A 72,089-nucleotide genomic window follows, 5' to 3' on the forward strand; every position below is an offset into this window, starting at 1 on the left:
CCAATCATTTGCGAAATCCTGCCATTTCTGCCTCCACAATAGCTTTCAATTCTGACCCCTTTTTGCCACTCCAGGCCCTCATCATCTCTTTCCCAGACTATTGCAATAGCTGCCTCACTGATCTGCAGTTCTCAGGTATTTCCCTTCTCCAGCTGCCAAAGTGATTTTCCTTATGTTCAAATCTGGCTACGTCATTCCCTACTCCATAAGCTCCAATAATACCCTATTATCTCTAGGAGCAAATTACAAGCTCCTCTGGTTGGTCAACCAAGTCAGTCAATAAACATTTAGCACCTACTTTGTGCCAGTCACTGGGCTTAAACACTGAGGATACTTATATGAAAAAAGATGGGCCCTTGAGGAATTGACAGTTTAATGGGGGAAGACAGCACACAAAAAGAAGCTGAAAGGAGAGAGGGACAGGGAAGGTACTTGGGGCCATGGTGAAAAAGTCAAAGAAGTCCCACAGGTATAGTCTGATGAGAAATGAGGAGATATCCCCAACTTTCTCCTTAAATGGCAGTTCATGGCTTCACCCTTCAGTCAGGGAGCAGAGGATGGTGATAAGGTAGAGGACAGAGTTTGATGGGATCTTGCAGAAAGATGAAGTTTTCCCAATAATGAGGTTGACTTTTAAAGCTCTTTACAACCCGATTGCAACCTACCTTTCCATTATCCCCTCCATAAACTCTAGAGTCCATCCAAATAGGCCTTCTTATGGTTACACACAGGTGTTACGTGGCCATTATCATCTTCATCATTATTAGCCTAGAGTCCCCAAGCCTCTAGTCTGGTGATTACTTCATTCCCTGACCCTTCTGCTAAATCTCTGCTAAGCTCAAACAGTGTTTCTTATACATCAATACTGGAGTGTGATGATAAATGTTTAACTAGGGTCTCAGAGATAGAAAATGTATGCAGAGACACTGTTTAAATTCAATCTGCAGGGGGCAGCTGGGTAACTCAGTGGATTGAGAGTCAGGCCTAGAGATGGGAGGTCCTAGGTTCAAATCCGGCCTCAGACACTTCCCAGCTGTGTGACCCTGGGCAAGTCACTTGACCCCCATTGCCTACCCTTACCACTCTTCCACCTAGGAGCCAATACACAGAAGTTAAGGATTTTAAAAATATAATAATAATTAAATTCAATCTGCATTCCTTATTCTTCCTTAATTCTAGACAATCAACAGAACAATAAACAAGGGCTGTTTTCTAATGATAGTCAATGAAATTTTAAAACTTGGCTCTTGCTAGCTAGTTAAAACTGCTTCAGCACATCTCTGCTTACATATAACAATACTCCATGTCCTGTTTCCACACCTTTTCACTGGCTCCTTCCCATACCTCTTAGAATCCCTTGTTTCCTTCAAAACTACTCAAGGACTACCTAAAAGCCTCTTCTAATCCTTCCTTCTGGTCTCTCCAAAAATGTACCTTGTGCTTATTTTGTACACACATACTTCTGGATATGTTGTCTTTCTTTATAAACTATAAACTGCTTAAAGGTAGTCTTCATATCCCCAGAACTTACTTAGCACAGTGTATGCTTGTCACTTCTAAATGTTTGATAGTTGTTTTTCCTTGATAGTATACATTTCCTCATCAGGAGTTCCTTAGACTAGTGAAATCATAGGTCTGGAAGTAACACCCCTATTTGTCATGGAATAAGGATTGGCAGGTTCTGGACACCAGGCTGTGTTGTTTTGCTGTTCTGCCACATGTTTTTTCTGAAGTCTTGGAACTAATTGTCTTCATCCTTTCTAATTGTAAGGTACCTGATTTTTGATATTAGTCTTTTGGTTCGCACAAGCCAAAGGAGCTAGTTATTCTGATGATCCCCACCCATAATAGCTATATTTCCAATGTAGGTCACAGCTGCTTGTGCAACAACCCAGTTGTCATTTCATATAAATTCTTCTACATTACCTTCATTGGGCATAGAAGGCAAAATGATACAGACTCATAGGGGCACGATGGGTTCTCAGCCTAAAAAAAGATGATAAGCAAATCATTTGACCTGTGAGCCCCAAGCTAGAGATTTTTCATACCAGAATACAGCCAGTCAGGAAAAGCCCCGGCTCCTCAGTGCCTCTTGAATGCACCCCAGTTACAGCCATGTTTCAGTCAACAGTAGGGCTCTGTATCCCATGATTAGCAGACTAGAACTAGTTACAGAATGTTTCTACCAACTCTAAGAACAAGGTACTTCCATTATGCATCATCACTCCTTTCCAGAAGCCACTTGGACAGTTGCATCACCCATTACACCTTACCATTATACTTATTTCATCTTTATTCCCATATATAATCCTCATCCTTCCCTACCTAGTGAACCAAAACTTGTAACAAAGTATAAAAAAAGAAAGAGAAATAAAGGAATTCAATGTGACCAACAAGATTGAGGACTAGATATTTTCTCCAGCCCTCAAAAAAAAAAATGCAAAAGAGGCATTATCTGCCATAGGTAGAGCCCAACAAGATAAAATAGTTCATTAACAGTGTAAAATGCTAATCCTTTGTCCCACTCTCACTCTATGTCCCTCCCCCACCAGCCTCCATGTTCCAGTAGAGTACACAAACTATCCCACAAGCTTGTGCTTTTAAACTCAAGATTACCCTCCTACTGCAGTCTCTACTGGTGTTTTCCAACTTTGCCCTTGTTCCAACATCTTGTTGCAATGAGCAACAGACCTCAACAGATTATCTTTGATTTTGGATTATTTATATTTCTAATCTAGAAGAAGAAAAGCAAAAAACAATAACATTTAAAAAATATTATCTCCACGCATATATTGACCTCGAAGAAAGGGTACAAAGAAATAACTTACAGATCACAGGCCTTCCAGAAGAACAATACAAGTTTAAAAATCCAACATTATAATGCAATAATGATCAAATTACAAGAAAACTTCCCCAAACTTCTAAATACAGAAAACAAGGCAGCAATTGAAATAATCCACATATTGCCTCCAACAGACTTAATCAGAAAAATCAACACTGTCTGACAGTTATATGCAATATGAACACATTATTTAATGAAAAGATAGATAAGGAAAAAGAGATCACGATGAGCCAACATGTCTTCATCAGGCTGAAAAGGCAGACACAAAAACTAAACTAATCTTAAACTACACTAAGGAAGAAATAGTATCCAAGACTAAGAAAGTGATGGTCCCACTGTCCTCTGTCCTGGTCAGACCCCATCTGGAGTATTATGTTCAATTCTGTGTGCCCCATTATAGGAAAGAAATTGATAACTTGGAGAATATCCAGAACACAATCAAGATGATGAAGAACTTCAAGTTCATGCCATATGAGAATCACAGAATGGATTTGGAATCAGGAAGAACTAGGTTCAAATGCCACTATTTCTTAGCCCCAGTTTTCTCCTTTGTAAAATAAGGGCCTACCAGGCAGAAAGACATACGTTTTCAAACATAGTCAATATGGGGGGATAGGGGTGGGGGTGGAGTGAAGAAAGAGAAAGGAAGAGAAAGAGAGATTATACTTATTTGTTATAAGAAAGAACTTTGAGGGTGAGGGGAAAGATATAATGAGGAGAGTAGGAAGGAGTGATAATTATACAAATGGAAGAAAAGAACATCAATGAATTATTTTAAAAATTATCAGAGAACAGGAAGTTTATAAGGGGACAAATAAGCAGAGTGTTGGAATTATATTAAATTTGAAATATTTTTTTAAAAATCTAAGCCATACTAGTGGAGACTGATGGTTTTGTATGTAGTCCATTTTTTAAGGTTCTCTCTTTTACATGGAAATGTATTTTGATGTTCAATAGTTCATAATAAGAATAAACAAGTTTTAAAATAGGCTATAAAAATAATGATAGCACCTACTTCCCAGGGTTGAGTTTCAAATGCTATAATGTAAGTAAAGCACTTTGTAAACCTTAAAACTCTCTAAATGTGAACTGTTGTCAGTTGAAGTAACTAGAGACATTAATCCTAGAAAAGAGGACTTACAGAGGACATGATAGCTGTCTTCAAATATTTAAAGGACTTTCAAATGAAAGAGAGACTGGCCTTGTTCTTTTTTACCCAGAAGAACACCACTAGGAGAAATGGGTAGAAAGATAAAGATGAACTTACACTTGACATAAGAAACATTTCTTAAAAATAAGAACTATTCACAAATAGAATGGATTGCCTTGGGTGCAAGTGGATCCTCCCTCACAGGAGTTCTTTAAGTAAAGGCAAGAAATACTCAGAACTTACTCTTTGAGGATGCTATGAGGAGGATTTTTTTTTCCAAATATAATTTGGATGAAATGGCTGCTAAGGCCCTTTATAACTTTGAAATTCTTTGAAGGATAAATCATACCAAGCTAATTTCATTCATTTTTTAGATGATCAACCAACATTTCTTTTTTTAATTTAATTTAATTTAATTGTTTTTACCAATTAGATGTACTAACAAATTTCCACAGAAGTTTTCCTAAGTTATATGATTGAACTTATCTTTCTCCCTTCTCTTCTCTTCCCCCTCCCATGCTGGCAGGCAATTCTATCTGCATTATGCATGTATTATCACAATCAACATTTCTTAAAACATTCAATGCCACATGTATTAAGCACTTGGGCAAAGAAAGGTAAAAATAGTCCCTGTCCTCAAGAAACTAACATTTTAATAGGGAAAACAGCATGCAAACATATACATATGTATGATATCAGGGGTCAGCAACTATGGCTCTCCAGCTATATCTGGCTCCACCTCCTGCTGGGCCAGTCACGCAGAGCCCCAGGATGTGCCCCAGGGGGCCCTTCAGCACCCCCCCCCCCATATTCCAGCACCTTCCGCCTCCATCCTCCTCCTTCCACAGGCGTTTATGGCTCTCACTGCCAAAAAGGTTGCCGACCATTGATATAAGTGGAAATTAAACTCAAAAGGAAAATACTAGCAGTGGGTTGGGCTGGGAAAGGCCTCCAGTAGAAGTCGGGGTTAGGAACTGAGTCCTTAAGGAAGCTAGGGAAACTAAGAAGCAGAGCAGAGTAGAAAGAGTGTTCTAGGCATGGGGGACAGCCCATGCAGTATCCCTAGAACATAGAGTACATGGAAAGGTAAGAGGGAGCCAGTTTGTAAAAGGCTTTAAAAGCACCAAACCAAGGATTTTACATTGAAACCTAGAGGTAGCAAGGAGCCACTGGAATTTGAGTAGGGGCATGACATAATCCTATCCACACTTTAGATTGGAGTGGGAGAGACTTAAGGCAGGAAAACCAGATCAGAGGCCATTGCTAAAGTCCTGGAGATAGGTAGCTATGTGAAGAGAATATATGGTGCCCACACACATACACAGATATATTTATTTATAAATATATATGCATATATATGTGCATACACATACACATATAATCTTGTAAAGGCTAAATTAACAAGGCTAAAAGCAGATATATAGGGGGAACATCAGTGTGAATGACATTGAGGTCGCAAGCCTGGGTGACCATGTCATGGTTGGTGATGCCCTCATTAGTACTAAGGAAGTTCCAAAGAGGGGAGGGTTTGAGGGAAAAGATAATGAACATTCGAACATGTTTTGAACATGTTGAGTTTGAGATGTCCAAAAGGCAGTTGGTGATTTAGAGATAGGAGCTCAGGAGAGAGGTTAGGACTAGATAGATAGATAGATAGATAGATAGATAGATAGATAGATAGGAAAATTATCTACACATAGATGATAACTGAAGCAGGTGAGGTCACTAGGTAAGATATAGTAGAAAGGGGAAAAAAGAAGAAAGCCCAGGAAAGAATGACTCAATTGGTAGATCAAGAAAGTGGCTCTAGGTTTTTTACCTAGATTTTAACCACGTATTTCACAGGGTCTCTTTTAATATCATCTTTGTGGACATGGTATAGAGATCTAGACAAGGCAATCCACTTAAATAATTAAGTTTTATAGTAGCTAAACTATTAATACTTTCATATCAATTTGGAGAGGTCTTTATCAAAATGCCTAGGGTATCTGCCCTTGCCCATGTGCTGTTTGACATTTTTAATGGGTGAATAATATTATTAATAATAATAATTAGCATTTACAAAGCACTTTAAGGTTTGCAAGGCACTTTACAAAATTTTTTTTTCACTTTACAAGTATTATCTCATTTTATCCTTACAACTACTCTGGCAGGTGGGTGCTATTATTATGCCCATTTTATAGATGTAGAAACTGGATCAAGCAAAAGCGAAGTGACTTGGTCAAATACACATAGCTAGTAAATGTCTGAGGGCAGATTTTAACTCGAGATTTCCTGTCTCTGGGCCCAGCATTCTTTTTACTGTACAGTCAGCTGCCCTATGAGTGCATAGGTAAAGATATCAATGACATGCTTATCAAATTTGTAGATGGCACAAAACTCAGAAAGTCACAAAACATGTTGGATAACAGATTAAAGGTCTAAAAAATCTCAATAGGCTAGAATATTGGACCAGATCTAATAAGGGAAATTAAGTAGACCTAAATAGGAACTTTAGGAACTCTCAACAACACCTGCTTTGCAGGCCCTTCATCATAATTTCATTAATGAAATTTTTTGTATAGGGAAAGCTAGCTTAATAGTTGGAGTCAAAGAGAACTGTTTAGGCCTAGACTCTCTCACTGAACCCAATAATCCAGGTCTTGCCTTACTCTGTGAATAATCCATTTACCATTCTTAAACCTTACTATCTTCATCTGTAAAATGGATTAAATCCTACTTGCACTCCATAGCTCACAGGATCCCATATAAAAATATATTCCAGAGTGGAAGAACCCACTAGAGTTCTCATTCCACTAGCACTCCTGAGCATCCAGAGCTACCACCATTTCCCAAGCACGAGAGAGGGGCAGGAAGAGCTGTGTTCAAATTTAGCCTCAGACACTTCCTAGCTATGTTCACTATATTCACTTAACTCCAGTTGCCTAGCCCTTACTGCTCTTCTGCCTTAAAATCGATCAATTCTAAGACAGAAGGTAGGGGTTTAAAAAGAAGAAGACAATATCAATGAAGATATTTAGTGAAGGATACAGTCAAAATGCTATTGAAATGTGAGCCAATTTTGAACAGTTCCAGGTCACAGGATCCTTAATATCTAGAGCTGGAAGGACCCTTAGAGTTCATCTGATTCAACTACTTCTTTATAAGGATGGAGAAATTGTAGCCCAGAGTAGGGCAACAACCTGGCCAAGTCCAGAGTCAGGATTCGAACCTAAATCCTCTGCTTCCAAATTCAGCACTCACTCCATTATGTCCCACTTTTAGCTATCTCTAAGGGGACCAACCTTGAGCTTACTTCTGCATTAATTAACCTTGTTTGGAGACTAACCTCAATCTCTATCATACATACAATTCATCAGGAGATACCAGGTAGCTTTTGCAGATGGGCAGCCCTACCCTGAAAACAGGAAGTCATCAAATTTCATCTAGACTCCATGCTGCTTTTTGATGCAGGCATTTTTTTTCTTTCTTTTCTCCCACCCTCCATCCCCCTATTCTCCTTTGGTAAGGGTGAACAACATGGCCCTCTCTGTCCAAAAAAAAAAGACCAAATAGGTCTCTCTCTGTCCAAAAAAAAGAATATAATAGCTGGCCAGTTCTTCCTGGGCTATGGGGTTTTTTTGGAAAGTAAGTCCTTCTTCCCTGGACATCTGTGGCTGACTTCGGCCATTTCATTTTGGGGCCATGTGCAGCCTATAGAAAGTTCTCCAGTGGTATCTTAGAAGAAGTTTGCTCCTCCAAATGACTTCTTCCTTTTTACTTTGTTCCAGCATTAGTTTAACCCTTCCTGGGGAGAAAAGGGAAAAGGTTTTTTAGTCAAGGTTCCTGATGCCTTTGAGGGCTGTTCACAATGACACAACCACAGTGAAATTCCCCTCACTTGCCCCTTCCTGTCTTTCTTTTTGTATATGAGTTATTAAACAGAGGTTTAAGCCTTTAATCAATCAGTGAGATCCCATAGGATCCAAAAAAGTCTCAATAGACTAGATTATTGGATCAGATCCTTTTTTTTTTTTTAATCCCTTACCTTCTGTCTTGCCATCAGTTCTAAGACAGAAAAGTAGCAAGGGCTAGGCAATCAGGGTTTAGTGACTTGCCCAGGGTCACATAGCTAAGAAGTACTTGAGGACAAATTTGAACCCAGGTCCTCCCAACTCTCTATCCACTGTGCTGCCTAGCCTCCAGAGGCCAAATCTAATCAAAGGAAGTGCAGTAGAGTTAAATGGGAAGTCATAGCACCCACTGAGTACCAGTTATGGACTTTACTAGATCAATTTTGCCTTAGAACCTGCCCCAGGTAAAGATTTAAAAAAAAAAAAAAAAGAAGGCAAAGATTTAAAAGAACTTTTTTCAATAAAAAGCTCAATACTCTAGAATTCTGCAGAGTTTACAGATTATATGCAGACCTTTATCTGGAAAGCAGAACATCTTCTAATAGAGCTGAGAGCGGTTGCTATAAAGAGGCAAGAGACCCAAGAGGCATAAGAGTGAGAGAAGCAGCATCAGGAAGATGAGTTCTAATCTGACCTCAGATACTTACTAGCTTTGTAACTCTAAACAAGTCACTTCTCCTCTGCCTCAATTTCTTCATCTGTAAAATAAGAATAATAATAGCACCTACCTCTTAGAATGGCTGCAAGGATCATATGAGGCAATACAGGGTGTTCTAAAGGTCTTGGGGCAGTTGAAGTTCCTAAACTTAAAACTCTATATTTGTAAAGCTCTTTGCAAACCTAAAAGCATTCTGTAAGTCCTTCTGTTAATATTATTTCCCAGTTTTCTACTCTATAATTTTGGGCAAATCATTCTCAGTCCAATCGTCACAGTTATCTCAAAGAGCCCTTCTATACCTAAGAGTCCTGGATTCTAAGTTAGCTTTGAGGCATGGATTAGAGAAAAAGAAACAAAATTTCTGAAATATGCATTTAATCTGCCTTTAGCTAATTGGTGAGATCAATTTGCTTATTGTTTACCCCCCTGTCAAACTGAGTTATATGCTTATGTCATCAGATTATTCTATAAAATGCTGCTACTCCAGACACCATGGCATCTGAGGTATATGACATCCTGTAAAAAACACTGAATTTGTAATTAAAAGACCATGGTTTGAATGCTGGCTTTACTATCTGTGTCCTTAGGCATCTCATTTCTCTTTGGGCTTCAGTTCCTTCCTCTGTAAATAGGGAGAGACATTGGACTTTTGTTGTTGTTTCATCATGTCTGAGTCTTCATGACCCCATTTGGGGCTCTCTTTATAAAGATACTGGAGTGGTTTGCCATTTCCTTTTCCAGTTCGTTTGACAGATGAGAAAACTGAGGCAAATAGATTAAGTGATTTATCCAGGGTCACACAGCTAGTAAGTGTCTAAGGCTGTATTTGAACTCAAATCTTCCTGACTTCAGACCCAGCACTCACCTTACCACCTAGCTTCCCTGACATTGGACTACATGACCTCTACAGACCCTTCCAGCTCACATTTCTGTGATTGTTTGGAAACTCAGCTAAGGCCCAGGCCTCTGAGCCAGAGCCACTTGAAGGCATATTGGCTGAAGATCTTTCCTGTGACCTCATCCTAGACATCTTCATATTTTGGAATCAGTCACTTTCAGGTGATGTAACTGCTGTGGCAGATCGCAGGATCCCATGGGGAATGGACAAAGATTGGTATCAGCGAATGAGATCTGCCACTTGGCATAGGAGGTGCCATGGTAGAGGCCAATAGCAGCTCCTATGTAAGGCAACAGAAGCACAATAACTCTTGAGCAAGGACTCCAGTTCAGTTTATAAAATTAACAGGCACTTATTGGGTTCCTGCTGTGCCCAAAGACGCTCCACCAAAGTCCTGCCCTGCCATATCACCACATCCCCGAGGTAACCCAGCGTGAGTTCACCTAAGCCTCAGCAGGTCCTACCAGGCCTCTGAGAAGGACCCTGTGATGGGCCCCTGGGTCTAAAAGAGGTACATCATCAAAAGGAGGTGGGATCTGGGGGCCCCCACAATTCAGAAAACCATCTCCTGAGATTTTGGAGCTATTGTAATTTGCTTTGATGGAGACTATATCCACACTGATTGAATGTTTTTAAGTATTGTAGTATGTACAGGACACTATAAGATGTAATCCTTCAGCTCAAGAACAAGGAACCTAGGCCCCAGGGTAGTGAAAAGAGCAGTAGGGCTGATCTTATTCTTAGTCCATCACTTAGTGGATGTGTCACCTTGAGAAAGTCAGGTCGTCTCTTCAAGACTTGGTTTCCTTACCTGTAAAATAAAGATATTTGCACTAACTCAGGGTTTTTGTTTTTATTTTTTAATTTTATAAAAACCCTTACCTTCCATCTTTGAATCAATACTGTGTATTGGCTCCAAGGCAGAAGACTGGTAAGGGTAGGCAATGGGGGTCAAGTGACTTGCCCAGGGTCACACAGCTGGGAATTGTCTGAGGCCAGATTTGAACTTAGGACCTCCCGTCTCTAGGCCTGGCTCTCAATCCACTGAGCTACCCAGCTGCCCCCCAGGTTTTTTTTTTTTTAATAGCACTTTGTTGTCTTTAAAGTACTACAGCAGCAGGAGAAATAATACATGAAGATACATAACCAGGCCCTGTGCTAAGCTCTTTACAAATATTACCCCATTCCCTTAGAGGTAGATGATGTTATAGTCCTCATTTTACAGATGAGGAAACTGAGGCAGGCAAAGGTTAAGTGACTTATCCAGGGTAGCATAACTAGTAAGTGTCTGAGGCCAGATTTAAACTCAAGTCTTCCTAACTCCAAGCCCAGCATTCTGTCCAATTCTATACCTAGCAGCCTCTGCACTGACCCCTTAACTCTAAGTGTGACTTGAACCAAGTCCCTTACCATCCTGATATCTTCATTTCTCATCAGTAAAATGGGCCTAATATTCACCTCCCAGGGGTACTATGAAAATTAATTAGATCAATAAATAAAACCTTGTTAGTGTGTTGAGCAATTTTATGCTATAAAAAAACATGTATGTTGTTGTAGGAGACTGGATTGTTAATTGAGAGAGTGTGTCTCTGCCCCACCCATGAAAAATGTCTGCTAAAGACAATCTTAACAGCATTAGGCATTCCTGGGCCTCCCAAATTCCAGTTTCTCATAAAGACCTTCAGAGCTTGTGGAATGAGGCTACTTCCTCTCCTTCTCTGGGAAGAACCATCCCTCAGTCGTTGTGGAATTTTAGACAGAAATCCCCTGGCTTCATCCCCCAGAAGTATTCTACTTACTGCACCCAAGAAGGTCATCCATCCCACAGGAAATGAAAGCTGGTAAATTCAACCTCAAGTCATGCCCATTGGCATCAGTTCAGGGAGAGCCCAGGGCCTTTGCTCAACTTCCACCTGCCCTCACATGTCCCTGTTTTGGAAAGTTTGATGTAAGATCTTGGGTGAGAGGAAAGGGGAAGAAACCTGAGTCTGCTTTCCCTCAATAAAAATTTTTTTAAACCCTTACCTTCCATCTTGGGGTCAATACTATGAGGCAGAAGAGTGGTAAGGGCTAGGCAATGGGGGTCAAGTGACTTGCCCAGGGTCACACAGCTGGGAAGTGTCTGTGGCCAGATTTGAACCTAGGACCTCCATCTCTAGGCCTGACTCTCAATCCACTGAGCTACCCACCTGCCCCTTCAAATTTTTTTTTTAACAAGGAGTTGGTTGTAGGATGTTTGTAAAAGATGTTCAGTACATAAACCAGATGTTTTAATCATAAAGACTGGCAACACTCCAGAGGTTTAGAACATGCAAACCAATGTAGAGCCCTATGGTTCCCAGGGGCTTAAAAGGAAATAGCTTATAATGCAAGGTGAACTTTGTACATAAATTTCACAGTAAGTCAATATGCATTAATGAAACAGTGAGCCAAGCATTGTGTGAAGTAAGTTCCGATGATCCAAAGACCACCAAATAGGGTCCCTGCCCTTCAGACATTCCCTTTCTAATGGGGAACAAAATATGTATATAACTAGGTACCTAACAAGGTGCATCCAAAGTAGATGGAAGGTAATCTCAGAGGAGAAAGCATTAGTAACTGGGGTGACTGAGAAAAGCCTCTTTCCTTCAGAAAGTAGGATTTAAGCTGAGTCCTGAAGGAAGCCAGAGAAGCTTAAGACAGTACCGGTATTCCAGGCCTGTATGCCAGCCAGTACAAAGGCCCAAAGGTGTGAGATAGAGTGTGTGAGAAATAGCAAGTTGGCCAGTGTCACTACATCATAGAATATATGAGGGAGAAGAAAGTGTAAGAAGACTGGAACCAGAGGAAGGGGCCACATTGTGAAGAACTTCAAATGCCACAGGACCTTCCTCTAGAGATAAGGAAGAGTCCCTGGAGTTTATGGTTGTAATGATATGGTGGAACCTGCACGGAAAATCCTTTTGACAGCTAAATGGAAAATGGATTGGAACAGGGAGAGATTTGAGACCAAAAGAAACCAATGGTGCTAGACTCCAGGCTGTCATTGTACCCTATCAGATAATCATTTTAGCATTCAAAGCCCTTCGCCTAGCTCCTCCTACCTTTTCAGTTCTCTTACACTTTACTCATCCCTATCATCCCCACCTACTTTGAAATCCTGTGACATAGGCCTCCTAGCTATTCTGTCTCCCAACTCTTTGCATTTTTACTGGCTTTCCCCCCTGCTTAGAATACTCCTTCCACATCTCCACATGTCGGCTTCCTTCAAGACCCATCCAAAATCAGACCTCCTAGAGGAAGCCTTTCTCATCTCCATTTTTAGTCCTAGTACCTTCTCTCCTCTTTATTTTTTCTACAGGCTATTTGTACATAGCTGTTTGCAGATTGTTTCCCCCATTAGACTATAATATAAGCTCCTGGAGAGCAGGGACTGCCTTTTGCCTTGCTTTGTACTCCAGTGTTTGGTGCAGGGCCTGACAAACAGGAGGTGCTTAATAAATGCTTGTTGACTGATACAATGAGTGGTGAGTGTACAAAGAAGAGGGTATGTGTTGGTTCTTGGTAATAAATGTTGGAGGTTTTCAAACCTTTGATAATAGCAAGTGTCAGTTGACTCTTTCCTGTCGAAGAGGAAATTTCTGAACCAGGTTCAATGCTGGTTCTTCTATATAGGGTGTCATTTTCATGCCTACCTCCCCCACAAAAGTCATGCTGAAGTCTACTCAGGTAGGCGTGAGATGAGTATATCTAGCTTTAGACTGGTTATTCAGTTGCTGGGTCATGGTGACTGAGCAGGGAAGGAAGAACAACAGACACTCCTGCCTGAGGGATGGGAGAGGGCAAAAAGAGCCAAGTGTCTCCAGATTTTGCAATGTTTTCAGTTCCTAGTGGGGTTCATGGCCAAAGGGGGCTTTAGAGCTCTGTCACCTAGTTTAATCCCCTCATTTTCCGAGTAGAAAACTGAGGCCTAAAGAAATGATTTAACCAGGGTCCCACACAGTTAGTAAGTATTGGAACTTGAAGTCTAAACCTAGCTCCTCTGATGCTAAATCCCGTGCTTTTTCCTCTGCACTGCAGTGAGGAACACTCCTCTCCTTCCCATCAGAGCTCACATATATTGTACACCCTTTCACACTATCTCCCTTCTCTCTCCCCCTAATACAGTGGTCGTGCTTTGGGGACTGCAGAAACATTTCAGTTACGTCCTCATCCTGCTCCCTAGACCACAAACCTGACTATACCTAATGCTAGGTTAATGTTGTTAGGCAAGAGCCAATGAGGTGGGGCTTCCCCCAGGTATTCTGGGTATCTTTCTTGCAGTAATCTAACTATTAATCATCAAATACTTGTTGAACATGAACTCTATATAAGACCCTATGGTGAGAGAGATTAATGATAGCTCCCATTCCTATTATATTTTGTGTTTATAGAAAACTTCATAACAATCCTGGGAAGTTGGTCATGTAAATGACATTATCTCCTTTTTACAGACAAAAATACTGAGACTCAGGGAATATAAGTTACTTGCTCAAGGTTGAATATTCAGTGTCCACTCTAGGATATGAACACAGATCTTCTGACTTTGACCACTGTTCTTTCTTCTACTTTGGATATGAAGTCAGAGGCTTCTCTTATCCCCACTCACAAAATCACCACCCTAGTTTAGTCCCTCATTTCCCTTGTCTAAAACTTTACAATAGCTTAATCAGTCTCCCTGTCTCCGGGCTCTTCTCCTTCCAGCTGCCAAAATTACTTTTCCGAAGTTCAGGTTTACCTAAACCACTCCCTCCTTCTCTTTTTCCTCTGTCTCCTTCCCTCCTTCTCCATTTCTTCCTCTCCCTCTCTTCTCTCTCTCTCTATCCATCTCTGTCTCTATCTCCCTCCCTCCCTCACTCCCTCCCACCCACCACCCCATATATTGTTGAAGTCAGAAACTGTCTCATTTTTGTCTTTATCTCCAGTGCTTAGCATAGTAGTTGGCTGGATAGATGCAGACGTGCACACTAAATAATCCTCATACAAAATAGAACTTGACAAGTGCATAGGAGAAATATAAACAAACTGCTTTGAGAAGAAGGGGATCACAGAGGCTTCCTGGAAGAGGTAGCATGAATATAGGTCTTGTTTTGAAGGATAGGTAGGATTCAGATAGTTTTAGGAGGCGTGCATATGAAACGATAACTAGCAATCCATGGGTAGTATGTGAGAAAGATTAGAAGAAAAATGTGGACAATAAATGTCTGTAGAGTTGAAAGCAGGAGGAATCCTTGTGAGCCGAAGGAGTTTAGGAAGGCTTTCTGGAGGATGTGAAACTTGAGCTGGGCTTGGAGGACACAACAGAATTCAGATCAGTTTAGAGAAAATGAAGACCCAAGATTGCTCACAGACCATGAATCAGTGCTGGTCCCTGACATAGGAGAGGGTAAAGTACTCCACAAGCCCCAGTTGAAAGTCTTTCTCAAATCCAGATTGCATTGTTTTTATAGAAAAAAAATTAACCCCCAAACTCAATTCAACATATCCTTTTGGTGTTTTCCTCCCTGACAGCTTTCTCAAGAGTTTGGACCTAGAGCTGATGGCAGACAATGTCAACAACTAACAACATAGCCCAGGCTCGGAAGCTGGTGGAACAGCTCCGCATTGAGGCTGGAGTCGAGAGGATTAAGGTGAGCAAGGAAGGGTTCTTAGAGCCTAAACCATTAGGGCTGGAAGGAAACTTAAAACATAGTGTGTCAGACTATGCAAAGACTGACACATGGATAATCAGAACTAGAAAGAACCCTCAACTTAGCTTGGTAGAGATGGGAGAGACTTGAAAACAAAATGTTAAATCTGCAAGGGACTAAGACTTTAGAACATAGAACACAGAATGTCTAAGCTAGAGGGAACTTAAGAGACCATCTAGTCACAGAAGAGCTGGAAAAATCTAGTCCAACCTCCTCATCTTATGGTAAGAAAGCTGGTTCCCAGGGAGGACTAACCCATGGTCACACAAGTAAGTTAGCATCAGAGATCACAGCTCATAAATCATAGTCAAGATTAGAACACAGGACTGTACTTTATAAATGAGCATACCGAAGCCTCCCACTAATGTTGGGGCTTAGTATCAGAAATTTATAACTTGAAGGGACCTTCAAGATCCTTGAGACCAGCCTCTGCATTTTACAGATGAGAGAAGGTAGTAGGAAAGACTTGGATTCGAATTCTCTCTCAGATACTTACCAGCAGTGTAAATTCATAGCTCTTAATAATGGGTAAGTCACTCATCCTCTGAGCCTTAATTCTTTTTTCTATAAAATTTGGTGATAAAATACTAATACTTGCCTCACAGGGTTGTTGTAAGGAGTAAGAAGGATTATATATGAAAAGTGCTTTGTATTTCATCTGTGAAGCAGCATATGAATGTCACTTATTATAGGTCATAATCATAATGTCATTTTCCCTGGATCTAAGTAGCAGAACCAGAATTTGAACCTAGGCCTCCAAATCCAGGGCAGTTTTCACTAAGCAATCCTAACCTCTCCATTTACCCGAGGACATGACGAGTTCAGCAGCAAATTTCTGGTCACCTGACCAGTGCCCAACTTCCTGAGTAAGTTAGGTGAAAATCCTCTTAATCCCTCTACTACTTCAAAGCTTTCATCAGATGGCTCTACCGGAGACTGCTTCATCCTTAGCCAGTGCAGGAATAACATGAACTCTCTTTTTTCCCACTGGATTAAAATGTTTGTGTTGGAGGCATAAAATAGTGTTTCCCTAACTTTTTCCTCACTTTTCTCTCAGAAGAGGAACAGACAAGGCCTCTGCTCTTTTATGGCTCCCATTCTAGTTGGGGAGACAAAACTTACACACACATGAAATAATTAAAGACAAGTCTCAGACAGTGTATCATTAAGGGCCGGACTGTGTGTATCATAGGAGTCCAGAGAAGGGATAGAGCAGCATTAAGTATTTGGCCCTGGACATTATATCCACATTTCAAATGATTCTTTCCCCACCATTCACCCACCCATCACTGGTGGATGAGAGTCTAGCCTTTGCTGCTCCCAGTTTGCCTCCAGTTTCAACTTCTCAAACATCGCTTCCAGATCTAAATTTTATTCCTCTATTGCAAAGGACCCTCAAGATCATCTAGTCCATGAACTTGGTTTTTTCTTAATATTTTTATATTTTATTTTAATTATCTTTTGATTTTGTTTTCTTTGTAACCCCATATATTTTATTGCATACATTTAAAAATGTGATTATAAGAAATCCCTCAACTTCACCAGACTGCCAAAGGGGACCAGAATACCAAAAAGGCTAAGAAACCCTGACCTAGCTCAGCCTTCTCCCCATTTTGCAGATGAGTTACTTAAGAAGAGACTAAATAGCTTATCCAAAATGAGGCCAGATTGTTAGGTGAATGGCCAAAATCTGGATTTGAGTCTTCTGATACCAAACCCAGTACCCTTTCCAGGATTTCCACCTTCTCTTCTGGGAAAGCAACCTCTCACTCTGAATGCATTTCATTAAATCCCCTAATTTTTTGTCTGTTTTATGGTTTTTATTCATTCATTTGGCAAACACTTAACAGATCTCGAAGTTTTGGTCAAACCCGCTCCTTGCCTTATGAAGCTTGTTGTGTAGTAAGAAAAGACTCCACCCAGAAAAACATAGCACATAATAATTTATGGTAAAAATTGCATTGGAGGGGGCAAAGTGCTGCAAAGTCCAAAGCAGAAAGTGGTTACTGCCCATGGGGGATGGGTAGAAACATCAAGGAAAATCTCCTGAATGAGAAGGCACTTGCTTTGGGCTACAATTAAACCTTTGGATAAGACTTCAAGAGATAAAGCTGGAAGAGGAGAAAGTATCCCAGACACAGAGAACAAGCCAAGCAAAGGGACAAAAGATGCTTGCTGCATTCAGGAGACAGACTAAATGAGATTGGTTGCACTGAGTAGCTTCTAGAATTCTGTGATGTGGATGGTTGCCATAGCCGATGGGCTCTATCCCTGACCAAGTGAGGTAGAAGGCTACTTCACCCCTGAAGGGAGAGGTCTTTAAGAGGAAAATCACTTCCTATCAGGCATCTGAACATGCTAAACCTGGATCTCCATGAACACCCTAACCACAGCCCTGTGACAGGACAGGCTTTGGAGCCAGGCTTCCCAGCCTAACAATGAAATTCTTTCTGGCACTGTGAGTTGCAGAATGGAGAGAGTGGGAGAAAAAGGGGCAAGTTTTTTTGTTTTTTCCTTTTTGCTCTTTTCAAATCCAGCTTGAGGTTTGGGGCCCCTAAAAACAGCAACCAGACTCCAGACTCTGGGACATTGCACCATCTGAAAGGCTGGCTCAGCAGAGGCCTAACAAATTACAGGTCTCCCCACAGCAGACAGTCCTGAGCCTTGAAGTCCAGCTAAGCAGCTATTAACTTCCAGATCACAAACTCAGCCAGGACGGGAGCAGAGGTGTGTCCCTGGTTTTTATGGAAGGAGTTTTCCTGTAAATGCTGGGGGTGTGGGGAGGAACTGAAATTCTGTAGCCACAACACGAGTCTATTTCCAGTGTCTTTAGACTATTTTTATAGTCTGGGATGGTTGACTTTTAAAATAGACCCACAAAAACCAAATTGGGTGCTGGAAATCAAAGGAGATAATCTAGTAAAGAGTTGGATTAGGAACAGAAGATGCATGACAGTTTTCCCTCTCTCTGGTGCAAACCTCCAATCTGTCCATCTCAACCTAACCCAGTTGAAACACTGGACTGATGAATCAGGGGACTTCGAATCCAGACCCAGCTGCACCCCCCAACAGGCTCTGTGTAATCTCAGGCCAGTCCCATCTCCTTTCTGGGTTTCCCAGTTTCCTCATCTGTAAACTTAAGGGACTTGATGCAGTTCCTCTGAGGGCCCTTCTAGTTCTAAACTGTATTTCTAGTCCAGGTTAAGTGTGTATTCAGTAGTAAAATATGTATATATCTTGAGTCTGTCTTCCCATCCCCTTCACTCTCCCCCTTTTATTGAAGATTCACACAAAATATCTGATAAAAGCACTTTTTCAGAAGTAGAGAATCTAGGGAAATGCAGTTTCATTCATTACAACACTCTCAATTTATAGGAGGCCTTCTACTTTGACCTAGGCCCAAAAGCAGGAACTTATAAGGAGGCCCATTTTGGCAAGTGGCCTAGAAGACAGTGGAGAGACACGTGGTAGATGCAGACAGTGATGACAAGTGCATAAAGGAATGACTTCAGTGACCTCATCAAAGACACTCAAGACCAGAAGAGGAGAGAAGCTGGCCATGTAATGAAAGTGAGGAATGGTCAGGCCAAGTACTGAACTGATAGCCACAAGATATTGAGAGACCTCCCCAGGATATTGGGCAGATCCTCTATGAAAGATTTATGGGGAAAAAAGGACAAGAACCATTTAAGATAAGACACAGAAGGGGTTGAATGCACTCATGAAGGAAGATCCACTTTTAATAGCTCACAGATCTAGCCAAGTATAAGGAAAATCTTCTGAACAATCAGAGCTGCCCCACAGTGGAATGAGCTGTCTTCCAACTCTAGACCTATAGGACATAAAAGGATCTTAGAATCCTCGCCTTCAGTTTCCTCATTTTACAGAGGAGGAAACTGAGACCCAAAGAAAGAGGGCATCTTGCCCAAAGTCACAAAAATGTATTAGTAGCAGACTTAGGACTAAGCCCTGGGTCTCGGACCTCAAGAGGTAATGATCTCTGTACACAAGGTGCAGAAAAGGGCTGTATCCTAAAAATATTTTAGAAGCAATTCAAGCTTTTGGTGGAGGTCAAACTAGATTCGATGACTGCTAAGACTTCTTTGTCTAGGATTCTATGATATCTACTAACTCCTTTTCCCTTCTCTGTTGTAGAGTTAGCAGGTTCCAGATTGTCTCCTTTCTATAGCAAGGAAAAGCAAGTACAGGGAAGGGACTTGACTTTAGACATGAGCCAGTCACAGAACTAGGAATAAAATCCAGAGCTCTCTGGTAACAGCACCAAATACATAGGCCTTGGAGTAGATCACAGAGTCATAGATTTAGAGCAGGAAAGGGCTTTAGAAATCTTTTAAGTCCATGCCCATCATTTAACAAATATGGAGACTAATCTTTTAACAAAGAAATTAAATGATTTGCCCAAGTTCACACACAAGTGGTAAGTTTCTAAGTCAGAATTTGAACTCAGGTACTCCTGTCCCAAAATTTTCCTCCTATTCACTACATCATGCCAATCCTTTCTTTTTTATTTTATTTTTAAATTTCTTTGATATTTTATTTTTTTAAATAAGCGAAATTTTACTTTCTCTCTCATGCCAACCCTCCACCAGCAGCAGTAGCAGCAGCTGAGAATAAAAGAAAAACAAAGCCTCCATTATAAACGTGTAGAGTCAAGCAAAATAAATTTCTGCATTGGCCTTGTCTAAAAATATATTTGTCTCATTCTGTTCTGTGGCATAACATGTTTTATCATTAATGTTCTGGGATCATGATTGATCATTACAACGATCAAAGTTCCTACTTCTTTCAAAGTTATTTGTATTTATCTTATTGTATAAATTGATTTCCTGGTTCTTTTCACCTCATTCTGCGATAACTTAAATAAGTCTTCCCAGGTTTCTCTGAAACCATTTCCTTCATCATTTCTTAGAGCAGAATAGTATTCCATCCATTCCCCAATTCATGGGCCCCCTTTCAGGATCCCATTCTTTACCACCTTTGATTAGAGCTTGTTTTGCTTAGTACTGATCTTTTTCTTAATCTACTCTTTCCCCCAGTTTTCCCTTCTCTCTTTTCCTTCATATTAAAAAGTATCTCTGTACCCAACTTTGTGTATGTGTTTATTCCCTCCTTTGATTAGTTCAGATGAGAGTGAGGTTCTTGTGTCATTTGCTGATCCTCACCTTGGTTGTATAGATGTCTACTTGCATACCCTATTATGAGATAATTTTCCCTAACCTTCCTTTTTCTTCCTCCCTTAATATATTCCTCTTCTCTTTCCTTTCTTCTCATAGTACACTAAGACATAACAGAACCATTTCAAGGCATTGTTTAATTAAACTCCTGTGATCCTTAATGATGATAGAGTTTAGAGGGAACAAATGTATCACCTCCTTGTATTAGAATGTAAGAAGTTTGTCCTTGTTTTGTCCTTTATCATTGTTCATTAGGGTTTGCTTTTTTATGTTCTTCTTAACTCCTATGTCTGAACTTCAGAGATTTTATACAATTCTGTTCTTTAAACTAGGAATGCTTGCAAGTCCTCTATTTCATTAAAGATTCATTTTTCCCTGTAGGATTATACTCAGCTTGGTGGGTAGGTCATTCTTGGCTATAAACCCTTATCCTTGTCCTTTACCTTCAAGAATACTATATTCCAAGTTCTCTGCTCATTTATAGTAGTGGCTGATCTAGTCATGTGTGATCCTGATTCTAGCTCTGTGGTACTTAAATTCTTCCTTTCAATCTACTTGTATTTTTTCCTTTGATCTAGAAGCTCTGGATTTTGACTTTGCTATTCCTGGAAATTTCCATTTGGGGATTTCTTTCAGGAGGTGACCGCTGAATTCTATTTCTACTTTGCCCTCTGGTGCTAAGATGTCTGAGTAGTTGTCTTTTATAATTTCTTGAAATATTATATCTAAGCTTTTTGTTGTTGTTCATGACTTCCAGGTAGTATGATAATTATTAAATTCTTTCTCTTCAATCTGTTCTTTTGGTCAGTTGTTTTTGCTATGAAATACCTTACATCTTCTTCTATTTTGTTTTCAGTCTTTTGATTTTGTTATATATTTCTTAGTATTTCCTGGAGTTATTGGCTTCTGTTTGAACCATTCTAATTCATGAAGCTTGTTGATTGGACAAGGTTTTATACCTCTTATGCCAAACTATCAATTCCCTTTCCATTTTGCTCTTCCATAGCCTCATTTCTTTTCTGATTTTCCCTCCTAGTGCCCTCATTTCACTTATAAAGATTTTTTTGACTTTTAAATTCTAGTTTCATTTCTTCCAGTAATTGTTGTTGAATTTGTGCCTAAGCTGTATTTTTTTTTACTGAGGTTTTGCATGTAAATGTTTTATAGTCATTGTCTATTCCTGAGATTAGATCAAATGTTTCTGTCACATAACACCTTTTTATAACAGGATTATTTTGTTGTTGTTGTTTACTCATCCTTCCAGCCTACTTTTTGTTTTTAGACTTTATGTTAGAGCCAGGTTCTGAGCACTGGTCTGCTGGTACTGCTGCTACTTCCTAGGGGATACTGAATATTGTATTTATTTCAGACTTTCAGGAATCCACAAACTTTGGGTGCTCCCAAAGTGGTCTGATCCAGGGCAAAAACTGAGGGTTGCCCCCCTTGTCTGAGCTCTGTGGGTTCCGCATCTAAATATGAGTCAGAGTAACAGAAGACTACTGTTGACTCATTCATTCTCAGCCAGCTGGAAAACTCTGATGGTTTGAGTCAGAACTGTAGGCTGCGTTCTGGCCTGGGACTCTTACCTTCATAAATGGATAAAATAGAAGTTGGAACTGAGACCCTGTTCTGTTCCTGTGGTGAGATTCACCCTGCTGCTATTTGCTTCTGAACTTGCTCCTCTTCCCCCTTGGGCCTGCAGAAACTCCCTGCTCCCAGAAAACCATCCCTCAGTAGAGTTTCCTTTCGGCAATCTGGCCTGGATCTGTGATCCACATATAACTGGATAGTAAATTACAGAGCCGCCAGATGGCACTGATTCTCACATCCCAGAGTACCCCAGTATAGGTCTAGGATCTCCTCTTGCCCTGGTACACCACCTCTTCCTGGAAGCCAGAGTGTTCCACATTGACGCTCCTGACCAAATCCCATCTCCATTGTCCATAGACTTCTCTGTCCATCTCCCTATTCTAATCCGGGCTTCATGCTTCCTGCTACTCTACCATATTGACTTCACTTCCATGCCATCCCCTTGTACCCATTTTGGGTAAGTCTAATCTATCATCCTGACAAATCCAGCACCAATCAACATTCACCTTTCATTCTAGAAATTAGGTGCCAGCTCAGACACTTGGTTGAGGCCCCTCCTGCCTCTAGTCACTTCCATTAAGTAGGCTTACCACCCACAACTTCACACTTTCTAGAACTTGAGGACTTGGAATGAAGAGCCAACCTGTGCTTAGCAGCTTTTAGATGGGAAATCGAGTTGAGTGAGATACTTGACTGGAGTGTCATCAGTGACTATTCAACAGCTCACATCAAGATTTCTTTCAAATTGACCTCAGTTGGTTTGTAAACACAGTAAAGTGTCTACAACTTCCTCACTAACACCTCTTTCTTTTTTATGCCAATTCCTCATTTATCTAAATGCTGAACAGCCCAACTAGCTAAATAAAATCCCCTTCCTTTTCCCTTTAATGTGACCTACTGTAATGCTAACAGTGATCCTTTTCTGAAGTAGTTTGGTTCATAGAAACAAAAGCTGTGAGACTTGACTAGAACCTTAAAATATAGAAGGTCAGAGCTAGAAAAGTCCCTTAGAACCAAGAACATGAGAATGAGAAGGAATGATCTCAAAATGTACTACCCAGAACGTTAGGTCATCTTGTCCAACCCTTTCATTTTGCAGAGAATGAAACTGAGGCTCCAAGACTGAAAGCAAGTGGTCACGGTCAAAAAGCAGGTTCAAAACTATAAACATATATATGTAGCACCTTCTGTGGGCACAACCCTGGGCTTGATGCTCTAAGGGAATATGAAGAGGGAAACTTTGTCAATGCTCTCAGGGGAGGAACAACATGTTCACAAATAACAATAAAACAAGGTAAAATATGAACTATGAAGGGTTTCAAAGGAGAAAAAGATAACTTCCAACTTGAAATACCAAGGAAATCCTCCTGGAGGAAGTGGCATTGGAGTTGGGTACTAAAAGCTAAGTATGCATCCGATTAGAGGAGGGAGGAGTATAGGACATTCCACACAAAGCAAAAGCGTATAAATAGGAAACCACAGAGTGTATGGAGGGGATGGGACTAGCTTTTCTATCCAGTGATTCTTCCAGATTCTTCTTGATTGCATGAGTCCTTGTGCTTTATCCCACCTCTTCCTTCTGGCAATAAGCTGCTGAATACTTGGGTTTTCTTGAGGTAGAAATTACATCGAAAGTCAGATGGAGTAGAGAAAAAAAAATGTCAAGCTATGAAAACACTTCATCCCTGTTGGGATAGACGAGCATCATCTTCCTAGAATGGAGCCAAAACATAGAATCACAGGCAAAGAATTTGATCCTCAGAGACCATCTAGTCCAATCCTGTCATCTTATAGATGAAGAGAGTCTGACTCACCCAAGATCACACAGATAGGATGGGACAGAGTTAACTCGCATTCAAACCTTAGTCTACCAACTTTTGGTCCAGGGCTCTTATTTCTCTGCTACACTATCTCAGCAGAACCTCAAAATAACTTCTACCCTAAAGCTAGGAGTGTGGAGTACTTGGATTTTAAAGGCCCTTCCCAGCTCCTTTTGGCCTAGAATTCAATTGACTGAATACTGTATCAACCTTGACTAGAAGCAGTGATCACTACCACCACCACCACCCCATACCACACACTGAAAGAAAACATTTCCAGGATTTTGCCCCACCTTTCGAAGCCTCCCCATTTTTGTCTGAGCATTTGAGCTCTTTTCCAGAGATTCTTAGGGGTTGGTCCACTGCAGAAATATAGGATCATGGAATGTCCATGTAAAATGCTAAACAAAAATTGTCAGACTTGGAAGGGTCTTCAGAATGTAGAACAAGAGATATCAGATCCAAGAAGAACATTAGGACAGATCAAAGACTATGTGAACTAGAAAGTCTCTTAGAACAGAGAATGTTAGAGCTGGAGAGGCCCTTAGAAATAATGGGAAGATAGAGAACAACAGATAAAAGAGCTAGGCCTGGAGTTGGGAGGACTTGGGTTCAAATCTAGCCTTGGACATTTCTTAACCCTGGGCAAGTCACTTAACCTCATTGCCTAGCCCTTGCCCTTCTGTCTTAGAATTGATACTGGGACAGGAAGTAAAGGTTTAAAAAGAAAAAGGAAATAATTGGAAATGAAGACCCCAGAAAGGGAAGAAAATCTTATTGTGTTTATTTAAAAGCTACTCTTCCCTAAATGACAAAAACTTTGGTGAAGTTTACATAGCATAAGTAACATCAGGCCTTTCTAGAGTTGGCTCCTTTTTTTGAGGTAGTATGAAAAAGATAATGGAGGCACCAGGGATGTTACAATATAATCTAAATGGTTGTGGGTACACACACTGGGTTGAAGGAGAGACTGGACCAGGATAGGGAGACCAGAATTCACTGGTTTAACACAGGAATGGCAGTTGGCCTCAACTCACCCAGCTCTCCCTAGGCCAGAGTGTAGAAACCAGCAGGCAAGGTAAAAAGTTTTAACAGGTTTAATTATGTTTAACTAAAAGGTAGGAAAGGGATTTCTATACTTAAAACCTAAAAGGCCAAAACCATGGGGCAAGGGGAGGACTTCTCTACTCTAATCTTAGTGATCTAAGCAGACAGGGCCAAAGGAGCAGTAATGGAGTCTCTGGGAGGCTGCATCAAACCTGGGTCCTGCCAGGCTTGACCAGCACAGCTAACGGCTGAGGGTGGCTTTGGGGTTCTCATGGTTATCCACAGATGATTACAGGATGTCAAAAGCCAAAGTGGTCCAAGGTATCCAAGTAGAGAGGGTGTGCTTGAGCTGCTGTCCACCAGATCCCAAACTTCTCCTCTTCCCTTGGTGCTGCTCTGTAGGTCTTGTCCTCTTGTTAGAAACTACCACCACTCAGGATCCCAGGGAAATCAGGATACAGGGTGTCCTTTACTCTGAGATCTCCCAGGGCTAACAACAGTTTTTGCCAACCCCTAATGGAGTCTCTCTTAGGGCACAAGCCACTCCTTCCTGCTCCTTCATTCCATCTTGGAATGCTCCAACCTTCCTGCTAGGTACATCCTTAATACTTAATTAATTACTACCTAATCTTCCTCACAACAGTACGAACTAGAGAAAAAAGAAGAATCCCAATAACTCACCTTTATATAGCTAGTGCCTTACAGAAGCAAGACACAACTTGTATCTGATCCTCACTATATGGAAAGACCAGCGGATTTGAAGTCAGGAAAACCTGAGTTTAAAATTCTGGCTCTGCCTCTTACTACTTGTGTGATCATGGACAAGTCACTGATCTTCCCCGAGTACTAATTTCTTCATCTGTAAAATGAGGGAGTTAGACTAGATGACTTCTAAATGACTTCTCACCCTGCCATTCTGTGTTCTTTATGGCATAATATAGTAGAAAGAGTAGAGAACTTTCAGAAAGAAACCCTGGATTTTGGCCCTGGTTCTGCCACTTTCTTAGCTATGTAACTATCAACAAGTTATTGAAACTTAATTTTCTCATCTGCTGCCTCAATTGACTGGTAAGCATCAGGGTGCATTGGAACACATTATTTATTTCCTCTGAACTAGTTTCCTCATCTGTAAGAGGAGGACATTGGACTAGATAACCTCTAAGGTCCCTTTCAGCTCTAGATCTATGATCTTGTGATAAGTCCTGGCCCAAGGCCAGGAGAAGGATAATATGTTCCTTTTATCAAAAACGTCAGCCCCTGCCTAAAGATCCTCACGTCCCTTAACCTTGTTTCTTTGTGTTTGTTCTTTTCAACCTCTACCCACATGCAGGTCTCCAAAGCCTCCTCGGAGCTCATGAGTTACTGTGAGCAGCACGCCCGGAATGACCCCTTGCTGGTGGGAGTGCCTGCCTCAGAGAACCCCTTCAAGGACAAAAAACCTTGTATCATCCTATAGCTCTCTCCTCCTGTGCATATATAGCCTCTCTCTTTGGCAGGGCCATCCCCATTTAATATCAATTTCAAGCCAAACCTGTCCTAAGTCACAAAAACTCTCAGCCAAAAACATCCCCAGCACCACTGCGGCTGTAGCCACCACCACCACCATCACCACCACCATCACCATGAGGAGGGGCAAACACTATGCTTTGCATTCTGGTGGAAAATCAAACCCAGCGTGCCCACAAGGCGGGGTCAGCATACCAATTTGAAGCAGACTAAATGTTCCTGGGAGGAAGGGGGTAGGGGCAGGGTTGTGATTTTTTTTTTTTAAGATTCTCTATTGCCATTTAAATAGTGGTTTCAAAATAGGAGTGAGTAGAGAGAAAGGAGGGAGACCTAGAGTGACTGCTAGTTATTAGGAGACCCTCCAAGCATCAAGGTCAAAGTGGACCTAGATTGTAATTCTTCCTTGACTGGCCTGCCATTCAAAGACTCCAGTTAGATTGGCAGGAGTTCAGATTTAAAGGAATTGCTCATTCTTTTAAAAAAGAAACCTACTCTTTCATTTAAAAAAGAAAAAATATGGAAATTATGCATTGCTAAAATAAGACCAGGGGGAGGCTGTTTTGACAACAGTGTCCTATAAAGGGATAATGAAGGCATGGATTGGGGGGGGGGGGGAAGTGGGGCAGAGGGTGTAGGGAAGGGAAGTTACCCAAGGATCACAGCATGTATTTCCCAACTCACACAACATATGGCATTTGTATCTTTACAACCACATTGCGGGCAGGATTCTCTATAGCACCCTAGCTATCAAGGGAATCAGTTGACAGTGGCTTGAACTGGGGACTGCCCATCTCCTTGCATTGCCAATTCTGTTGGGGGGGGTGGGGTTGGGGGGAGGGATGTTATGGGGGAAGCATGAAGTATTGATGTGGGTATTTGAAACCTTTGATCCCATCCTAGCTCTTCAATTTCTGTGTATTGTTGCCTGAGCAGAGGGCTCAGGATGAATCCTTTGATCTTGTCTTCTGAGAATTGGGGCGGGAGTGGGGTCAGGATCACTTTTTGCTTCTGAGAGTGAGGGGGTTTGAAAGTTGTTTGTTGTTGTTTTTTAATTAACTGTGGCTCAAACCTTTTTTCAAAACTCCTGCCCATTTATAAGATGATTTTTTGTCAAAGACACTAAAATAAGTGCCCTCAAGTGTCCTCTGTTTCCTTTCCCCAGAGACAAGAAGTGCCCACCCATCCCTTTAAGTCCAAGAAAAGTAGAGCTTAAGGCAATTCAGACAATTATGAAATATTTATTATGTGCCAAGCCTTGTACTAGACACCAGGTAGAATTTAAGGTATATATACAAAGATAAAAAAAAAAAACCAGATAGCCATGGGAACTGGAATAAAATAAGCCAAAGGAGAGGTCTCCACCCAGGTGGGGTAGGAACTCTGAGGTTGTGGACTGGGGTACATTTCCTACTGATGGGAGTCAGGAAAGGTTTCATAGAAGAGGGTACACTAGAGGCAGGCCCTAACAAAATGGGAGGCAGAGAAATGAGACATGAACATGGCCAAAATTCCAAGCTTCCCTGGCCCTCGTGGCAGATTCTCTTCTTAGTCTTGGTTTTTAAAGTTCTCTTCCTCTTCACTAGGAATACCAGACCAGGGCAACCCCTCTTCCCATATGTGTTGCTATTGCTGGCAGCCCATAATATGGCAGAAAAAGTCCCTCCCTTGTTGTAGCAGAGAACTATAAAGAGTAACTAGTCCTATCGCCTCATTTTACAGATGGCAAAACTGAGGCCCAGAATTAATTGACTACTTGCTATGGGATCACACTGTGGTAGAATGGCCTTCAAACCCTGCTTGATATTTGTTGTTCAAAGCCCTCCTCCTGAGAGGGATAAGGGAAGACTAGAGCTCAGGGAAGTCGAATCCCTTTGCTTGGTGGCCAGGCTCTCTCCTCCAAGCAAGACAAAAGCCAGATTCTAGAAAGTAACCAGGGGAAATCATAGAATCAGATACTAACAGACCTTTGAGATCATCTAATTCTTGTTTCCCCAACTGATCCTCCTGTCCACAAAACTTTTATTACCAAAGGACCTTGACCTTATTTCTTAAAACCTATAAGCAAAAGCAGTGACTCATCCTTCTCCCAACCCTCTTCCCCACTCCCAGTCTCCCCTGAGCCTTGATTGCTAAGACTGTAGAATTTAGAGCCAATATAGATTTTTAGGATTTAGTGCTGAAATGGACCTCCAAATTAATCCATTTCGCAGTAGTTCAAACTGAGGTCCTGAGAGAGTCAGGAATTTACCAACAATCACATAATGTCTGGGAAGTGTCAAAATTTCCATCCAGTTCTTCTGGCTACAAATACAGTGGGGTTTTTTCCCACTACTTGTGAAATTAGATATTTCACCAGTTTGCAGAAGACCTTGGGTTAAATCTAATCCCTTCATTTTACAGAAAAAAATTAAGAGGAGAAGGGTCTTACACAAAGTCATAAGTGGTAGAACCAAGACCTTAGAAACCAGATCTTTCTACTCTACTGAAAGCAAACAATCTTTCCACTGGGATCATCATGCCAATTTCCCAGATAAATTTTCCTAAAACTGCCTATAAGAACCAGGTGACAAAGCACCTGTCTGGTAGCATAGTTTCCAAGGGACACGATTGGGCTAGGATTTGGGATAGAACAATACAACCCCAGGACCTATTTTCCAACTGAAACAACCACTGAGTTGTATAGATGATGACCCTCTAACTGCCCCCTTGTCTTTGAGGGGAAGAGGTGTGGCTGGTATTGACTGGCTTTGAATTTTCTTAAAGAACCCTGAAAAATAACTACCCTCCCATGGCCTTTGGTTTCCGGTTTTCTGGCAATTAAGTCAGAGCACCAAGCATCTTATCTTTGGCCCTTTCCAGCTTTAAGAAAAAGAAAACTCTGAAGATTCCTGCTTATTAAGCATTTCATAGGATTTCAAGTTGGAAGAGACCCTGAAGTTCACTGAATCTGAACCATTCATTTTGTAAATAAGGAAACCTAGGCCCAATGAAAATGAAGTGATTTGCCCATAGTTGCTCAGAGCATGGATTCAGACCAATCCTCTGACATCAAATCCAATGTTGTTTCCACTTCACCACCCTTAGAGTTGTCTAACCCATCCCGAGGACAATCTTTAGGGATATCCAAAAGACTTATTGGTGACAAATACTGCATGCTTTTTAAACTACCAGTCAGGTGGACTAACTCACACCATGATTCATTAGTGGCCTCCCACCCAGGTCACAAACTTCCTTGAGCTGATTCTTTAAGCCATGCACCTGGGCTTGGGGGCCCCCTTGAAGCCTAGCCCTTGAGGTGTACCAGAAAGATGATTAGAGATAAATGAAAAGTCAAATCCTCTTAAGATGTAGGTCTAGTTGAGGACTTTTTTCCCCATATTTTTTCAGTTATGTGTAGATACAATTTTTGATAATTTTTTTGACATTTTAGAATTCAAATTTTCTCCCTCCCTACCTTCCCCCCCTCCTCAAAGTGATGAATAGTCTGTGGTATGTTATACCTGTGCTTTCATATAATACATATTTCCATATTGCCCATGTCATTGTAGAACACATATCATACATACAATAGAAATTGAGGAGGAGGGTTTTTGTTAGAAATAAAGCTTATAAAAATCACATCTGCCCATTTGCTACAGAGATAGTGCAATAAGTCTCTTTTTCTTCCTTCCATCTTTGGTAGTTCTGTTAAACTTTAGAAATAGAAAATAAAATTTTCTCCTTTACCTGACCTCGAAAAGACAAAATATAAGTGCTGATTATGCTTCTCAGAAACATAAGAACTTTAAAGGTCATCAAATCCAAACCTCACCATTTTGCCTAAAGGAAATTGAGGCCAAAACAGGAGACACAATTTGTCTAAGATCACACAAGTAGAAAGTGGCAAATCCAAGACTAGAATAGATGGTCTGATTCCCTAGTGCAGAGCTCTTTCTGCAATAGTCTTCAGTCACTAATACCTTCCTCCCCAAAGCACCAGCTCATCCCAGACATTCACTTTCCCTATGGGCCTGGCTGGGCATTCATACACCAGTTCCTGGGCCACAGGTGAGATCATCTCTCTGAATCCTACTGATTTCTCAGTATTGCACTAGGCCTTGCTTACTTTCTCCCAGAAGATATGCTTTGTTTTGCCAATTCTCAAAGCACTGCCCACCTTTTCTCCCGGCCAAAAGTGGACAGCTGTGTCAAACCTCCAAAGGGAGTTTCTTCCCTTTAAGCAGCAGAACCCTGGCCGATGACCAATCCTGATTATCCTGCAGGTGAGCCCCATCCAGCTAATTTACAATGATGGGGTTGGACTAAATTTCTAAGGGCCCTTCCAGCTCAACCCCATGGTCCCCTGTGCTTAGGGAATTTGGGAGGGAAAAATTTGGTCCAAGAGTTGATAATGAGCCAGGCTTGAGCTTCAAGGAGTTGTTAAAGCTTGTGGATACCATTCAACAAGTAACTCTGGCTTCTCTTGGGCTCTCCCACCCCTGACCTGCCACTACTTGCTTCAGTATCCCTAGATAGAAACGGTTTGTTAGAAACCAAACCAGGTCAGGATTTGGGGAAGGATGCAGTCCAGCAGCCTCTCAGGGAACTTCTACCTAGTGAAAGCTGTCTATCCTATCTAAAAGTATTTAATTACTCCAAGATGAGTTTTTGACTTCTAGTAGAAAAGAAATTGGGCTCATGGTCACTCCAGGCAGAGTACAGGACTGGCTTAGGTAACCATGGAGAACTTGTTTCTATTCTCCAAGTTCCAGTATTTGGATGTTGATATAAATACAACCAACATTTATTAAGCACTTGTTTCATACAGAGTGCTATGCCCTGGACTGGGAAGCAAAGTTTAGATGAGATGTAGTCACTCAGCTCACAGACAGCATTTGTCTACTTGTGTGAGTTCATGTGTAGGAGTAATCAAGGCCAAGAAGGGTAAGCAAATTTCATCTCTGACAAACCTCCTGCCCCAGAGGCCTCGGTTCACTTACTACCCCCTTCTCCCCTGATGCCTCCATCCCTGGCTTCTCAGATGCTTCCTATGAGTCTGCAACTGCTCTTGACCATGTCTTGTTGAGTCCTAGAATTCTGATTCATAGAGTTGTAAGGGGCCTTCCAGATTGCTTGTCCAATCCCTATATCATTCAGATGGTGAAATTAAGGCCAGGAAGGGATCACAAGGTCACTGGCAAACCTAAGACTCACTCTGGGTCTCCAGCCTCCCAGCCCATCATAATATTTTGTTGTACCTCCTCTAGCCAATCCTCTCCTCCACTGAGCCCTCTCTTTGGTGGCTGCTACCAGAGCATGTCTCTGCTTCCTGCTCCCTGCTCCCTCCCAGGTGCCCATCCACCCTGGCCTGAGGCCCGAAGAGGTTAGAGGAGGAAAGTTAGGGATCAGCAGTGCCCTTGCTCAAACCATGAGGAAGCAAGAAAGTGGCCACTCACTTTCTACAAAGAAAAATCCTTACACTTTTTCTTCTCTCTAAGAGTAAATCAGTGTGCAAACTGTAGATGAGATGTTTTTGTTTAGGATAAACATGAGTACAAATGACAGTAACTGCTTGTACTTTTCTGTCTGCATCTGCCCAAAAAAAAAAAAAAAAAAAAAAAAAAAAAAAAGCCTTTCTTTAGAACTTTTAAGTGCTCTCTACAAGGCCAGGAGAGAGCTGCTCTCCTTCCAGTGATAATATGTCAGCAGGTGGTCTAGGGCAAGCCCAGACTGTGGGACTGGTGAAGACCAACCAGCAACTCCTGAACATGTGATTAAGAATTGGGAACAAGGACCTGAAGGCAGGGCATAGAAATGGGAAAAGGGAGAAATGGAGTTTCTATTGCATCTGCAAAGCCATTCATTCACTTTTTCCCCCAGCTAGAGAGAATGAGGGGCTAGAAAGGGTTTCCACCGGCCCTGGCCGCAACAGGCTCTACCCCAGGCCCATCTGGGACCTTGTAAAATTGTCAGATGGATACCATGTGACTGGAGAGTGGCTCTCTGGAAGCCAATGTGGCTCTACCCTCTTTCTGAGGATAGCCTGGCTTCCTCTAGGCCCAGATTGAGATTGTCTAGCCACATTTCCCCCTTCCCCACCACAACCAGCAACCCCTAAACTGAAGAATCTCCCACTCCCTCCCTCTTCAACCCCCAGAGAAGTAAACTTCTGAGGCCTGCTCCAAAGTGGAAGGGGTCTGTCTTTTGTCCTTTGGGCCCAATTCTTTGATACAGGCTGGTCCCAAAGTTCTCAAAAGGGGGGGGGGAACCTCCAGGCTACTCATCCATCTCTTTAACAACCCCTTTCCAAGGCCCTTGCTTTCTGAAAGGCAGGAAGAGTCTGTCAGACCACTGCTTGAGCTCAGCCCCTGAGGAGTTTCCAAACCCTAGATAAAACCGCCAAAACCATTGCTCTTCCTTGAGGAGCACTTAGCAAGGAAGTGGATGGAGCATTTAATTCATTGAGAAGCCACATCCAGCATTTTTCTTTCTCTTCTTTCTTTGCCAACTGATACCATTGCCAAACACCCATGGAGCTTTAGGAAGACTGTTTCAAGAAGCACTCTGTAATGGTAGTAAGGTTCCCATCTGCCTGCTTTGGGAACACAGCTGAGTTTGAGGGGTGACTCCAGGGGTATCATCAACTACTTTCTCGCACAGTGTTGACTGTTTTGTGGAACTGTTGTTACAAAGTGAATTGATACCACAATAAAAAATAAAATTAAAAATTAAAAAAAACTCACTTTGCACTTTCCTGCATTTCCTGGCGCCGGGGGGCTTTAGGGGAACCAGCAGCCTAGGCTCCACAAGACAAGATATTGGCACCAAAGGCAACCTCTCACACCTATTCCTCAGAGCAAGGCCTTTGACTTGTTGTCCCAAGTGGATATTGGTCACCCACATACTGTCATTTTATAGATGGGGAAACTAAGCTTCTGAAGGGAAGAGAAATTTGCATGAGTTCACCTAGCAAACTTGGAGTGGAGACACCATGGAAGTATGGAAAGAGCACCAGATGTACAGTGAAAGAACTTGGGTTCAAAGCTTAGATCTGCTATTTACTATGTGACAATGGGCAATTCACTTTGCTTTGGGAAATTAGAGGGTTGGACTACATGTTCTCCAAGATCCCTAATGTCCTATAATCCTAAAAGAAAAAAATTTTTAACTCTTGCTTTCTTAGTAGCAATTCTAAGAAGAACAGTAAAGGCTGGGCAAACAGGGTTAAGTGACTTGCCCAAGGTCACAGTTAGACAGTATCTGAGATCAGATTTGGACCCAGGCCCTTCTTTCTCCAGGCCTGGCTTTCTATCCACTGTGCTGCCCCTTTCCTATAATCTTTCCCTAAAGTGAAGATGGATGCATTTCCTTATTTGATTCTCCGTATAAATGTAACCTGTCTTCTGGATATGGAATGATCTTCATATGCATTGTCTTACCTGATTGGCAAAGAGAAGATCAGGCAGGAATTATTATCCCCATTTTCCAGAGAGTGGAATTGACTTGTCTGAGGGACCAGTGACTCACATCCAGTAGTCACTAAATGTTTGCTGAATGAAGTTATGTTATGCTAGTGAATAATAGGGACACCTTTAACTACATAATCTTTAAACACTTCATCAGAGATCTTCATACATCAATACCCTCCAATGATAGACAAGGAAAACAAATGTTACTTGCTAAAAATTATACATTGAGTTAGAGATAACTGGGACAAAAACCCAGGTCTCCTGACTGCTAGGCCAGGACACTTTCCCCTACACCATTGGTGTCAAATTCAATAGAAATGAAGACCACAAATCCCTGTACAAGGATCCTTTTGGGCTGCATAGTAGCAACTATTTTTTTTTAAACCTTATACTGTGTATTGATTCCAAGGCAGAAGAGTGGTAAGGGCTAGGCAATGGGGGTCAAGTGACTTTCCCAGGGTCACACAGCTGGGAAATGTCTGAGGTCAGATTTGAACCTAGGACCTCCTGTCTCTAGGCCTGGCTCTCAATCCACTGAGCTACCCAGCTGCCCCCCCCCCAGTTTTTTTTCTGAACTCATCATGTTCATCATTTCTTGTGGCACAATAGTATTCCATTACAGTCATATACCACAATTGTTTAGCCATTCCCCAATTGATAGATATCCCTTCAATTTCCAGTTCTCTGCCATCACAAAAAAGAACTGCCATAAATATTTTTGTACAACTAAGTCCTTTTCCCCTATCTCTGATGTCTTTGGGATGGGATAGAAACCTAGTAGTAGTATTGCTAGGTCAAATTGCACAGTTCCATGTGCACAATTTGGGTATGGTTCCAAATTGCTCTCTAGAATGGCTGGATCAGTTCACAGCTTCACCAATGGTGTATTAATGTCTTGATTTTCCCATACCCCCTCCAACACTTATCATCTTCCTTTTTTTTTCTTTTTTTTTCTTTTTTTTTTTTTTTGCTCTTATTAGCTAGTCTGATAGTACCTCAGAGTTGTTTGAATTTGCATTTCTCTAATAGTGATTTGGAGCATTTTTTCATATGACTAAAGATAGTTTTAATTTTTTCATCTGAGATTGCATATTCATATCCTTTGACCATTTTTCTATTGGAGAATGACTCATATTCTTACAAATTTGATTCCATTTTCTATATGTTTTAAAAATTGGGCCTTTTGCAGGAGCACTTGCTATAAAAATTATTTTCCCCATTTGAAGTTTGGCAGCTTTTGTTTGTTTGTTTTTGTTTTTTTTTTAACCCTTAACTTCTGTGTATTGGCTCCTAGGTGGAAGAGTGGTAAGGGTGGGCAATGGGGGTCAAGTGACTTGCCCAGGGTCTCACAGCTGGGAAGTGTCTGAGGCCAGATTTGAACCCAGGACCTCCCGTCTCTAGGCCTGACTCTCAATCCACTGAGCTACCCAGCTGCCCCTTTTGGCAGCTTTTAAATCTAACATTATCTGTGCTTCATTGTATTTGAATGTATTTAGTTAAAGATTTCCCAATTTCATTTTAATCTGGTTTGGATCACCATTGGAAGGATTACCAGTGCCATGTTTGATATCTCTGCACCCTACCATCCATCCCCAGAATCAGCCTTCATGGGCCCAGGTTCTCTACGTTGTACCCATACATTTTCCAAGTTAACAATGAGACTTTGGGGAAGGGAAGTATAACTACTGTTTAAAATTAGGACTTGGGGTCTGACCACAATCCTTAATCTTGGAAGTTAAACAAGACTAGAGTTTCCTTCATGGGAAAGTCCCTCATACAATGCAAGATGAGATCCATAAATAGTGTCACTAACACTTCACAAGAGCCTCAATTTGGGCAAGAAAATAGCATTAGACCATTAGAGCTGGGAGAACCTTAATGATTATCTGGTCCAAACCCTTCATTTTACAGATAAGGAGACTGAGACCCAAAGAAGTGTGATTTGCTCAAAGTTCCACAGTATCAAGTGAAATGAGGCCCTGCTCTTACATTAGTATCAGGAGTGTAGACTGAGAGCTACAAAGTCCTTAAGTAGTCTTCCAGTCCAATCCCCTCATTTCACAGATGAAGAGGCTTAGAGATGTGTCCAGGGTCACACAGGTAACTCGGATGATATTTGAACTCAAGACTCTAAATTTAATGTTCTCTCCACTGGGTCCCTCCCCAGTCTCAAGGGGGAAATAACCCTATCTTTAGGGATCCTCAGTAAGAAGAGGAAGATAGGGTCTCTACCCCCAAGAGCCCCAAAGCCTGAATGGGAAGATAAAACACATACCCTCTGAGAACCCTTAGTGGGAGAAGGGGAGGCAGAATTTAGTCTTTTTTTCCCAGGAGTTCATCATCTCAGAGAGCAGATGACCCACATAAGTCACAAACCTCAGATTTGGGTAAATCTCTTGATTATTTGAGTTGTAAGAACAAATGACAGTGGTCAGAACTGGGGATCACTAGTCTGACAAGGACTTGCAGAATCACAACTGGAAAGGACCTCAGAAGCCAATCAGTCCAACCCAGAACAATACAGGAATCCCCTTTGAAAACATCCCCACAAATAGTCATTCAACCTTCCCTCAAAAAAGGGAGGAAAAACCCTGGAGCCTGAAGTTCCACTTTTAGATAGTTCTAATTCTTGAGAAGTTATCTCTTACGAGCAGCCTCTCTCCCCCAACCCTTCTAGATCGGCCCTCTGGGCTTGAGAAGGACAGTCCTGGGAGCACTTAGAGGCAGTTATCTGGAGGAGCCCTCGGGCACAGGGCAAAGAACACTGTCACGTGACCTTGGGCAGCATGGAATGGTGGGAAGTTCTCTAATTGTGGAGTCAAAGGGCTTGCATTTCAATCCCACCTTCGGTAATATACTGGCTGTGCCGCCTCAGCCGCCTCAAACTCCTGGAGCTCACTTTCCTCAGTTGAGATGGCCCGAAGGTCCCCTCCGGCTCTAAATCTAGGGTTCTCCGGGCCTGTTTCTTCATCTGTGAGATGAGGGAGTTGGCCTAGATAGCCTCCCCACAATCCTGTGTTCAGCGCCCCTCTCGGGCCTCCAACAAGTGTCCTTTTCCCCTGGGGTTCTTCAGCTGGTGCTCACACGGCCTGTTTGGAAGGCCCTCACCGTCCTGGTCACCTTCCCCTGGATACCGCCTAGTTCATCAGCGGCCTTCCAGCTCCTTCTCCAGTGCGATGGGCACTCTTGCACCATCATAAACTCTTTCCTTATCAATAGATTTAACAGATAAATTTTTCCATCTTCCTCTAATTTACTTATGATATCACCCTTTATGTCTAAATCATTTTACCCATTTTGACCTCATTTTAGTATATGGTATGAGAATTGATCTATGCCAAACTGCCTTCTAGTTTTCTCAGCACATTTTGTCAGATGGTGAATTCTTGCCCCAAATGCTTAGATCTCTGGGTTTATCAAACACTAGATTACTCTGGTTATTAACTACTGATATTGCATGCCTACCTTTTGTCCCTCCAGATTAATTTTTTGTTATTGTTTTTTCTAGCTCTAAAATAATTCTTTGGCAGTTTGATTTTGGTATGGCAGTCTCTCTGAGAGGCAGGTGAAGCATCGAACATGATCCACATTTTACAAATGCTTTCATTCCCCAGGGTGCAATCTATCCCCTTAGATTTGATATCCTGGAGTCCTAAGGGTGAGAAGAGTTTGATTTGGCAGGAGCAGCAGACTCCAGGGTAGAAGTAAAGACAGCTGGGGAAATGATAACTACAGAGAAGTAACATTTATATATATATATATATATATATATGTGTGTGTGTATATATATATATACATATATGTATATATTTTTTAAAATTTTTACACACAGAAAGATGGAAGAGGAAGTCCAGAAGGGAGTACAAATAGCAATTTTGTTATTACTTCATTAAATCTAATATGTACTTTTAAACAATAAAGTGTATAAATGTTTCATATATGAAAAGAAAAGACAAAATGTTGGAAGTCCCAGGTTTGTTAGCCATATGGATTTGGGCATCTCACATCTCATTTACACATTTCGTCATTTACAAATTTTTTTTGTCTTCTAGTCACACATTTCTTTTTTTTTTAAATTTTTATTATATTTTTCTTTTCCAGATTATAGGTAGATACAACTTTAAATAATCATTTTCTGACATTTTGCAATCCATGTTCTCTCCCTCCCTCCCTCTCCTCATTTATAAATTAAGGAGTTCAATGAGATGATCTCTAAGATTGCTGCCAGTCCTGACATTCTATAAAATAATTCCTGTCTATGTCACTGACATGTGACCTTAGGCAAGTCACTTCTTTGTAAACCTGAGTTTCCTGATGCCCTGATATTTTGAGGATCAAGCAAAAGAATCAATGGGACAAATCTCTGTGCCTGAATAGTGTTAGAAAATAACAATCAGGGAGCAGCTGGGTAGCTCAGTGGATTGAGAGTCAGACCTAGAGACGGGAGGTCCTAGGTTCAAAGCTGGCCTCAGACACTTCCCAGCTGTGTGACCCTGGGCAAGTCACTTGACCCCCATTGCCCACCCTTACCAATCTTCCACCTATGAGACAATACACAGAAGTTAAGGGTTTAAACAACAACAACAAAAAAGAAAAAGAAAATAACAATCAACATCATTTCTATAGCATGTGAAGCCTCACAAAGTATTCCCCCTACCAGAAGCATTTGTAATAAGTAGTACACGTATTTTTATCTCCATTTCACAAACAAGAAAACTGAGGATCAGAAATTATTTGTCCAAGGTCAAGTCAAGAAGCATTTATTAAATTCCTACTGTGTGTCAGGCACTGTGCTAAGGCTTGAGGGTACAAAGAAAGCAAAAACAGCCCCTGCCCTCAGTGAACTCAGTCTAATGGGCTTAAGATGTCTAAAGGATATCCAGTTTAAGATATGTTGGAGATATGAATAGATAGGTTAAGAGAGAGGTTAAAGCTAGAAATTAGCACTAAAAATCATTGGCATAGACATAATCATTGAATCCATGAGGGAGGACCAACGAGATCACGAGGTAAAAATGTATAGAGAGAAAAGAGAAAAAGATCACGACAGAACCTTTGGGGACACCCATGGTCCATAATCCAGATGAAAATCCAACAAAGGAAATGAAGAAGTGGCAGTTGGACAGGTAGGAGGAGAATCAAAGCAATGTCATGAAAGTCTAGAGAGAAGAGAGTGTCAAGGAGAAAAGGTTGGAAGAAGCACAGCGTCAAGGGCTAGAGAGGGGTCAAGAAGAATGGTCATTGAGAAAATACCATTAGATCTGTTTTCTTTATATTTTATATTTATATTTTTAAATATTTTTCCATGTTTCCATGATTCATTTTCTCTCCCTCCCGCCTCCCAGAGCCAATAAGCCCTTCCACTGGGTTATACAAATGTTATCACTTATACCTATTTCCATATTATTCATTTTTGCAACAGAGCAATCTTTTAAAACCCAAACCCCAAATTATATACCCATATAAACACGTGATAAGTCAAATGTTTTTCTTCTGTGTTTCTACTCCCACCGTTCTTTCTCATTAAGCCCCTTGGGATTGAAAAGACCTTTAGATTTGGCAATTACTAAATGATTGGTAACTTTGGAAAGAGTAGTTTTGGTTGAATAATGATCATTCAGATTATAGCTCTAAGAAGAAAATGAGAAGAAAGGAAGATATTTTCTGGATGGCTCACAAGGGAGAAAAAATATGGGGTGACAGGCAGTCACTGGCTGGATTGCGAGGGTTTGGGGGCTTAGAATAGACACCACCGTGTTTGTAGGCAGTAAGGAAGCAACCAGAGATCAAGTCATAGAAGCAGGTTTCTGCCTCGGATCTCCTGACTGACTCCAGGGTGTTTTTCCACTTTAGCACTCTGCTTTGGAGTGGGGTAGGGTCAGAGTGAAGTTGGCAAACCCTGGGGTTGTGAGGTGAATGTAGAGCCCCCTTCACAATATAGCCCCACTTGTCCCAGCCTCCCAAATCACTCCCATGACAGTCACTTGACAATGCATGACCTGGAAGGGCACATTCCTCCTTTGTCAGCTGTTGACATGTATGAGTGTCTCAGATGAGCTGGACTTATAGCACAGAGCAGGGCCCTGAGGGGACATAGGACAGGCCTGGTCAGAAGTGAATGGGGAAAGGAAGATGCAGTTTGGGAGTGAGCCCAGGCTCTGCCCCCTCCTCTGTGCTTCCAGCCTGGGGTCCCTGAACTTGAGTGTGTTTGTTTGTTTTATGTTTTGGTAACTATTTCAGTATGATTGGTTTCCTCTACAATCCTCTATATTTTCTACATTTCAAAACCTCTTTCTGAGAGGATGTCCATAAGCTTTACCAGACTGACAAAAAAAAAAAAAAAGGCTAGTAACCCCTGATCTGGGCTAACCCCCTCATTTTGTAATGGAGAATCAGAGTAAGCTACTTGTCCAAGTCACACAACTAGTTAGTGGCAGGAGAAGTCAAATCCAGGTCCTCCAACTACAAATCCCCCACTCATTTCTCTACCCCATTCCCATCACTCTTCACCTCTCAGACCACAAGTCAAGAAACCTGAATTCTAGTTCTGTTTGTGCCCTCAAATCTGACTTGAGACCTTGGGCAAGATTGCCTCAGCTGATGTCAAATGAATGTCAAAGATGGAAGAGTAGGATGGAAGGCTAGACAGTTCAGTCTGTATCTGAACAAGAATCTCCTTTTCTAATCTCCCCTCCTAGAAGTCACTCATCCTTTTCTAGAAGACCTCCAAGAAGAGGGCCCCCAAGGTAGTTCACTTCATTTGGAAATGGCTCTTCTTACTGTAACTGCCATCCAATCTAAATTTGCCTGTCTGCAAATTCTCCCCGCTGGCTCCCGGTTCCACCCTCTAGAGCCAAGCAGAACAAGTCTGATTGCCCTTCAGATCCTTGAAAACAACTGTCATGCATTTCCAGATCTTTCTTTTAGGCTGAATATTCCTACTTCCTTCAACCAGCCTCATAGGACATGATATCAAAGCCCTTCATCAGGCCTTCCTAATGTAACCCATTAGTTGGGTCATCATGTATTCAAGACCAGGGCTTGAACCCAAATAGATCAATCAGAATACATTTACTGCTTTCCATGCTAGGCAATGAAGATAGAAAACCATCTCAAACTACTTCTGCCTTTAAGGATCATACATTCTAAAGGAAGAAACAGATACATGTAAGTAAATATGTGAAGTAACTGCAGGGACACTAAAAACTCAAGAGATCAAGGAAAGCTGCCTGTAGGTGGTGGCCCTTGAGCTGAACTTTGAAGGAAGCTAAGGATTCCAAAAGGTGGAGATAAGCAAGGAGTGCATTCCAGGTATGGAACACTGCCTCAGCAGAGGCACAAAAAGGAAGATGGAATGCTGGGAATGAGGAACAGCTAAGAAGCCAGTTTGGTTTGAAAGCAAAGCCCACAAAAGGTAGCAATATGAAGGAAGCCTGGAAAGATTGACTGTAATCAGATGGTGAGGGGCTTTAAATACTAAAAAGGGGTTTGTGTTCCTCACCTAAAGGCAATAAAGTCTCAGATAGTGAGAGAACTTTGTCAGATTTCCAAGAATTTGAGTCATTCCCCAATTGACAAGTGGTCAAAAGATGTGGACGGTTTGGAGGTGAAGAAATCAAAGCCATATATAGTCAGGGCAGCTGGGTAGCTCAGTGGATTGAGAGCCAGGCCTAGAGATGGGAGGTCCTGGGTTCAAATCTGACCTCAGACACTTCCCAGCTGGGTGACCCTGGGCAAGTCACTTGACCCCCATTGCCTAAAAAAAAAAAAAAAAAAAAAAAAAAAAAAAAAAAAGCCATATATAGTCATATGAAAAAATGTTCTAATTTATTACTGCTCAGAGAAATGTAAATCAAAATAATTCTGAGATATCTCACAACTATTAGATGAACTAAAATGATAAAAGGATAAAATGACAAATGTTGGAGGGGATGTGGAAAAATGGAGACACAGTTGGTAGAACTGTGAATGGGGCCAACCATTTTGGAGAGCAATCTTGAATTATGCCCAGAGAATTATAAAACTGTGTATACCCTTAGAACCAGCAATACCACTGTTGAGTCTGTTTCCCAAGATGATTAGGGACAAATGAAAAGAACCTTTATGTTCTAACACATTTCGAGTCACTCTCTTCTGGTGGCAAAGGATTAGAAACTGAGGGGGTGTCCATCAATTGGGGAATGGCTGAACAAATTGTAGCATATGATTGTGATGGAAAACTACTATGACATAAACGATGAGCAGGTTGGTTTTTTTAAAAGCATATAAAGGGGGTAGCTGGGTAGTCCAGCGGATTGAGAGTCAGAACTAGAAACAATAGGTCCTGACTTCAAATTTGGCCTCAGATAACTTTCTAGCTGGGTGACTCTGGGCAAGTCACTTAATCCCTACTGCCTAGCCCTTACCACACTTTTGCCTTTGAACCAAATCACAGTATTGATTCTAAAGCGGAAGGTAAGGGTTAAAAAAAAGACATGATATTATGAAAAGCTAAATGAGTAGAATGAAGAGAACATTATATACAGCCACAGAAATAATTTCTGAAGAGTAACTTGTGAATATCCATCTCCAGGGAAAGAACTAATAAATAGAAACATGAAAGACATCATTAATATGTACAGTATTTTTTTTTGTCAAATGATGCCTTCTCTGGTGTGGAGAAGGGAGGGAGAGGGATACCTGGAAATTTTAATATAACCAACAAACGAATTAATTCTAAAAAAATTTTAAATAAATATGATAGAGGGACCCCTGTGTCTTTTGAGCAAGGAAAGTCACATAGCCAGATCTATGCTTTAGGAATATTCTTTTGGTGGCTGAATAGAGAATAGATGAGAGAAGGAAGAGCCAGGAGGCTGAGACCAATCTAGAGGCTATTGCAATAGTCCAGGTGAGAGGTGATGGGGCCCTGAATTAAAGTGATGACTGCCTGAGTGGAGAGAAAGGGATGTGCAGAGGTGAGAGTGTGGAGATGGTATCAACAAGTATTGTCAAGTGACTGACTATTTTTTGGAGGGTGGGAGGAGTTGCAGGTGATGGGGACTGGAAGGATGATGGTGCCCACAACTTTTGTTTTTGACATGTCCAGTTTTTAGATGCCTACAGGATAGCCAATAGTCAATGATGTGGGAATGGAACCCTGAAGAGAAACTAGTTAGTCAACTAGGTTTTTTTAATTATTGTTTTTTAAAACCCTTAAACAGAGATGTGGAGGGAGGGGGGGAAGAGAGGGGGCAGGGATGGGGGGGGGGGAGAGATGTACATTCGAATCCAGAGCTGAACACAACACTCTAAGCATGGTTGGATCATGGCAAAATGCAGTGGAATTCTCATCACTTTGGTCCTGGAAACTGCCTTTTTCTTAATGCAGCCTCAAATCTCACTGCCATTTGGGCTGTTATCTAACCCTTTGATCTTATACTGACCTTTCAGTTCCCCAGATCTTTTTCAGATAATAATACTGAGCGCTCACATTTCCATAGCCCTTACTATGTGTCAGGCACTATGCTAAGCATTTTACAATTATTATCCCATTTGGAACTCCAAACAACCCTGGAAGGTAGGTGATATTATCATCCCCATTTTACAGATGAGGAAACAGATAATGGTACATGCCTCCCCTCCCCTTATACTTGTGAAGTTGCTTTTCAGAACCCTATATGACAGTGATGGTGAACCTTTTAGAGATGGAGTGCCAGTTCCCACCCCCACCCCAGCCTGGAGACCAAGTGCAGTGCCCAATCCCCACCAGAGACCACGTACCATGCCCCTTCCCCCCACTTCATGCCAGGCATGCCCCCACCCTTTACCCCACACAAGGGAGGGAGAAAGGCTTCCCATTGGGCTGCTGGTAGGAGGGATGGGGGAAGGGAGGAATATCCTCAGCTGAGTGTAGAGAAGGGGAGGGGAGTGGCCTGAGCTCTGCTCCCTCCAGCTCTCCTGCCTGTGAGCCGCCCACCTCGCCCCCATGCATTCCCATTGGCTACTGGGCAGAGGAGTGGGGGATGTGAAAGAATGTCATCAGGCATGGTGGAGAGGGGAAGGGGAACAGCTCCACCGGAGTCCCTCTGCCTTTCTAGGAACAAACTCTGGGGCGGGGAAGGGGAGCCACGTGCCCACAGAGAGCACTCTATGTGCCATCTTGGGCACCCGTGCCATAGGTTCACCATCACTGCTGTATAAATCTAACACTTTAACATCTTCTTCTATTCAGCCTAGAACAGTAACCTGTGGAGATCTTTTCCAGTCCTAACTCTCATGCAGTTCCCTCTTAGCTTTGTGTTGTCTACAAATTTGCTACCAAGCTATCTGTCTATCTAACTATTCATCTATTTATGTGTGTATATGTATATATGTATACACAGGCATACAAGTCACATATACATATATATGTACACATATAACCCAAGTGATCAAAAAAGAAACAGCTGATAATAATACCTAGCACTTAAATTATGTTTTAAGGTTTATAAAGCACATTAGAATTATAATCTCATTTTGTCCTCATAACAATTCTGATGGGCAGTTAGATGGCTGAGTAGATAGAGCACCAGGCCTGGAGTGGAGAAGTCCTAGGTTCAAATCTGGCCTTAGACACTTCCTAGCTGTGTGATCCTGGGTAAGCCACTTAACCCCCATTGCCTAGACCAGTGATGGGCAAACTTTTTAAAGAGGGGGACAAAGGAAAGGAAATGCTCATCTGTCTGTCTGTTTCTAAGGCAACTCTTTCGAAATGTCATTGTGTTGTATCCTACACATTGTATTCGTCAGATTAAGAATGTCATATAGGCCAGATAGAACATTTCAGGAGGCCGAATCTCACCCTTGGGACCGTAGTTTGACCATCACTGGCCTAGTCCTTACTGTTCTTCTGCCTTGGAAACAATACACAGTATTGATTCTAAGATGGAAGGTAAAAATTTTTTCAAAAATAACAACCCTGAGATTTATGAGAAAGAATGCAATCCACATCCAGAGAAAGAACTGTAGGAATAGAAACACAGAAGAAAAACAACTTCTTGATCATGTGGGTCGATGGGGATATGATTGGGGATGCAGACTCTAAACAATCACTCTATTGCAAATATTAATAATATAGAAATAGGTCTTGATCAATGACACATGTAAAACCCAGTGGAATTGCTCATTGGCTACAGGAGGGAAGTAGGAGGAGGGGAGGGAAAGAATATGAATCATGGTAACCATGAAAAAATATTCTAAATTAATTAAATAAATAAATGAATTTAAAAGTGAAAAAAAAAAATTAGCAACCCTGAAGGGCAGCTGGGTGGCTCAGTGGATGGAGAACCAGGCCTGGAGATGGGAGATCCTGGGTTCAAATGTGGCCTCAGACACTTCCTAGCTGTGTGACCCTGGGCAAGTCACTTGACCCCTATTGCCTAGCCCTCACTACCCTTCTGCCTTGGAGTCAATACATAGTCAGAAGGCAAGAGTTTAAAAAAGAAAAATGCTTGTGGATCTCATTGATCCAACAATCCTCTTGCCTGGTACCTCCTTCCCTCCTCTATGTGTCTTACTTCCCCCAGCCAGAATGTGGGCCCAGGGTCCCTCAGAACCTCAGACTCTACGTGGGCAGCTGCTATTGTCTAGAGCAGTTATTCCCAAAGTGGGTGTTACTGACCCCTGTGGGTGCTGTAGCGATCCAAGAGAGCGGTGATGGCCACAGGTGCCTTTATTTCCTATTAATTGCTATTAAATTTTTTTAAAAAACTAATTTCCAGGGGGCTAAGTAATATTTTTTCTGGAAAGGGGGCGGTAGGCCAAAAAAGTTTGGGAACCACTGGTCTACAGGTACATAAATAAGGGCTAGGGAGATGTTAGAGGACAAGAAGAAAGCCTGATAAGACCTAAAAGACATCTGGGGGAGAAAAGAGTCTCGAACAAGATTTTTTTGGGATACCATAAGGCTTCTGGGAATAGGGGGTGAGGAATCAGGGAATTGGAAGGACCCTCTGGGCTGGCTGAATCCAGCCCGTTTAGGGACACAGACCACAAACACAAAGAAGGGAGGAAATAATGAAGGAGACTGGAACCTGGTGACGGGAGTCTTTTGCACTCATTTCACCCCACCCTCTGCCCGCCTGATCTCACAGCTTCCTCTCCTGCTTCCTGCCCTTTTCTCTGAAAAGGGATTGTCTGCTGCCTTCAAGCTTCTCTCCATCACACCAAATTTAGTCTGGAAACTAGTGTTGTGTCTTTGTTGTCCTTTCCCTGAAAAAGGGAAGTCCCCACCACCCCCAGCCCTTCTGTTTCCCAGCCATGGGTCCTCCGTCTACCTCCTGGCTCTTAATAGAATCTGTGGCTGCCCCCAGATACCTGCCTGCCTCCCTCCCAACCTCCAGGAATCTTTGGAAAGAAATAATTGGCCACCCCAGAGCCTTCTCCCCTGCTGGCCCCCCTTCAACCTGTCCTGTCTCCTGCTTCTGACCTGGCCTGACCCCTGTCTGTGATCTGTTTCTTTGATGGTCTAGACTTGGGGTGGGGTGAAGGCCCTGACCTGCTGGCTTTTTGTCCTGAAGGATCTCCTGTCCAGGGCTGAGGAGCCTGGGTAGGGTGGCCTTGGAGGAAACTGGAAACACCCTAAGGGCCAAAGGAAGCCCATTTGTTCTCCAACCACCACCACCACATGCCATCTACTTCCTTCTGCGGGGCCTCTCATTTTTTTTTTTCAAATATCAAACACCAGCTGGGCATTACATGAGGCCCTGTACAGAATAAGCCCTGGATTTGAATTTGAAGTTCACCTGGTGTCTTCGGTCCCAGCCTGATCATTTTTTTGGTGGAGAGTGTTATCTTAAGCAAGTCATCCCCCCTCTCCAGGGTTCAGTTTCCCCATACGTAAAAGCAAGAGTGGGGCAACTAGGTGGCACAGTCAACAGAGTGCTGAGCCTAGAGTCAGGAAGACTCATCTTCTTCAGTTTAGATCTGGTCTCAGACACTTCCTAGCTCTGTGACCCTAGGGAAGTCATATAACTGTTGGCCTCAGTTTCCTCATCTGTCAAGTGACCCAGAGAAGGAAACGACAAACCACTCCAGTATCTTTGCCAAGAAATCCCCAAATGGAGTCATGAAGAGTCAGACAAGACTGAAAACAACTGAATAACTGAAACAAGAATGCTAAACCAGATCATCTCACAGGCCCATTCCAGCTCTAACAGTCTGTGACTCTCGTTCCTGCCTTCCTCTCCCCTCCCAGGATAACCCCTGCCCCACCTTCTCTGGCATTTGGGGGCCCCTTCCCCTTTCCTTCATCTTTCTCTCCCTTCCCCTGTCCAAGGCTTTCCCGTGCTCAGAGCCCCTCTGACCTACCTCCCTACCCCAGGGAGCACCTGGGGCCCCCCAGCAGAGAGAGTAGTTCCCCTCCCCAATCTCCCAGCAACACTAAGAAGTCATAGTCCCTGCTACAGTAGCCATGGGATCTGTGGTGGTAACAATAATAATTGCCACAAAACTAACCCCATGCTGGAGCTGGAATCAGACAGATCTGAGTCTAGATCCTGCATTAGACACTAGCCTGTGATCCTGGGCAAATCGGTTCCCCTCTGTCTTCCTCAGTTTCCTGTCAAACGAGGATCACCTATCTCCCAGAATTGTCATGAGAATCGAATGAGAATATTTGTGAAATGCTTGGCTTAAAGCTCTATATAAATGCTCATTATCATTATTATTATTCTCAGGATAGGCTGTCGGGCAGCAACAAGAGCAAAGACCTCGGGAGCAGGCTAGGGGTCAGACTCTTAGAAGAGCATCCACACCACAGGGAGGCTGGAGCCTGCACACAGACCTCACCCACATAATCGAGGGAGGAACAGAGCGGTGACACAGAGGATAGATTTTTCCTTTGTGTGACTGAGTTGGGAAAGCCTGCCTGAACCTCCCTCTCCCTCCCCAGCCCCCCACCCCTATTGAGAGTGGTAGAAATGTGGCTTCTGAAAAGGGTACACCATGGACAGGAGCCTGAAGGGGATGGGGGAAGGCAGAACTAGCGTTCTGTGGCAGAACTGAGAGCCAGCGTCCCAAATCCCCATCCAGTCAGGACTAGTCAAAGGCTTTCTGGAAAAGAGGAATTCCAAAAGATTTATGGCTTGGGTTACCCCAACCTCCTTTTCTTCTAGGTTTGCCCCATCCTGGACTTTATCTTCCCGGGAGTGTTCAGGAGGCAGAGAGGTCAGGGGCTCATACAGCCCAGAGGGCCCCCCCCACCGTGGGGTGGTCCCTTCCTGTCCTACTACCCCCATTACTATGTCTTCATTTGCCCATTCGTAACATGAGGTCAGAGCCAGTAAAGCTCAAAAGACAGCCCAGCCTAGTGAAGAGCAAACTGAAAACCCTTTGGGCAGGACTTGGCTGGGGACTCTGGGTCTGCCGGTGATGTTTTGGGAAAAACACCACTGGAAAACGGAAGTCCTGGGTCAGAGCTAGAATATTGTGTAATCCTACCCCGAATGCTTAGTGTATGACTCTGGGCAGGTCACTTGACCTTTCTTAGACTCAGTTTCATCCCCCGTCAAACAGAAATAACCCTAACTGTCGCCCCCACCTCACAAGGTTATTGTCAGGCTGGATATGATAATGGAAAGTGATTTCTAAGTCTCCCAGGGCTATCCCGATGGCAATCGTTATGTCAGTCTTGGACCTGGAAGGAGTCTCTGAGATGCTCCGTCCTAAAGATTTCAATCCCACGTACACACACACACACAGAGAGAGAGAGAGAGAGAGAGAGAGAGAGAGAGAGAGAGAGAGAGAGAGAGAGAGAGAGAGAGAGAGAGAGAGCGCACTATCTTTGATGGTGCTAAGTGCTTAGAGATCTCTGGCACAAGCAGTCATTAAAGTTGCTTTGTTTGGGGGCAGCTGGGTAGCTCAGTGGATTGAGAGCCAGGCTTAGAGCTTGGGAGGTCCTAGGTTCAAATCCAGCCTCAGACACTTCCCAGCTGTGTGACCCTGGGCAAGTCACTTGACCCCCACTGCCCACCCTTATCACTCTTCCACCTAGGAGCCTATACACAGAAGTTAAGCGGTTTAAAAAAAATGTGAAAAAAAAAGTTTCTTTGTTTTATTGGGGTGGGGTGCCCCAAAATGCTTTGCTGTCCGGGACCCGGATGTGGCCGGCATTTCAGCCACCGTCCCTTAAGTGAAACACGTGTTAGGAGAGCAGCACGTGCGAGGGGGGTAGAAAGGTCAGCGGGCTTCCCAGGAGGGAATTCAGTTCTGCCAAGTCACGTTCAGCCTGACTAGAGAGTCAAATTCTTGGGAGGCAAAACCTGTTGTTCACCTGGCCTCAGGAATCCCCCTGTCCCCGCGCCGGGCGGCGGCCCCCTCCCGCCCCTTCGAGAGTTCAGGGCAGCCCCGTCCGACTAGAAGATGGGAGAGGGGGAGGGGTCCCCTGGAGGAAGGTGGAGGAATCCCCAGGGACGGAGGGAGGGAAGTGGGGAAGAGGCTAAAAATAGCTGCGGAAAATTCCGTCATGCTCCCAAAATAGAAACCGACTCAACAACAAAGCCCTGGAGGATGATGTCATGGCGGGAGAAAAATTTGGGAGGGGGAGGGGAAGGGGATGTCCCGAGGCAGCTCGTTCTCCCCAACCTCCCTGGGCCTGTGCCCAGCCGTGCTGCCCAAGTTAACGTCACCCACCAGCCCATCCACCGTAGACCGGGGCTTAGGAAGGGGACCTGGGTTCAAATCCTTTGGTCCGACAATGGTTCAGTGTACCACCGTGGGCAAGTAAGCCACCCTCAGTTTCCTCATCTGTAAAGTGGGTAGAGCGATCCCGAGTTCCTCTCCAACCCCTGCCCAGGTGAGGGAGGCACTTCGCGGAGCCTAAGGCATACAGGGTCTGCCCGGAGCCCAGCCATGTGGATGGAAGGATGGACGCCTGCCAGGAGAGAGAGCGGGACACCCAGGGAGCTGGGGAAGGAATGAAGTGGGTGGCTGGGGAGAGCCCCTGGCCACCCTGGAAAAACTGCTGACAGAAGGGAGGAGAACCCAGTGGGAGCAGCAGCGCCCAAAATAGCATGGCTGGCTCCTCCCTGGCCTATTTTTAGCCTCTCGGCAGCGGCTGCTCCATGGCCCTCCCCTCTGGCGTCAGCAGAAAGGAAACTGGGCACCCCGGTGACTCCCCATCCCTCCTGGAGCCCCCAGCCTGAGGGGGAGGGGAGGAAAGGGCCACCCTCAAAGAGGCTGCCCAGTGGGTCAGCCCTGGAGTCTCCCTGCTCACCTCGGAGCCCCTCCACCGGCTTCTTAGAGCTTCCCTCCTCTTCCCTCCCTTCTCCAGCTGGCTGGCTAAGTGCTGCCAGTGTCCTCTGGACCCCCTGGCCAGTGGTCTCCAGTTCCTCCAGGGGTATTCTGGAAAGGAAAAATCCTGGTTCTGAGGGAGAATATTGTGTAATCCCAGAACAATCCATTTCTCCAGGCGGACTTTGTCATCCCTGAAATGAGGAAGCATCCCTGGTGGGCACAGCGCGCATGGGAGGGAGAGGGCTTCATTTGGTGCCCCAGCATCTAGCATTTACTAGCTGAGTGGCCTTGAGCCAGTCCCTTCTTCAGAATATACTTCAGTTTCCCTATTTGTAAAATTAGGGCCTCAGATTAGGTCTCTAAGGCCTCCTACAACTCTAATATCATGTGGTCCTTATTTTCAGGGGAATTAGGAAGATCCATTTTGATAGGGGCAGCTGGGTGGCCCAGTGGTAGAGTACCAGACCTGGAAACGGGAGATCCTGGATTCAAATATGCCCTCAAAAGCTCCCTAGCTGTGTGACCCCCATTGTCCAGCCCTTACTGCTCCTCTGCCTTGGAAGCAACACCCCGTATTGATTCTGAGACAGAAAATAAGGGTTTAAAAAGAAAGCTCCATCTAGATATTATTCTTTTTCTGGGGAGGCTTAGGCAGAGCAGGCACCCAGAAAAGGCCCTGAGGGGCACAGAGGGGTGGAGAGGAGCCAAACCCACAAAGGAGGAAAAAGTAAGTCTGTCCCCCACGCTTGGAGGGGACACCCCCGACTTCTACTTTCTGCCCAGGCCCTGCCTTGGGGACTTCCTGCTGGGGGCAAAGCCAAGATCACCATCTACTGAGGGAATCCCTGTGGGGAGGGAACTCTCTCTCTAATCTTCAAGGTTTCTGTGATTAGAGAGCTGCAGCGATGAGATCATTCCCCACCATGGAAAGTAGCAGCAAACCTCTGACGCCAGCCCCAAAGCCACCCACAGACACCGGCCTTGGAGCCAGGCCAGATCCAGGCCTTCCTGTGTCCTAGTGGGTCGAGGACCTGAGGCTTCCTCTCCTCTGCAGGGGTTGGGGAGCTCCCAGCCAAGGCCTGGAAGGTTTCCTCCTCCAGCTCCTTCATTTCCCCAAGGGAGAAGCTCAGCCCAGGAAGCTGGCATAAAGCTAGAAGGAAGCCCTCTTCTTCCCCTCCTCTTCCTCCTCCTTCCCCCCCCCCCCCCCCAGCTCTCTCCTCTCCCCAGGAATCTTCTTTGGGAATGTTCTCCTTGTCCTGAGAGGTGGTCAGCTCCTCGAAGGCAGGGGCCGTTTGGGGGTTTTGGGTTTTTGTCCCTGTAACTCTGCCCCCACCCTGCACCTAGCACCCAGCATAGCACATAGTAGGTTCTCAATAAGCATTGTGGCATCAGTGACTGTTACAGTGGTCTCACATGTAAAATCTCTAGCAGGTCGCTTGGTCTCTGGGAGAGGGGAAGAGAGGAAGAGAATTTAGAACTCAAATCCTGCCCCCCAAAAGTCAAGAATGTTAAAAATTGTTTTTACAAGCAATTGCAAGGAAAATAAAGTATTATTTTCAAAAATAAATATTGTGGGTCAAGCTGGACTTGAACTCAGGTCCTCTGACTCCAATTGCAGGGCTTTTCCTCTCAGACTACAAACATCTCTCAGCCTGACTCCTGGTCGTTGACCTACTGGCCCAGGCCCCAGAGCCACTGCCCTGAGGCTAGAGGACAGAGTGACTGGGTCAGGATGCCCTAAGACTGCTGGGACATACATCTGGGCTTCTGTACTTGACTTGCTGTTCTCTCCTGAGGGCCCCTCAGGGGTGGGGCTGCCTGCTGGCTCTCCCAGGTCCAACAGCAGAGGGAAGAGCACTGTTCTGGAGAAGGGGACACCCACGCCCACAGGACACACCCCAGCAGCCACAGGCTGGAGTCATCATTGATGCTGCTTCTACAGAGCTTTAAGCACCTTCCTCGCCCCTATTTAGAGGCAGTCACATTTCATACAGTGTTTTAAGTTTTAGGGGCAGTGTGCCATAGTGGACAGGAAGTAGGCCTCCGAGCCAGGAAGGCTTTGAGTTCAGGTCCTTCCTTTGACATAAACTGGCCCTGTGACCCTTGGCAAGTCATTGAACTGTTTCTTGCTCTACACAGACATTTTTTGCGTATCCAAGACACTTATGGATCCCTTCTCAGGAGCATAGTTTTAAAAGTGTAAGATAAAATATACAGGATTACAAAGGAAACCAATTATTAAAATACGCTTCTCAAAAGATTTTTAAATACTCCCAGAAAAATGAGGGGGTGTCTCCCAATTGGAAAATGGCTGAACGAATTGTGGTATATGATGGTGATAGCATACTATTGTGCCATAAGGAATGATGAACTGCTTGATTTCTGTAAGAACTGGAAAAACCTCCATGAACTGATGAGGAGTGAAATGAGCAGAACCAGAACATTGTACACAGCCGATGAAACATTGTGTGTTGACCAAGTGTGACAGACTTTCAGCAGCACAAAGATCCAGGACAATTCTGAGGGACTTAAGGACAAAGAATGCTACCCACATCCAGACAAAGAACTGTTGGAGTAAGAATGCAGAAAAAAACATGATTTATCACTTGTTATTTGGGTATATGATTTGGAGTTTTCATTTTAAAAGATCACTCTATTACAAAAATGAATAATGTGGAAATATTTTGAGTGATAATACATTTAAAACCCAGTGAAATTGTTTGTCAACTCTGGGAAGGGGAGAGAAGAGGGGGAGAGAGATGACAAGAATCATGTAACTATGGGGAAAAATTAAAAATATATTTTAAAAAATGCTCCCAGATCCAAATTTCAGTCTTGCATTGATAGAAGGTGTTTCCTCACGTAAGAATTCCTAGACCTGTGAGGGCAAACCTATGGCATGGGTGCCAAAGATGGCATGCAGAGAGCTCTCTGTGGGCATTCAGTCACCCTTCCTCCCCACCACCAGAGTTCATTACTAGAAAGGCAGAGTGACTCAGGTGGAGCTGTTCCCCTCCTCCTCTTCACTGTGCCTGATGACATTTTTTCACATCACCACCCCTCTACCCATCTCCTTCCTCTGTGTGGGTAAGTGGGGGTGCGAGTGTCAGTCTCTGGGGGCAGAGGTGGGGCACAGCACACAGTCTCTAAAAGGTTCGCCATCACTGTCCTAGACCAACAAAGGCACATGCTCAGCCACTATTCCTTTAAGTTTTACAAAAGTAGTCAATAGTATAAGTGTTGTCACCCATGTCTTAGGATTGTCCACATAGCTCAGTTTTCTCATTTTCCAATTTGTGCCCCCTTCTCCTTCAGCCCCGAGGTGAGGGCCCTAGGGTAGTCAGGACTCAGCTTTCCCTCCCCTCCCTACCTTCTCTACCAGGAAATAGGAGACTTGGGGCCATTCATCCATTAAATTTCCCCCCTTCCCCAGTTCTCCCCCAGAACTGTCAGAATGAAACCAGTCACCTCCTCCACACGAATGCCATCTCATTCCTTGCTTCTTATCTGCTTGCTGAGGCTGACACTCTTCAGGGCACCTGAGTAAAGAGAGTCTGCTCCAAAGGCTGGGAGTCCCTAAGGCTGGAGTCCCTGAGTGCTAAACCTAACTATACACAACCTATGTAGGTCCCTTTCATTTTCTGGGTCTCAGTTTACCCACTTGTGCAATGAAGGGACTAGATTAGATGGCCATCCCTTCCAACCAAGATACTCTGAGTCTAGGAGTCTTCTCTCCATTTCTCCCTTTGGGCACTATGTTCCCTTCTCTGCTCCCATCCTTCCTCTCTGCACCAACACACTCAGCCCCAAAGTTCTACAACTATATGTCTTTTCATTTTTTTTTTACATTTAAGATTTTTAAATTTTTAGGTTAATTTTAATTTTTCCAGATTAACACATCGATACAATTTTTAATATTTGTTTTTTGACATTTTGCAGAACATGTCCTCTTCCTCCCTCCCCAAGAAAGCAGGTAATGTGATCTAGGTTGTACATATATTATCATATAATACACAGTTACATGTTTATCATGTTGTGAAACAAGATACATATTGCTCATACTAAATAAAAATTCATGGAGGAAATAAGGTGAAGAATGGCATGCTTCAATCTGCATTCAGACTCCGTCTGTTTCTTCTATGGCCATGGAGAGCCTTTTTCATCACAACTCTGTCCTGGATCCTTCCATCCCTGATGATAATTAAGCCATTCACAGTTGCTCATCGTACAATATCACTGCCATTGTATACAGTGTTTTCCTGGTTCTGCTCTCTTCACTCTGCGTCAGTTCATAGAAGTCTTTCCAGGATTCTTTGTACTCCTCTTGTTTAACCGTGTGAGTGTGTGTGTGTGTGTGTGTGTGTGTGTGTGTGTGTGTGTCTAATATGTGTCTGTGCGTGTGTGAATGTTTGTGTTGACTTTGGGAGGAGATGATGTCTCCCCCATTAGACTGTAAACTCCTTGAGGTCAAGGACCATGTTTTGACCTCTCCTTATGTCCCCAGTGCTTAGCAGAGTGCCTGGCCCCTAGGATGCATTTAATCAATGCTTATTCTAGCTGTGTGACCCTGGGCAGGTCAATTAACCCCCATCCTTTAGCCCTTACCAACCTTCTGCCTTGGAACTGCTGCTTAGTAGTGATTCTAAGACAGAAGGTAAAAAATAAATAAATACTTGTTGACTATTGACTGACTGAGAAAAAAGGCACTTTGTGTGTGTGTGGGGGGGGGTGGCCAGGCAGGATGGCCTGGGCTTAAAACTTGCCTCCCTTATTTCCTAGCTGGGTTACTTTAGGTAAGTCATTCAGCCTTGATGAGGCTCAATTTCGTCATCTATAAAATGGAAATGATAATATTCTCTACCTCAGTGGTGGCAAACCTATGGCACAGGTGCCAAAGATGGCACACAGAGTGCTCCCTGTGAGCATGCAGGCTGCCCCCCCCCCCAGTTTGTTACTAGAAAAAGCAGAGGGACTGGGGTAGAGCTGCTCCCCTCCCCCTCTCCACTGTGCCTGACTCCTTTGCCCAGTAACCCAATGGGAGCCCTTCCTCTCTCCCCTCTGTGGGGTAAAGGGGGGCGGGGTGTGTGTGCACCCAGCACTCCGTGTGGGGGAGGGGCCTGGCACTCCATCTCTAAAAGGTTCGCCATCACTGTCCTACCTCATGGGGTTAGTATTCAGGGATTGAATTAGCTAATGTGTAAGCACTTTGCAAATCTTATAAAGTTGGATAAATGTCAGCTAGCATTATGATTATTAGTTACTTAAGCCTCTCTGGATCTCAGTTTCCCTTTATGTAAAATGGGGGTAAACCTTTCATATGCCTCCAGAAGAGCTTTCTTTGAATGTCCCCATGGGAAAGTAGCTTCCATTCTGAGAATGAATACGACTGTCTCAGTGTACCCCGGGTCTATAGGCGGAGAAGAGGACAGAAGGGGGGCGGGGGGCAAGGAGCAGGGTGGGTTCGACTGGCTTCCATTAGAGCCACCATGTTTCCCCTCTAGTCCGTGCCTGGTCTCTCAGGGTGCCAGAGGGGGCAGGGCTAAGTGCAGTCAGAGAGGGGGTCTCCCACGGGTCCTAGGCTCCAAGAGGGGGCCCCCGGAAGTGTTTCTCCCCAGCAGAGGCTCCCTGGTTGCCCTTCAGCAGGACAGCGGGACCCAGCCACCCCCCAGCCCCAACCTCGATTCCTGGGCTCAGCCCTCTCCTCCTGCCTCTCCTCCCCGCCGGTAGGAAGCCGAGGGGGAGGGGAAGCCGCTGGAGCGTCTGAGGGTATGTGTGTGAACATCCGTCTCTGCACGCACACGTGTCTCCCTGGACGTCTCGGGCTCCGTGGGTGGGTGTCTGCCCGACGGCGTGTGTGTGTCCGTCTGTCTCCGTGGGTGGCTGTCTGCCCGTCTGCCTGTCTGCCTCCCAGAGACACCTTCCCTCTGGCTGATCTCGCTCCCCTCCCTTCCTTTCCCCTCCTCCCTCGCCCCTCCCCCTCCCTGCGGGCACCGCCCCGACCTCCTCAGTTCCTGTTCCAGGGCTCTCTCTGCCCCGGCTCCCGGGGAGCGGGGATGGAGGCCCGGCTTTGCACCCAGCTCTAGGGGCAGGGGGTAAAGCAGCCCGGGCAGCCCGAGGTCAACAAGCAGCCAGGAATGGGGATGTTGCCTGAACAGACAGTCAGCCAACCCAGGGGCTAATGGGCCAGGAGGAATGCTAAAGCATCCAGGCTAGTCCAAACCAAAGCAGGGGGCGTGTACAAGAGGAGCTGACCGAGGCAGCTCCGAGCCAACCGTGAAGGACCTTGAATTCCAGCCAAAGGACTTTCGATTTTCTCTTCCAGGCAGTAGGGAGCTATGGAAGGTATCTGAGTGAAAGACAAGTCGGGAGGGAGATGGGGAGGGGGAGGTTTGAAATCTGATTAGAGCCGAGCAGTCTAGTGTAATTAGAAAGAGCCCCCTACTTGCAATCAGGCTCACGTTATAAGATTATCGGTTTGGAGCTGGCAAAGTGCTCAGGAGCCATGAATGAAAAAGCATAACCACGGGGGCAGCTGGATGGTTCAGTGGACTTTAGTATTGATTCTAAGAAGGAAGGAAAGTGTTTTAAAAAAAAAAAAAAGAAAAGAAAAAAGCCTGACTGTACGCTAAGAATTGTGTTAAGCCCTGAGGAGTATTATTATTAATAATAATAATAGCTATAGTATAATATATAATATAAAATAATAGTTAGCATTTATGTCAACCTTCTTAGAAAAAAGCCCCTATCTTCCATCTCAGAATCAATACTAAGTATCCATTCGTAAGGGCTAGGAAATGGGGCTTAAATGACTTGCCCAAGGTCACACAGCTAGGACGGATCTGAGGTCAGATCTGAACCAAGGGTCTCCCATCTCTAGGGTTGGCTCTCTATCTACCGAGCCACCTACTGCCCCTTTCGATTGTCTTTTAAGTTTTACAAAGTATTTTATGTGTGTTATTTCACTGGAGTCTCACAAACACCCTACAAAGGAGGGATATTATCATCCCCTTTTTATAGATGAGGAAACTGAGGCTGAGAGAGATTAATACTAATAACTCACATTGATACAGCCCTTTAAGGTATAAGGTGTTAACCTCACAACGACCCTGGAAGATAGGTGCTATTGGTATTTCCGTTTTATAGGTGAGGAAACTGAGGCTGAGGGGTTAAGTGACTTGCCCAGGATCACACCAATAATGTGGCAAGGTTGGGGTAGGATACCAATTTGTGTCTTCTTCACACCTAGTCCAGGTTTCTAGCTGTTTCTTATTGAGAGGAGGGGCACACAGCTCACTTAGGAGAGTGTGGTCCATGATTGCCTGCCCTTTGATCCAGTCATACCACTGCTGGGTTTGTACTCCAAAGAGATCATAAATAAACAGACTTGTACAAAAATATTTATAGCCGTGCTCTATGTGGGTGGCAAAAAACTGGAAAATGAGGGGATGCCCTTCAATTGGAGAATGGCTGACCAAATTGTGGTATCTGATGGTGATGGAATACTATTGTGCTCAAAGGAATAATAAACTGGAGGAATTCCATGTGAACTGGAACGACCTCCAGAAATTGATGCAGAGTGAAAGGAACAGGACCAGGAGAACATTATACACAGAGACAGATACACTGTGGTAAAATCGAATGTAATGGACTTCTCTACTAGCAGCAATGCAATGATCCGAACAATTCTGAGGAACTTATGAGAAAGAACGCTATCCACATCCAGAGAAAGAACTTGGGAGTAGAAACCCAGAAGAAAAACAACTGCTTGACAACATGGGCCAATGTGGCTATGATTGGGGATGTAGACTTTAAATGATCATCCTAATGCCAATATTAATAATATGGAAATAGGTTTTGATCAATGACACATGTAAAACCCAGTGCAATTGTGCATTGGCTATGGGGAGGTGGGAGGAGGGGAAGGAAAGAAGATGAATCATGTAACCGTGGAAAAATAGTCTAAATTAAATAAATAAATAAATAAATAAATGAAAGGAGAGTGTGTCCAGGAAGGGGCACCTTGTCCCAGGAAGCTCCAGGCTCAGTACCCTTTTGCTTTTCCCTCTCCACCTCCCCAGCCTCAGAGGGCTCCAGTTCATATCAACCTTCTTCTGCTATTATTATTATTATACTCTTTTATCTCTTGGGAAATCATTCAGGGTCCTAGATGTAAAGCAGAAAAACACCTCAGAGGTCACAGAGTCCAACCATCTCTTTGTACAGAGGGGAAACTGAGAGGGGAGAGAGGAGAGACAAAGGAGGGGAGAAAGTAGAGGGGGGGGAGACCCTCCCTGAGGTTACACACCTCTTAAGAGTCTGAGGCAGGATTTGAACTCAGGTCTACCTGATGCTGATCTCTGACCTCCAGATCATCCAGCTTGCCCACTATGTTTCCTAGTCTGTAAAGTGAGAAGTTTGGACTCAGTTGGCCTCTAAGGTTTTACTCTTATAACTTTAAAATTTTTTTTCTTAATAAGGGAGTAATTGTTGATGGGTTTGTATTATTGGTTATTGGTTACTGAAGTAAGATCTCCCTTCAGTCTCCTGACTTTTTTTTTTTTTACTCTCACCTTCTGCTTTAGAATTGATATTAAGGTCACCCACCTAGGAAGTATCTAAAGTCATATTTGAACCCAGGACTTCTTTCCATCATCCTATCCACTGAGCCACCTCGCTGCTCCCAATCCTATGCTTTTTTTAAGCTCTTACCTTCTTGTCTTAGAATCAATACTATGTGTTGGTTCTAAGGCAGAAGAGCAGTAAAGGCTAGGCAACAGGGGTGAAGTGACTTGCTCAGGGTCACACAGCTAGGAAATGTCTTAGGACAAATTTGAACCCAAGACCTCCTTTCTCTCAGCCTGACTACTATCTACTGAGCCACTAATGGCCCCCAGTCCTAAATTCAAGGAGCTTTGGCCAGACTTTGGTCTCATACTGATGGAAAAATATATCATTATCGTCTTTATAAAGAGGAGGATCCTCATCAGATGAGGGCAGAGTGAAAGCTGCTTTGGTCCTTGCCTGGCTGGGGATTCAGAGCATCCTCTCCCCGTGGCCCAGGCCTGAGCCTCAGTGCCAAGGAGCGGGTCCTGAGGCTGGACCGGCCACAGACAGAGCAGATGATGATGATGACAATAAAAATATCCTCAGATTCCTCGGGCACTTTAAAGCCCTTTTTTCCAAAAGACTCTTGGAGACAAGCTGCACACAGACACAATTATCTTCATTTTGCAGAGAAGGAAACTGAGGCAGTCCCATTCCTCATCACTATTGGATCCTCCATTTAAACCCAGGGCTCTTGACTCCAATCCCAACTCTCATGACTCTAGAACCTGAGAGAGACTGCATGGCTCTATTTAGGGGGCTCAGAATGTGGAGGCATGAGGATCTGGGTTCAAACCCTGCCTCCCCTGCTTACTAGCTGAGTGACCCTAAGGAAAGGACTTCACCTCTCAGGAGCTCAGTGTCCTCAAAGGGCCCTCCTGAGCTGACTGAGTGGGGGCTGGAGGGGAGCAGGAAGGACCTGGCTAGGGATCCTCCTCAGCCATTGGGATGGAGGCATAAAAAGAGGTGGGGGGTGAGGGAGAGGCATCCCCTGTGTTTGTTGTCCATGCCTGGGCTCGGACCCAGACCCAGGCACTGACTGCCAGCTTGAGGAGCCTCTGGATCCTGCCCAGAGGACCCACCTTGCTCAGGAGTCACCTAGAAACAGGAATGGTGGTGCATGGGGGCGTGTTTGTACATGCATGAGCTCACCTGTTCCAGGTATGACTGGTGTGTGGTGTGGGTGCAGGTGAGCCATGGGCACCCTGAGGCACGCTCTATGCCCATTTGCCGAAGCGGGCGTGCTGGACGCGCTGCTTGTGTGGCCGTGCATGAGCGTGCGTCTCTGCTGCATGGGTTGCGTGCCCTGTCTGTGCCACTGGGCACGTTGGGGAGTTGGGAGAGGATCCCCATCCTGCACCCTGGCATCAGCCGTCCCTGCCCCACCTGCCGAGAGTGCCCAGGGCCAGGTGGGGCCGGAAGACTGACTCATTGGTTTGCTGTGCCCAGTTTCAGGGAAGCTGCCGTCTGGCGCCTGGCCCAGCCAGCGCCCGCCTGTGCCCTCCCCCTCTCCTCGAAGGCCTCGGTGCCAAGGGCTCCTCAGCCCTCCTTACCTGCCTCTAACTTCGTCTCCCTGAGTGCAGAGGGCAGAATGGAGATGGGCACGACTGCCCGGCTTCTGAGAGAGAAGGGGGTACCCATGCCCAAGTGCCCATCCCCTCCTTGTCTGGGCAAAAGAAGGTGGGGGGAAGGGCCAGTTCCCATTCCCTCAGGAGGGGAAGCCTCTGGGAAAATAGGGTGTAAGAAAGAAAAGAAAGAAAAAAGAGGGTGTGCAGCTTTTGGCTTGTTTGTTTGCTGGCGCCCCCCCCCCCCACAGTGGGGACGGGAGGGGTAAATTAGTCATGTCTCGAGGTCAGCAATCCTGGAGGGCAGATTTTAGTCGTAGCTCATTTGCTCTGGAAAGTCATTTCACCTCCATGGGCCTCAGTTTCCCCCTGTGTAAAAGGAGGAGGTTGGGTTAGCTGTCCTCTAAGCTCCCTCCCAAAGGGCCGGACACGTACGTGCACAGGTTTATGCCTTCTGAGCGTAGCCCACTAAGGCCCAAAGGGATCAGAGGGCCCCCATGGCTCGGATGCCGCCGCTGAGGCTCAGCTCGGTGCTCCGAGTGCTTGCGGGCACCGGCTCGGGCTGGGGCCTCAGCCGTGCGTGCGTGCGTGCCTACGTGCCCTGGGAGCTGGGGACGGGGCATCCCGGCGGCGTGTGCAGAGGTGCCTGGGGGTGAGGCCCGAGGATCCGTGGGCACACACTGCCGCGGCACACCCTCGGGCCGTCTCCTTGCCCCCAGGCTTTGTCCACGGTGCCCAGGGCCCTGCCCAGGGCGGTGGCGGCGGCCCGGAGAGTCCGCGGTGGGGTCAGGGCAGCCGGCTGGGCCCGGGCTCCCGGGTGGCGGGCGGGCGGGCTATTTTGGGGCCTGGCCCGGTGCCCGGCAGGGGCCTCTGTGTGCCGGGGCGGGCACTGCTCACAAAGGGCGGGTCTGTGCAGGCGGCACCCCGCCCCCTCCTCCTGGGCTGGGGGAGCAGCGGGGCGGGGGAGCGGCCGGCCAGACGGCTCCCAAGGCTAGACAGGGGCCTCCCTCCAGCTCGCTGCTCCGTCTGCCCGAGTCCTGCCCCAGCCGCAAGAAGTGGGGGGGTGGGGGAGCCCCGGCCCTGGAGCCTGGCTCAGGGCCCATCCAGGCTGGGGCTGGGGAGGGGGCAGCCCCTTAAGAAAAGGATGCAGGGGTCCCCTCGGCCTCCACGCACCTCTCCTGCAGCCTCGAGAGGAGTGCCACAGTTGCGGGGTTGGGGGTGGGTGACGGCCTGCCTTCCCTCCGGCCTGCAGCCTAGGAAGAGGGGTGCACCAGGGTGCCCTCCCTTCTGCTGGCCTGTTGCCCTCCCCAGAGAAGGCTGCACAGAGACTCACCCATGCGGGAGAGAAGGGGGCAGCCTCCTGGTCCCGCGCCCCTGCAGCCCCCCCCAGGCCCTCTATGGCACCCCGTGCCCCCCATAGTCCCCCTGGCTCCTGGGGAGGAGCAGAGCTCCAGGTGCCAAACTGAGTGGTGGAGAGAAGGGGGAGGGGGGAGAGGCAGGTTTTTCCCAGACTCTAAACACTTGGAAGTTGCACATACACACCCTCTGTCTCCAATTATCCAATTTGGGGAAGCGGGGAGCTGGGATTCCCGCCGTCTGGGGAAGGCGCGGTGGAGCATGGGGGGGCGGGTAGGGGGGAGGCGGCGGCGGCGCGAGGGAGAGTCTGGATCCTGAGTCAGCTCCCGCCGCCCCTGCCAGCCCGAGCGGGGTTATCTGAGGTGGGAGAAGGTCGCCCTCCCAGTCCCGGCCTCCCAAGGAGGGGAGAATGAGGCACTGGCCAGGGGGCTACCAGGGACTATGACCCAAGTCTGGGGTCTCTCCTGAACTCTGGGCTGCAGGATGGGGTGAGTGGAGCGGCATGGGACCAGAGGCTGCAACAGGAGCTCTTGGATGCGTTGGGGAAGGTAGCCGGGCTGGGTGTCCGGAGACACCCCCCCCCTAGCCTGAGCCCCGCTGCATGGCCTTAGGCAAGTCACTTCATTTCTCTCTCCCTTCCTGCAAAATGGGGTCATCCATCCTGGCCTTGCCTTCCTCTCAGGCCTTCAGAGGAATTTAAATGAGAGAATGGCCAGGAAATCACTTAAAGAAGGATAATAATGATGATTGTAAATAGTCCACTTCCGAGACTCCAGCATTTCCCGGCTTCCAGCTTTCTCCAGGATGTTCCCTCCGACTTCCCTGGGGCTTGTGGGGGCCGGAAGCTAAGCAAGAGCTCTCCACTTGTCTCTAAGGGCCAAGGAAATGAATGGGACAGAGCCTGAGGAAGACACTCGCTCTCACCCCAGGCTAAGGTAGCCTGTGTCAGGAGCTGAAAGTGGGGGAAACTGGGAGGAACCAGTGAGGGGCGGCCCACATGGGGGCAGGGAGCTGGGCTCAGGCCTGGGGGTCAGCCTTGGGCTCTCCCCTCCTTCTCCTCAGCCCCACAGGCCGGGGAGAGCCCCCAGAAGGCAGCTTGGGTGGAAGAGGGGACCTGGGCAGCTTTTAGTGAGGGGAGGGATTGCTGGAGGGCACCCCAGAGGCCAGATCATTGTGAATGGCCCCCAGCCTGAGCCTCCCCTGAGGCAGAAGAGGCAACAGATGTGGAGTGGCTTGTGTGGGATGCCATGTCATCAGTACATGCATGCACTGGGCATTTTCAGTCAGTGTGTGGTCGTGAGTGTTTGCAGAGAGCCTGACGAAGCAGGGGTCTAGCTAGGGGAGGTCCCTGTATTTCAGGTTGGCCCTAGGCTACGCCCAGACCCCTTTGGGAAATGGAAGGCCCTCAGGAATTGTGCCCCGTGTCCAGCTACTTCATGGAAGGCAGTTATAGGCAATGGATTAAGTATCTGGACTGGGAGATCTGTGTTCAAATCTTGCCTCAGACCTTCCTAGCTGGGAGACCACTGTGGAAGCTCAGCGTCCCTGGACCTCCGTGGCCCTATTTCAAACACGAAGGGGTCAGACTCCATGGCCGGTGAGGTCACTTCCAGAGCTCCCTGGGATGCCCTCCAGTGCGAGTCCATTCCCACAGAACAGGGTGGGCCCCGGGCTCCGGAAGTCCTGCCCCTGGCACGTTCTGGCCGGGTGATCCTGGGAAAGGCCCTCACCCTCTCTAAACCTGCCAATGCCTGGTGCCCGCTCTGGCTTCCCCACATGGATTAAATCACAGAAAAAGAGCAAAGGAAAATGTGCTGCGGGGCACAGGCATGACACGTCACACACGGGCACACACACACACACTCACACACTCACACACACGCTCCCAGATGTGCTCATCATCAGGCAAGAACATGTTCGCATCCACACATGCCCCTGCACCCTTGGCCTAGCCTCACACCGCGCCCCCCACCCAGCCCCCAGCCAGACTTCTGTCTTCCCCCCTTCCCAGGCCTGGGAACCAGCTGTGGCCTTGGGGGGATGGGGGGGTGCGTGGGAAACAATGGAGAACAATGAGGTTGGAAAAAAGAACAAAGAGAATTCTGAGCTGCCTGGGAGCTTGCTTGCTCGGGGACCCTGGGAAAGGAAACAGAGACACACAGAGACACACACAGAGACTGACAGGCTGAGAGCCAGAGGGGGGGAGGAGAAAGGGAGAAGGAAGGAGAGGGAGAGATGGAGAAAGGGAGGGAGGGAGAGAGGGCAAGAGAGGCAAAGAGAGAGGGAGAAAGAGATAAAGGAGAGAGAGGGAGGGGAGAGAGAAAGGGGGAGAGAGGGGAGACAGAGGAGAGAAGGAGAAAGAGGGAGAGACAGAGATGGAGAGAGAGAGAGAGGAAGAGAGAAGAGAGGGGTGAGAGAGGAAAGGATAGAGAGGGGAAAGAGAGAGGGAGGGGTGTAAGAGGGAGAGACAGAGAGAGGGAGAATGAGAAAGAGGGAGGGGAGAGACAGAGACAGGGAAAAAGAAAAGGAGGGGAGAGAGAGAAAACACACAAACTGGGAAGATCATTGACATATCTAATAGCTTCAATGACTTAATTGGGAAACTGAGGCCCGAACAGGACAAGACTCACTCAAAGTCACACAGCACACCTTTGTATGTCACCCAGAAAAACTGGGGAGAGGCAGTAGAAAGGCCCTTGGATTTGGAGTCTCTGAGATCTGGGTCCCAGTTCTATCTCTGATATTTAACTAGCTGTCCTTGGGCAAGTCATTTAGCTGGAGTGGGCCTTGTTCCTCCATGATAACGTGAGAAGGTTGGCCTGGGGAACCTTTCAGGTCCATGGTAGCTCTCACTCCGTGATCCTGTTCATCCATCTGTACCCCATTTGGGAGGACAGAGCCCTGGATGTGGGAGCCCAGAGATCTGGGTTGGAGTCTGTCCTCCCATCTGTCAAATGGGAAAACTAATCCTTGTTCTGCTTTCCTCCCGGGGCACGGCAAGATCAAATGAGATCCCAGACATGAAAGCCTTTTGTAGACTGGAAACAGTGAGCAGATGTGCGGCGCCCGCTGCTGAGATGATGGCAGAGGGTGTGCAGCGAGGCTGCCTGTGCGCCCTGCTCTGTCCAAGGGCCCACACACAGAAGGCCTGTGTGCCAGGAAGGAGGAGGGAGATGCCAGAGTCCGGGGGGCACTGAGGGAGGGAGAAAGCAAGCCCTGATCTGGGCCTGAGGTCAGAGATGTCCAAGCCTCTTCCTCCTCCCCCATACCCTCCTATAGACCAAAGTGGGGAGCAGCTCTCTTTCTACTCATCCACTTTTCACCTTCTCCAAAGCTGGTCACATTCTGGGTTCTAGAGTCTGGACTCTGAATTCTAGGTGTGGGCTCTGGGTCCTAGGGTAGAGGCAACGGTTCCCAGGATAACTCCCCGCCTCTTCCAGGGGCTCCCCATCCTATCCCTCAAAGCAGGGACACAGCCTGTGGAGGCAGTGCCCGCTGAGCCCACCCCTAAGTCTAGGCTTCAGGTCCCAACTTGCAGGCTCCTTGTCTGGGCGCCTCCATTCCATTCTGCTGAGGCCACCTGGGGCTTCCATCTCCCCTTGGCTGCCCAGAGTACCCAGTCCAGGGCATTGGAGGGGTCAGCACTCAGCCAGAGGTGAGACAGTGCCCCAGGCTTTTAGGGTAGTCCGCGGGGAGGTCTGGGAGACGGGGAGAGGAAACAAGGGCCTCCAGGGGAGCTTTATGAGGGTCTCCTGACCTTGAACCCCAACACCCCTAATCCTCAAGATAGGAAACTAATTAGGATCATGGGACTTAGAGCTAAAAGTGTCCTTAGAGATCATCTCCATTCCCTTCCTCTCTTTCAAAGCAGAGGAAATCAAGATCCAGAAAAGACTAATCCAAGGTCACACAAAATGTGAATAGTAAAGCCCATATCTGAACCTTAAGTCTAGTGCCTTCAAGTCCAGGGTAGGCCAGAATATAATGGCTCCTAATCCACCACCCCTCTCTAAGGACACCTCCTCCTGGATGCTCTCCCTGATTAATCCCCACCCTTATCTCTATCCCTGCAGGACCCCCTTAATAATATCATTTTTGTGCTTGCTAGTGAAAGCAAGCAATCATTTAATTATTAACTTATTTGACGGTCAGGGAGGAAGCAGCTTTTCTGCGGGTATCTCTGAGTTCAGCCACCAAACCCCCTTCCCCGACCTGAGCCCACCTGCCTGACTCACTCCTCCTAAAGCCGTATCTCCCATTTAGCTTCCTGTCCTGACAGTGACGCAGAAGCAAAGCTAACATGGTAGAGAAGGACCAGCGACCCTCCTGATCAGCTTCCTCTCTTCCTAGGAATTATGCCAGCTCCTCCAAGTTGGGGGCACTGAGGTAGCACCCAGATAGAGCGCCAGACCTGGAGTCAGGAGGACCCGGGTTCAAATGTGGCCTCAGACACTTCCCAGCTGTGTGACCCTGGACAAGTCACTTATCTCCCTTTCCCTAGCCTTGGCTTTTCCATCTTAGAACTGTTACTTTGGTTAGGCTCATCCCTCTCTGCCCCTGGTCACACGTGAAATACCCCAGGCCTTCCGAGGACCCAGGACCTTGTCATGATTAAAATTCTCGGGGGGGGGGGGGAAGCTGGGTAGCTGGGTAGCTCAGTGGATTGAGAGCCAGGCCTAGAGACGGGAGGTCCTAGGTTCAAATCGGGCCTCAGACACTTCCCAGCTGTGTGACCCTGGGCAAGTCACTTGACCCCCATTACCTACCCTTACCACTCTTCCACCTATAAGTCAATACACAGAAGTTAAGGATTTAAAATAAAAAAAAATAAAAATAAAATTCTCTGGAGACCATATATTAATTTATAATGATTTATTAGTAACCATTAGAAAGAGAGAGATCACAGGATCGGCTGTTAGTAGCCATTTTCACACGTTGCATCAGCCGGGCTAGTGGGTCCTGAATGGCTGCGGACTGAACCAGCGTTCCAGCCCAGAAAAGGAAGAAGGAGCCACACGTGTCCAGCAGGGCAGAGAGCTTCCTGCGTCCCCTCTCTCATGAAGCCAGTTTTCGCTGCTCCTTCTGGGACTCTCTGGATGGACAGACTTCATCCCATCTGGGTCCGAGTCCTGACTTTTTTCATGAGTCACCTGCACGTGGGGGCTCTAGCCTTCCCCTTCCAGATGCCGAGACTGGGAGGACACCCTAGTCACAGGGTAGAGCCGATACCCACCCAAAGTGGGTTTCAAATAGAAATTTTTATTAAATTCAGCCAATCCTTCTAGTCAGGATCTAGATAGAGGGAGGCCACAGGGCAGACAGCCAGGAATGGTGGGGCTCTTTTAGGAGGCTTTTTTTTTTTCAGATTTAAATATTTTATTTTTTTAGAAAAATTTTCCATGGTTACATGATTCTTGTTTTTACTTTCCCCTTCCCCCTCCCCACCTGCCCCCCATATCCAACACACATTTCCTCTGGTTTTAACATGTGTGATCAATCAAAACTTATTTACATATTATTGATAGTTGCATTGGTATGATCGTTTCGAGTCTACATCCCCAACCATGTCCGCATCAACCTATGTGTTCAAGCAGTTGTTTTACTTCTGTGTTTCCTCTCCTGCAGTTCTTCCTCTGAATGTGGGTAGTGCTCTTTTCCATAAATCCCTCAGAACTGTCCTGTGTCATTGCATTGCTGCTATGTACAAAAATCCATTACATTCGATTTTACCACAGTGTATCAGTCTCTGTGTATAATGTTCTGGTTCTGCTCCTTTCATTCTGCATCAATTCCTGGAGGTCTTTCCAGTTCACATGGAATTCCTCCAGTTTATTATTCCTTTGAGCACAATAGTATTCCATCACCAGCATATACCACAATTTGTTCAGCTATTCCCCAGTTGAAGGGCATACCCTCATTTTCCAGTTTTTTGCCACCACAAAAAGTGTGGCTATACATATTTTTGTACAAGTCTGTTTATCTATGATCTCTTTGGTTAGGAGGCATTTATTGACCAACAGCATCATATCAAGAGGAGGATGGCCCTGGCTAGGGAGAAGCCTGATAGCCATGTCACAGAGGCTCCCTTGAAGGAAATGGTGATGTTTAACCTGGAGGAGAAGGGCAGCTACGTGGCACAGTGGTTAGAGCACCAGGCCTGGAGGCAGGAAGATCTGAGTTCAAATGCAACCTCAAACATTTACTAGCTATGTGACCCTGTTTGCCTCAGCTTCTTCATCTATAAAATCAGCTGGAGAAAGAAATGGCAAGCTAGCTGTGTGACCCTGGGTAAGTTGTTTCACCCTGTTTGCCTCAGTTTCCTCATCTGTAAAATCAACTGGAGAAGGAAATGGCAAACTAGCTTTGTGACCCTGGGTAAATCATTTCACCCTGTTTGCCTCAGTTTCCTCATCTGTATAATCAGCTGGAGAAGGAAACAGTGCATCCTTTGGGGCTGGAGGGACCTGCCAGAGCTGGCTCTTCTGCCCAGATCTGTGAGAGCCCCAAGTGATCCCAGCCCATGAAGAGATGTCAGAGAAGGACGTCGGGGGGATGGACAGCCACAGCCTCTGAGGCGATACAGGGAGAGGACTGGAAGCCGTCCAAGCCCAGAGTCTCACACGTGTGGACACATCCACGGGAATGACAGGAACGACATCCGCGTGAACTCAGCCAACACGGTGTTGGCAAACAAACGTCTGAGTCACGGCAGCTTGTTTACAGAAATGGGTTTATAGCCTCGGTTCAGGACCAGGTCATTGCCACCAGAAATGTCGGAAGGAAGGGTTACTCTGAAGGAGCCTGGACCAATGCAAATTATCCATCAGTCAGTCAACAAATGTTTAGGAAGGAATTACTCTGTGGAGAAAAAGGAAGATTCAAAGCAGGTCCTGTGGGACAACTGGGTGGCACGGTGGGAAGAGCACCAGACCTGGAAATAAGAGCTCCTGGGTTCAAATCTGCCCTCAGATGCTTCCTTGCTATGTGACCCTGGGCAAGTCACTTAACCCTTCCTGCCAAGTCTTTACTGTTCTTCTGCCTTGGAACCGGTACTTAGGATCCATCTAAGACAGAAGGGAAGAGTTAAAAAGGAAAAAAAATAGGACTCGCCCTCAAGGAGATTGCACTCTAATAATGGAGCTACATGGGAAATAAATACAGAATTGAAGGAGTGGAACCTTGTGGGAGGCCACTTGCAGCAGCTGGGGACCAGGAAAGGCTTCCTACTGTAGCTATTGTCACGTTATTGTTTTATAGGTTCTGTAGCTCCTCCCTCTTTTTCTCCTTTGCTCTCGGGAGCGGGCTGGCTAGTACCTTTTTAGTGAGCTTTTTTGTTAGTTTGTTATTAATAAAATTTTATAAAAATATAATATTTAGTTCTTTGCATATTAATTTTAATCTCAACACTACTGAAGCTGTTTTTTTTTATTTGATTTGATTTTACTTTCAGTTCCAAATTCTCTCCCTCCTGCCCTCTCTTCCCCCTCCATTAAGAAGGCAAGATAAACAAAACTCACTGCAAATATGCAGAGTCAAGCAAAACATATTTCCCCATTAGCCATGTCCAGGAAACGAAAATAAAAACAAGGGAAAAAATACAATCGAGGGACACCTAGGCAGCTCAGTGGATGGAGAGCCGGGCCTAGAGATGGGAGGTCCTGGGTTCAAATCTGGTCTCAGACACTTCCTGACTTTGTGACCTTGTGCAAATCATTTATTGGGTTTTTTTTTAATTTTTTTGTTTTTTTTTTAAACCCTTATCTTCTGTCTTGGAGTCAATACCATGTATTGGCTCCAAGGCAGAAGAGTGGTAAGGGCTAGCCAATGGGGGTGAAGTGACTTGCCCAGGGTCACCCAGCTAGGAAGGGTCTGAGGGCAGGTTTGAACCCAGGACCTCCTGACTCCAAGCCTGGCCCCACTGGCCCAAGAGCAATATATAATATTATCTTAATATAGTTAAAATTAATCTCTAAATATACAGTGTATTAATAAGATACATATTAACAGCTGTTGCCATACTAGCTACTCATGACCTCCAAACTGCATGGAATGTAAAACGTCCAAAAGACAGAAAGAAATCCGAGCCACGCGGGAACAGGATGTCCCACGTCCTTGTCCTCGGGCTGCGGCTGCTTCCCAGAGAGGACAGAAGAGGAGTCGCCTCCACGTCCCTCCATCCCACCGCAAAAGGCTGTCCGTTTACTCCCCGTTTCCCCCTGTTTGCCTCGTCATTCGCAGGCTTCGGTCCGAGGAAGCCGAGAGCAGATCAGCCGTTTGTCCGGGGCTGTCCGGTCCGGTTTCTTTTTCGGGAATGAAAACGAACTAATGAGCATCGTTGACGTTTCTGTGGCATTTGAAGGTTTACCAAGTGCTTTACGTGCCTCGCCTCATTGAACCCTTCCCAGAACCCAATGACGATGGTCACTAGAGAGGTTCTTATCCCCATTTTACAGATGAGGAAACTGAGGCAAATGGGGCAAAGCGACTTGCCGGGGGGAGGGAGGGGTGTCACCCAGCCAGGAAGCGTCCGAGGCTGACTTTGAACCCAGGACCTCATGCACTGTTCATTCGACAAACATTTAGCCAGCTCCCACCATGCACCCTGTGCTCCCCCAGGGGAAAGACCCATAGCTGGGCCAGAACTTGACCCCAATAGAGAGAGAAGACAAAAATGGCGGCTTTGTGCCTGATGCCTAGTGGTGAGTGACGGGTGCTTTGTCTCTGGGCACTGACATTTGGCAGGGCTCCCGGCAGAGGCCCAGGAGTGCTGGAAGCCCCCTTGAGCTCCTCCTTGGGGGGGGGGGAAGATGGCAGTCGGGGCCATAATGGTCTCCTGCCGGAGCATGCTGCACCCCCTGCCCCAGGTCTAACCCAAACTCTCCCCCGCCAACAGGGGAGTCCTAAGAAGCAGCTGTTTCCTCTGCACCAGGGGCTGCCCCCAAGGTGCCTCTCACCGTACCCCCACTTTCTTCTCCCCCCCTTTTCTCCTTATTATGGCTCTGGGCTGACACTCCCCTCGTCTCCATGAGCCCTTCCCTGCAGGCGGGTCTGGTCCAAACGGTGCCGGGATCCGTTCTGGAGGCGGCCCCTGCCAAGGAGAGAAGAATCCTGCCCCGCTTCTTCTCTCTCGCCTGGGTTGTCTGTCCTCCTCCTGGACTCTCTGTACCCTCCAAGCGAGTGCCTAGCAACGTCCTTGGCTGGAGGCCCTCCGGACCTGGCTGACCAACAAGCCCACTTCCTCGGGTTCTGCAGAAGCAGTGACTTGACTCGGCAGGTGTCTGCCGCCTCCTTCTCGCTCGCCCAGGGGAAGGGGCCGGCTCCCCTCTGGGTCCGAGCTCGCCCCCGACCTTTAGCCGCCGTCATCGGTCCCGCTAGGAGCCCAGGTGGCTATCGCAGGCAGCCCTGGCCGCTGGTGCCGGCCCATGCCCGGCACCCTGGCCCCTGGCCCTGGGCAGCAGAGGGAAGGGAAGGGCTGATGACCTGTCTCGGAGCACCTGGCATGGCCAGGGGCAGGGAGCTGGCAAGGGCGACTGTTTTCCTGGGGACAAGACAGTCTGTCCCAGAAAGCAGCTGTGGCCGTTGACAAGACTGAGGTTATCATTAGCAGCTTAGTTATGCCCAGGGCACTCCAGGCAGGGACACAGGCCGTGGCAGAGGAGCCGGGGGGACGGGTGGAGGCCAGGCTGGATAGCCATCTGTGCCAGGGCAGGAGTGGGCAGGCCTCTGAGGCTGAGTCTCTGTTTATCTCTTCGTGAGCCTTTGTCAGGAAAGCTCTGCGGGGATTTGTGGGTCTGTAGTTACTTGCATTTTGGTGCCCATGGATGGGGGTCCATTATAACTCTGCATGTGTCTATGTCCTAGAAGTATACGTATACCCCATAAAATAACTATGTGTGCACACATCTGTCTTTCTGTGGACGTGTATCGTGCACGTGTGTGTACACTGAATAGCTGTGGATTATAGGCTTACTGTGGACCCAAGAGTGTGCCTGCAAGAGACAGCACCCTGGAATCATCCGTTGATAAACATGTTTTGAATACCTACTGAGTGGGAGAAGCTGGGTAGCTCAGTGGACTGAGAGTCAGGCCTAGAGATGGGAGGTCCTGGGTTCAAATCCAGCCTCAGACACTTCCTAGCTGTGTGACCCTGGGCAAGTCACTTGACCCCCATTGCCTACCCTTACCACTCTTCTGCCTTGGAGCCAGTATACAGAAGTTAAGGATTTAAAAAACCCTTCCTGGGCTTCGGTCTGTAAAATGGGGCTTTAGGAGGGGTGTTGGGGGACCTCAGCAGGCCCTTCAGCTCTGGTCTCCTTTGGAGAGTAACAGGACGTGTAAGCAACTCCACGTCTGGGGCTGGCCATGCAAGGCTGCTCTCGCCTCCTGAATTTCTTCTTCTCATCACATGTCAGGGAAGGGGGGTTAATCATTCCAGGGCTGCACCCAGGAGTTTGTCCTGTGTCCAGCTCCATCCCCCCCTCCCACCCAGGCTGCCCCGAGGCCAAGGACTGTGACTTTATCACCTGGCTGGGACAACTCCCTGTGGAAGCTGCTG

At 45.5% G+C, this 72,089-nt stretch overlaps 1 protein-coding gene across 1 annotated transcript; it reads left to right on the forward strand.

The window, feature by feature from the left end:
- Positions 1-15,008: 15,008 nt before the first annotated feature.
- Positions 15,009-27,082, forward strand: GNG7 (G protein subunit gamma 7). Its single transcript, XM_044671944.1, has 2 exons — positions 15,009-15,089; positions 26,132-27,082. The coding sequence occupies exons 1-2, from the start codon at positions 15,009-15,011 to the stop codon at positions 26,255-26,257; spliced, it is 207 nt and encodes a 68-aa protein (XP_044527879.1). The 3' UTR covers positions 26,258-27,082.
- The last annotated feature ends 45,007 nt before the right edge of the window (positions 27,083-72,089 follow it).

The sequence above is a fragment of the Gracilinanus agilis genome, chromosome 1 (assembly GCF_016433145.1).
Source record: "Gracilinanus agilis isolate LMUSP501 chromosome 1, AgileGrace, whole genome shotgun sequence".
In the NCBI taxonomy this organism is placed as follows: Eukaryota; Metazoa; Chordata; class Mammalia; order Didelphimorphia; family Didelphidae; genus Gracilinanus; species Gracilinanus agilis.

Coding starts and splice junctions, on each gene's coding strand:
- GNG7 (XM_044671944.1), top strand. CDS start 15,009: ATGTCAACAACTAACAACATAGCCCAGGCTCGGAAGCTGGTGGAACAG. Junction 15,090..26,131: donor CTGGAGTCGAGAGGATTAAG/GTGAGCAAGGAA, acceptor ACCCACATGCAG/GTCTCCAAAGCCTCCTCGGA.